This window comes from Salvelinus alpinus, chromosome 10, assembly GCF_045679555.1.
Source record: "Salvelinus alpinus chromosome 10, SLU_Salpinus.1, whole genome shotgun sequence".
Classification (NCBI taxonomy): Eukaryota; Metazoa; Chordata; class Actinopteri; order Salmoniformes; family Salmonidae; genus Salvelinus; species Salvelinus alpinus.
The window spans coordinates 48245673-48312802 of NC_092095.1; the positions used below are offsets into that span (position 1 = coordinate 48245673).

Below are 67130 nucleotides of genomic sequence, written 5' to 3' on the forward strand. Positions count from 1 at the left end.
ATGACGGGTCGCCACTGGTCCAATCAATTTAGCTAAATATCATGTGGTAGTCCATGGTACTGATTTATTTCTCTGTGTGTGTGCGCAAGTAAAAACACCCTACTTATAAACTAGTTGAACACCAATGCTATCCTCCTCTTTCATGTTGGCAAAACGATCTATGGCTCTGTCATACAGTACACTTTTAGTTTTTGTTGTCATAGGCTACCTAGCTAAAATGCTTGCTAGCCTAACTTTCCCGCATGGGCAACAATGAACCTGCCAAATTAGCTAACTAGGCTACATGTAGGCCACATATTGAACTTCAATTGTCTCAGGCCAGTGGCAAAACATATTAATTCATGGTTAGATCAGAATCACCATCACAATCATTGGCCTGTACAGAGAATTAAGTCTAACTCCCCATCTCCATCCATGGCTTAGGAAATGGCCGATTTATTGGTGTAAAGCCAAATCCAAACTGGCCTCTCTTGGGGGGCGTTTTTCTGCACCAGGACAACCCACAGTTGAGCTTAGCTCAATGCTGATTGGCTAATTATTTTATCAAGGGAGGCCAAATGCTTGCTGGCATCAATCAGATGCTACGGCGGCAACATACTCTTTTGGTCCAGACAGCATCAGATACAGTGCCTTCAGAGAGTATTTTCCACATTTTGTTACGTTACAGCCTTTTTCTAAATTTGATTTTTTTTTTTTTAACTCAGCAATCAACACACAATACCCCATAATGACAAAGCGAAAACAAGTTTTTAGAAATTTTTGCAAATGTATATAAAAAAACAAACAGACATACATTATTAAGTATTCCGACCCTTTGCTTTGAGACTCGAAATTGAGCTCAGGAACATTCTGTATCCATTGATCATCCTTGAGATGTTTCTACAACTTGATTGGAGTCTACCTGTGGTAAATTCAATTGACTGGACATGATTTTGAAAGGCACACACCTGTCAGTGAATGTCAGAGCAAAAACCAAGCCATGATCTGGGGAAGGGTACCAAAAAACTTCTACAGCATTGAAGGTCCCCAAGAACACAGTGGACTCCATCATTCTTAAATGGAAGAAGTTTGGAACCATCAAGACTCTTCCTAGAGCTGGCTGCCCGGCCAAACTGAGCAATAGGGAGAGAAGGGCCTTGGTCAGGGAGGTGACCAAGAACCCGATGGTCACTCTGCCAGAGCTCTAGAGTTCCTCTGTGGAGATGGGAGAACCTTCTAGAAGGACAACCATCTCTGCAGCACTGCACCAATCAGGCCTTTATGGTTGAGTGGCTAGACGGAAGGTACTCCTCAGTAAATGGCACAACAGCCCTCTTGGAGTTAGCCAAAAGGCCCCGACAGACTCTCAGACCATGAGAAACAAGATTCTCTGGTCTGATGAAACCAAGTTTGAACTCTTTGGCCTGAATGCCAAGCGTCACGTCTGGAGGAAACCTGGCACCATCCCTACAGTGAAGCATGGTGGCGGCAGCATCATGGTGTGGGATGTTGTTCAGCGGCAGGGACTGGGAGACTAGTCAGGATCGAGGCAAAGATGAACGGAGCAAAGTACAGAGAGATCCTTGATGAAAACCTTCTCCAGGGCGCTCAGGGCCTCAAACTGGGGTGAAGGTTCACCTTCCAACAGGACAATGACCCTTAGCACAAAGCGTAGACAACGCAGGAGTGGCTTCAGAACAAGTCTCTGAATGTCCTTGAGTGACCCAGCCAGAGCCCGGACTTGAGCCAGATCGAACATCTCCCCATCCAACCTGATAGAGCTTGAGAGGATCTGCAGCGAAGCATGTAGCGTCATACCCAAGAAGACACTATGCTGTAATCGCTGCCAACGGAGCTTCAACAAAGTACTGAGTAAAGGGTCTGAATACTTATGTAAATGTGATATTTCACTTTTTTATTTTTAATAAATTAGCAAACATTTCTTTAAACATTTTTTTTTTGCTTTGTCATTGTGGGGTATTGTGTAGATTGATGATGGAAAAAACGATTTAATCAATTGTAGAATAAGGCTGTAATGTAACACATTTTGGAAAAAGTCAAGGGGTCTGAATACTTTCCGAAGGAACACATACTGAAACAGAAGGGAGCTGTTTCGCTCGCTTGGACGCTTTCTCTGGTGAGAATCAGACACTTGCGAATTGACGGAACATTATTAAAAGAAAGCGAGAAACGAAAGGGAATGTTTTTTAATTTGTTTTATTTGGCAAATATTTGGTAAGCCTGGCTTTCTTTGGCACCCATGAATACACTCTACTGCACCATTATGTGGTATGTCGAAATACCTTTAAATACATTTTTTCTTGACAGTAGCGGCAGTAGACTACAGACATAAACGCGCTCAATGGGCTTGCGTTCTCTACACAAATTTCGTATGGATTCGCTTTGGATTGGTCGACGTGACCTCCTCGCGTCTGATTGAGCGTGCACAATTCGATATTCCCGTAGTTCAAGATTTGCGTAGAGGGTCGTCACTAGTTACCACAGTCACAAAGTCATAAACCCCGCCCATTTCTAAAATGTATTTTCTTAAAATCTGTTTTTAATCCTAACCGTATGCCTAATCATGGCCTGAAATTAAGACCAAAAAGTTATGTTTTCTTTTCATGAATCTTTACAATAGTGGCGCTTTGACTTTGTGGCTGTGCTATCTAGTGGAAATCGTGAAAAGCGATTCACCCACTCAATAGTTTAAGTAATTTGCGTTGTTTTGGTCGTAGTCTGACAAAGAGAAGTAGCAGACAGAGAAAGAAGGAATCTAAAGAGAATTTCAGATTTAGTGGAGCTGTATCATGACTATTTTCAACAAAAAAATACATTTGCGATAGTCTTTCACGTCGCCGTCAGCCAGCAAGGACTATCGACAATTGCTTCCGTGTTTATGGGGGCGAAGTTGTCACAGAAACGTCCGTGCGTTTCTTTCGGCCTAAAATCGTGAATTTTGTTCATTTGTGTCCGATTTGAATGTTGGTCGGTCTGAGACTGGGAGCCGCCATGGCTGGTGCTGTCGGATCCTTTAGTCTCCATATAAGAATATGAAGATTTGTTATTGGACCTAATATTGTTTTATTTGGGGAATCATTCAACGTAAGCAGACCTATCGTTCATGCCACTGTATGTAGCCTATTCCTGTTTACGGTTTCTTTTTTTAATGTACTGACTCAGGCCGTTATTTTATAGAATGCCTTTATAACGTTAGCCTAGGTAAGTGAAAAGAACATACAAAATAAAAGGAATGACAGATTCTTGCTGAATGTGGCTGGACGACAGCTCGAGACCTGACACAGCTGACCGGTTCGAAATTAGTTTGCTAGCGAGCGAGCTAGCTGGCTGGCTAGCTCGTGCTAGAACGATATAAGAAGAAGCAGACCTCTATCGTGGAATTGGCTACCGATTTTCTTTTAAATCGAAGACTAATAGAACGGGAAAGTCAAAACACTAATAGTACTGGAAAAAAAGTACGATTCGACTGAAGACGAAGCAGGGATATCTTGGATTGGAATATGTCGGGCCGGCCCAGAACCACCTCCTTTGCGGAGAGCTGCAAGACAGTGCCGCAGCCCTCAGCATTTGGCAGTATGAAAGTCAGCAGTAAGTATGACCATAGAACTAAACGCTCGTTTACGACAACGAAAAATCTGAAATGTTCTCTGTGCTTTTTTGTCATAATACTCTGCTGCTGCTATTATGAGACAAGGGTACATTTATTGATATATTGGAGTGGACTAGGCCTAGCCTAATTCACATTTAATACTGAAATGCCATATGGGTCCACACACATTTTCAGACAGTAACGTTACTCTCCCATTCACTGTCTAAGTCATTTGCTTAGTTAACCGTTGTCACCTAGACCCAACCAGTGCACTTAGAGCCACCGTCTGGTATTTTGCATGACGTTATTAGCATTATGTCTGGGATTATTGAGAAACGTGATCATACAAAATGTAAATGGATGGTAAGATATCATTGGGGCTTTCCAAATGATCACTGATCATATTATTAACGACCATAAAATAGCCTAGATGCAAAAGTATCTTTGCTTGTAGTGCTCAGTGTGAAAGCTAGTCAAAATGCCTCTGGCAGGAGGAGTGATCACTGCATTTGAGCCTTACCTCTACTCTAGAGATTGACCCCTTGATTTTTGGGAGTACCAAAACAATGGATTGGTGAAAGAGCTGATAGGGCATGCCTAGGGGAACACTGTCATGTCCAATCCACTCATTCCCCACCCTGCAGCTCTGAGGCAGACACACCATTGGTAGTGTTGATCGAGCTCTCTCGGGTATCGAGCAGGGTTAGGTCAGATGAAGCCCCGGGGCTGCAGAATTAATCCAGACCAGTAGACTTAAAGAGAGGACTGTCCACTGGATTGGAGAGCCTACAGTACGTACTGCAGGTCGGTTTTGCTAGACTGTTGGGTCAGGTGTGACCCACAGTATCATTGGTCTTTGCCAAAGGGTTTGTGAAAGTGGGATAAAAACCTAAAACGCTGCTTAACTTTTCTGTAGGATTCCATTGTAGCTCCATTTCATTATACTCACATCTAATGCCAATATAAGATTGCTTGGATCATCAAAATAATAACTGGCACATAGGAGCATCATCCTTTCACCAAATTAATTGATCTTCATCTAAATTCTCTATACTGGATGCTTTGGCTGCATAGGTCTACTTCTAGTAAAGCTTCAACATCTGGTAAATGAGGCCAGTTCTGACTACTACTACTATTGGAGCTTCACACACAGCCAGCCAGGTCACACAGCTCATCAGCACTTTGTTCAGCTCAATAATTGACAAGTTGCTCAGCGGATGGAGAGCTGCTGGCCCCTGCTCTGCCGTGCAGCATCAGCAGACCCCAGAAAATGGGGGCAGCACCGGGACTTTCTGATTGGTCCGCAGCATCTGGTGTGTGCCTACGTCTCTGAAGATATCCATGGTTGGTCATATGACTCCAGTCAGGTAGTCCTGACCTGCTAGTGTTTTTTAAAATGTCTGTCTACTGAAAAGCCTGGTCAACCATTGGAGAGCAAATAACTGTCTCGTTTCAACACATCGACTTAATTACATTATAAATAGGCCAAAACCAAGTTCCCATCTTTGGAGAGTCATCCTGTTTATGTGCGCACATAAGATGACAGTGGGCTATGCTCTTTTCTCTCACATCAGTGTAGACTTACAGGGCTTGACATAAACTTTTTAGCCACTTGTCCTAGGACAGATCTTTGTTTTTCTTGTCCAAAAGATCAATTCGCTTGTCCTCTTTACAAAATACAATACATATTTTTTTACCATAGAGAATCAGACAAAAATATAGGCAACACACTGCCTATTGGCTTTTTTTTAAGGCTCTCCTGGAGGATGGTTGGCCCCCCCTTGGTAGCCTATAAAATGTTGCAACATTACAATGACAACCAAGTACTTATGTTTTTATGAAATAATTCCCTCCAGGGCTCGAAATTAAGAGCGTCCCGCCATCCCTGGGACGGTGAAAAAACATGTCTACAGTCCAAAACAGACTCTGGGACAGTTATGGGACCACTGCACATATATTTTTTATAAACAGCAATGATGCTGATGCAGCAGGTCAGACCGTTTAGCTTAAAATGTTGATAAATATTTATTACTTCATATTATAAGCTCAACAATGCGCACATGGCTGTAGGCTATGCATGAATGTTCCAAAATGCAATAAGGGGGAAACACTGCGTGCGGTACGCTTTTGAGACAATCTGTTTAATGTGACAGAGATGAAAATATCCTTTAGAAATTAAGAAATAGGGGAGTTTTAAAGATGCGTCAACTAGCATGGGTTACTAATATGACTAGAATTATGCCTTTGGCTGCTGGACAACAAAATAAAGTTGATTTGAAAACCAATGGAACATGAGAAATGCTAGTTTCAATAGCATATTAATCAAGCCTTGAGACATTGTTAATTATCCTTCATTATATTTGTCAAACATGACTGGCGTTTAACTTATATTTATGTTATTAAAAGTCTCATTAAAGTTTGCCTACATTTTCTGCCTCCTTCCTCACATCAGCATCGTTTTGGACATTAGACTAGCCGATATGCATATCACCTACACTTTAAAATGTAGACATTTTTAATATGAAAAATTGATTTGAATATTATTCTGATCGGAGTAATTGTTTGATATTGTGATTTATATATATATTTTTTACAAAAATCTATATTTTTACTTGTCCCGGACAAGAGGACAAGCGTTAATGTCAAGCTATGCCTTGGTGTTTGCTTGCTTGTTTGCTGATGTACAAATTAAAGAACCTGGACAAAGATGTTGGGAAATAGCTCACCATAAGATTACCTTTTTAGCCCTCATTTGTATTCGGAGAAGACTTTGCCCCCTAGTGGTGTATTACATAGTCTATTGTGTACTAGCCAGGAGGAAATGGAAATAGGGATCTGGAGAAGAAAGCATCAGATGTAATATCCAGCTGGGGGGAGGAGGAGAAGGAGGACGTGAAGACTGAGTATGTGAGCATGGACGGATGACTGGGTGATATGCGGGTGGGTGAGGTGGCGGCATTGATCATAATTAGATATGTTCTCCATCATTTCCAAGGGAAACGTTCAGTAGGCACCAAACAGTTGAAAACGGAGTAAACCCTAATCTTGGCAGCAGGTAGCCTAGCGGTTAAGAGCGTTGGGCCAGTATCTGAAAAATCGCTAGTTTTGGAATCCCAGAGCCGGCAAGGTGGAAATATCTGCCGTTCTGCTCTTGAGCAAGCCCGTTAACCCCCAACAACAACTGCTCCCGGGCGCCGATGACGTGAACGTAGATTAAGGCAGCCCCCCCTCACTTCTCTAATTTTAGAGGGGTTGGATTAAATGCGGAAGACACATTTTTGTTGAATGCATTCAGTTGTGCAACTGACTAGGTATCCCCTTTCCCTAAAGCGGGAGGAACTTCCTGGACCTGCCCAATTTAGAAATACAAATGTTCATTTGTTTGCTATGGTGTCCTACTGAACATTAAACATGGTAATGAAGGTCAGTTGACATGCCTTGGGCTGCATTTACACAGGCAGCACATTTCTGATGGTCAGCTCTGAAAAAGATCTGATGTGAAAAAACCTGATGTGATTGGTCAAAGGACCAATTTAGTGTTAAGTTTTTTTAATACGAATTGGACTACACCGACTCACTCCCCTCAATGAAAAATAGGATTACATTTGCTGTTTATTCTCAGCAGGCTTACTACGGCCCGACTGTCACGAACATGCCAAGGGTCTTGTGACCAGTTCAGTGGGTTGTGCGTCTCCTCTGGTGTCCTGTTTCCTTCCTGTGGCTGAGCTACTGCTGCTCCGGCATCAGGGCTTCTCCCGTTGGCCTTTGGGATTAACTCCGCTGGTAAGGAACCTCAAATAAATCTATGTCCTTATTGGCGGTTGTGCCACCGGCATACGTATATTTGACTCGTGCACATGATAGTCTTGACATCAGCTAATGTAGCCATAAGCAAAGTATAGCTGAATATGCACATTACACAATGTCAAAGAAAAGGGTTTGGGAATTATTTTGGGGAGCAGTTACTGCGTTACATCCCTCAGGTGTTAAGCCCTTGGTCTCAGTGTGTGGGTTATGTCTGTGTTTATTTCACGGGATTGGCCTCACCTACAGGGCAGTATTTTGGGCTGAGTGTGTGTATGTAGCAACAGTGAAGCATCCTCCGCTTAGTGGCACGGGTGCTCTTTCCCTCCCCGTTGTGCTGAACCGCACCTTATCAGAGGGAATCACGTGCTGACTCACCGTGGCAGAGGCACTATGGCAACCTACAAACCAAGCAGTGTTAGGATACGTCCTCTCCTGGTTGTGGTTTGTGTTGGAGAAGGAATGCCAATGTGTTAAGACACATTCTCATAAAAAAAAGCTGAAATTCATAATTCCTATAAATTTCTGCCAGTTGATAGTTTGAGTATTGCTCATCAACATTCTGAATGACGGCAAAAAAAGGCTGGTTCCACCCATCTCTCACAGCTAAACTGAAAAAAGTTTAGGGAATTGGATGATAATGGCAATACTTTCTTTAAAAAAAGTAAAGGTGGCTCTGTATGAAAAAGGGTGTGTGTGTGGTGTGTGTCAGAGAGCGAGGGTGGGTGGGAAATGTGCCTGTGTTGTCACAGGCTCTGCTCTGACTCATCACATAGCAAAGTGCTGAGCCGGTATCAGGCTCCTCGTCACTCTGCTCACCTTGTTCTCCGAGGAACAGCTTTTGATCCAGAGGCCCTAATCAAACATGCTGTAAGGCAACGTTGAATACTCACACACCCACACCTACAGTAGTATCACTAACTTGTTTCAGTTCTCTTCACACACACACACACCAGCTTTTGGCAGTATTGGGCTAAGACACAAAAACACAAGCCTTTCCTTTACAGGATTGCTCAAGCAAATCAAACCCTCATTGCATTCATCCCCTCGCCACGTTGAAGTGACACATTATTCCTCGTGGATAAGCTGTTGTGTGCGATGGGCTTCACTTTCTCCCCAGTGTACTGCCCTGCTACAGTGCGTGCAGAAGGTAGACCCTTGTAATATAACAGCTAATCATATAGTGCTCAGGCCCTGCAGGCCTGCGCTCCAATCGTAATCGCATTTGTCTGTCTGTGTGAACGCATCGGTCTCAGTCTGTCTGCTGAACGTGGCGGCTGGGAACGTGGCCCCAGATATGAAGAACTGGTATTAGCAGCATCATGACGCAACTGCAAACCTAGAACAGCTTGTGACTCGCTCGCTTGCTTAGTTACTCGCTCTGCATCCTGCCCCCTCTGAGGAGTTTCCAAAGCAGCTGGCCAAGAACAAAAAAAGTATTTAGCTTTTATCCCCTGCCCTTATAAAGATTTTTAAAATGAAATCTATACTGCAGTCAATGGCAGTACTCTGTGTATGCAGGGTTGGGTAGGTTACTTTCTAAATGTAATCTGTTAGTTACTAGTTACATGTCCAAAATTGTAATCAGTAATGTAATTTTTTGGAATACCCAAACTCGGTAACGTAATCTGATCACTTTCAGTTACTTTTGGATTACTTTCCATTAGGCATTAGAAGAAGACAAAAATGATCTATCAAATGTATTTGGTGTGTCATCATAGTGGTCTTTGACTTGGGCCTTGTTTCAACGCTGAATTTAATGTCATTGAGAAATCAAAGGTGCGATAATATATTTTTTCACAAACATACTTTCTGAATTTAATCCAAGAAGTAATCTAGTTTTTCAAGTGTCTAATCTGATTACAATATTTTAGCTGGTAACGAAGCTGGTTCGTTGTTTCGTAGTGAGATTACATGTAATCATTTATTCCCCAACCCTGTATTTGTGTGAGGAGGAGGACCGTTTTGATTGCGAAGCTTGTTTTCAAGAACTGAGTGACCACATGACAGCTGTGTCTCTGAAACCAGATCTCTATCATTTCCAACCTAAGAGCATCATGTGTTGTTTGCGTCGCCTGCAAGTCTGTGTGAATAGTTCTCTGCTTGCATTCCTCCCTGCGTACATTTGATAATGTGCATCTGGGTAGTGTATCGACTCAGTGTTGATAATTGTAGCCAGTGTGATGTTATGATGATAGTGTACAGAAGGAAATGAAAGGCTTTGATGTAGCTGTTGACGTGGGCCGAGCCTCTGGTCCCTGTAGGGAGGGGAAATGGCTCACCACCAGCCAGGCTCTGGAATGTGCGAGGAAAATGTAGCTATCTGTGCTCAGGAGTCGGTACTACCGGGAACACATTACATGAGTTCTGCAATCCAAGAGGTTTCGCATTACCTTTCCATTACACAACTCTGAAAAATGTCTAATTAATAGTTGTAAGATGCCTGGCTTTCATGTGTAGTTCATAGCAGAATGTTGGGCATTCTATGGAAAGTGTATCAGTGACATAACAATTTCAAACATAATATTTTCGTAGTTTTAACCCCAATGATGATTAATGGGGGGGGATGACATTAATCTGAAGGTATCAACATAATATGGCAAAAAAATCCTGTGACACTGTTTGAGACAGTCCTGTATCTCTGTCTGTTCAGCAAGAGGTAATTTTTCTCTCTGGATTTAAGACAGTCTAAACTAAACCTTTCCAATCTAAGCCTTAAGGGTGTCCCACAACAAGGGGTGTAAACCTGTTGACAGAGCAATAATACTAAACCCTTTGTTCAGGAATGGTACAGAGCTCTATCTGGTCAAGTCTTTCCATGTTTTCTGTGGGGCTGACCCTCCATAACCCACATCCTAGCCCTGATTTAGGAAATGGGAAGCCGTCAGTGTTAGGGGCCAGTCAGTCAGTCCCTTATAGGAATGAAGGGAGGGTTGGGCTGTCAGTAGACCAGGGCTCTCCAACCCTGTTCTTGGAGAGCTACCATCCTGTAGGTTTTTTGCTCCAACCCTAATCTAGTGCACCTGATTCTAATAATTAGCTGGTTGATTTTATTTATTTTATCCCCCTTTTTCTCCCAAATTTTGTGGTATCCAATTGTTAGTATCTTGTCTCATCGCTAAAACACCCGTACGGGCTCGGGAGAGACGAAGGTCGAAAGCCATGCGTCCTCCGAAACACAACCCAACCTAGCCGCACTGCTTCTTAACACGGAAGCCAGCCGCACCAATGTGAGGAGGAAACACCGTGCACCTGGCGACCTTGGTTAGCGTGCACTGCGCCCGGCCCGCCACAGGAGTCGCTGGTGCGCGATGAGACAAGGATATCCCTACCGGCCAAACCCTCACTAACCCGGACGACGCTAGGCCAATTGTGCGTCGGTCCACGGACCTCCCTGTCGCGGCCGGCTGCGACAGAGCCTGGGCGCGAACCCAGAGTCTCTGGTGGCACAGCTAGCGCTGCGATGCAGTGCCATAGACCACTGCGCCACCCGGGAGGCCTAATTAGCTGGTTGATTAACTGAATCAGGTGAGTTACAACTGGGGTTGGAGAGCGAACCTACAGGAAGGTAGCTCCCTGGGAACAGGGTTGGAGAGCCCTGCAGTAGACCATTGAACTAATGGATCTGGTCATGTGATCAAATCAAATGTTATTTGTCACATGCGCCGAATACAAGTGTAGACTTGACCGTGAAATGGTTACTTACAAGCCCTTAACCAACAGTGCAGTTCAAGAAGAAGAAAATATTTTCCCAAGTAGACTAAAATAAAAAGTAATAATAAAAGTAACACAAGAATTACAATAACAAGGTTATATACAGGGGCAACCGGTACCGAGTCAGTGTGCGGGGGTACAGGCTAGTTGAGGTAATCTGTACTTGTAGGTGGGGGCGAAGTGACTATGCATAGGTAACAAACAAACACAGCGAGTGTACAAAAGGGATGCGTGGAGGGGTCCATGTAAATTGTCCGGTGGCTATTTTATGAATTGTTCAGCAGTCTTATGGTATGGCTTGTGGGTAGAAACCTGTTGAGGAGCCTTTTGGTCCTAGACTTGGCTTGCCGTGCTGTAGCAGAGAAAACAGTCTATAACTTGGGTGACTGGAGTCTCTGACAATTTTATGGGCTTTCCTCTGACACCGCTTATTATATATATATAGGATATATTCTATCCTGGATGGCAGGAAGCTTGGCACCAGTGATGTACTGGGCCGTTCGCACTACCCTCTGTAGTGCCTTACGGTCAGATGCCAAGCAGTTGCCATACCAGGTGGTGATGCAACCTGTCAGGATGCTCTTGATGGTGCAACTGTAGGACCTTTTGAGGGTCTGGGTACCCATGCCAAATCCTTTCAGTCTCCTGAGGGGGGAAAAGGTTTTGTCGTGCCCTCTTCACGACTGTCTTGGTATGTTTGGACCATGACAGTTCGTTGGTGATGTGGACACCAAGGAACTTGAAACTCTCGACCCGCTCCACTACAGCCCTGTTGATGTTAATGGGGGCCTGTTCGGCCCGCCTTTTCCTGTAGTCCATGATCAGCTCCTTTGTCTTGCTCACATTGAGGGAGAGGTTGTTGTCCTGGCACCACACTGCCAGTTCTCTGACCACCTCTCTATAGGCTGTCTGACCGTTGTTGGTGATCAGGCCTACCACTGTTGTGTCGTCAGCAAACTTAATGATGCTGTTTGGAGTCGTGTTTGGCCACGCAGTCGTGGGTGATAAGGGAATACAGGAGGGGACTAAGTACACACCCCTGAGGTGTCCCAGTGTTAAGGATCAGCGTGGCAGACGTGTTGTTGCCTACTCTTACGACCTGTGGGCGGCCCGTCAGGAAGTCCAGGATCCAGTTGCGAAGGGAGGTGTTTAGTCCCAGAGTCCTTAGTTTAGTGACGAGCTTCGTGGGCACTATGGTGTTGAACGCTGAGCTGTAGTCAATGAACAGCATTTTCACGTAGGTGTTCCTTTTGTCCAGGTGAGAAAGGGCAGTGTGGAGTAGAGGTCGATGATTTTCAACGCCGATACCGATTATTGGAGGACCAAAAAATGCCGATACTGATTAATCGGACGTTTTTTTTAATTATTATTATTTGTATTTTGTATTTTGTAATAATAAATATTATTATTTTAAAAATGTTACAATTTTTTATGTAATTTAAAAAAATAAATATATATTTGTAATAATGACAATTATAACAATACTGAACAAACACTTTTATTTTAACTTAACCTTTAGGGGCCACGGGTGCCGCTAGCGGCACTCCTCCCACATTCCATTGAAAAGGCAGAGCGGCAAATTCAAAAAATACATTTTTTTTAAATATTTAACTTTCACACATTAACAAGTCCAATACAGCATATGAAAGGCAGACATCTTGTGAATCTAGCCAACATGTCCGATTTTTAAAATGTTTTACAGGGAAGACAAAATATGTAAATCTATTAGCTAACCACCTTAGCAAAAGACACCACTTTCTAACACCAATCAGTTTTTACGTCCATCACCAGCTATCACTAATTCGACCAAATGAAGATATATATATAGCCACTAACCAAGAAACAACTTCATAAGATGACAGTCTGATAACATATTTATTGTATAGCATATGTTTTTTTTTGAAAAATGTGCATATTTATGGTATAAATCATAAATTACATTTCAGCTACAATCAGAAAGCAGCCATAACATTTACAGACACCAACATCAAATACCTAATTACTCCTCATAAAACATTTCTGAGAAATACATACTGTGCAGCAATTGAAAAACAGGATTCTTGTGATTCCAGACAATATTTCCGATTTATTAAATGTTTTACATCGAAAACTAAATGTAGCGCTAAATTAGCATAGCCACGCCAGACAGACACACTTGGGCGCGCGCGACCAGTTGACATGCACGACAGATATATGAAATAACATTATAAATTTGGTCTTACTTTGGCTGATCTTTCATCAGAATGTTGATAAAGTTGTCCTTAGTCCAGAAGAGTCGTTCAATCCATTCAGAATGGCAACTTTCCATCTTCATTTAGCAGGGGTACTAGTCGAGTGGCACGGATCTCTCCAACGTAAACAAAGTAAACATTACGGAACACGGCAAAACTCCCGAAAAAATTCAAATAATCTGATTAAACTATATTGAAAAAACATACATTACGATGACATGGTCTCATTTATCAAATCAAATCCGAGCTGGAGATAGTTCACATCCAAAACGGCAGCAAAACAAAACATGATATCTCTCCCAAGTCGCGCGCTTCTGACTTCCTGAAATTGACGGTCACGTCAAAGAAATAGGTCTTATTTCACGTCAGAACAGATAAACGCAAGATTTCTCCTCTGACGTCCTCTTGACACCCAGAGGAAGGCGTACGAGGTGTGTTTCGGGTCATAGGTGGCATGACCATGTATAGGCAGAGCGTTAAAGCGAGCATAAACATCTTGCATTTTACTTCCTGGTCGGGGAAAGTGCTGCCAAAGGACTTGTGTTCCACTCAGAGAAAAAATTAAATCGGTTTTAGAAACGAGAGACTCTTTTCTATCCAATAGTATTAACAATATGCATATTGTAAGAGCAAAAATTGATTAAGAGGCCGTTTGAAAATTTGCACATATTTTCCAGTTTTTCCAATACGCCCCCTATAGCCCAAACAGGTTAACTTCTTGGCGCACAGATCCCGATTACGGGATCATTTTCCTAAACAACCGCTGAATTGCAGAGCGCCAAATTCAAAAATAATACAACAAATATTTATAATCATGGAATCACAAGTGAAATATACCAAAACACAGCGTAGCTTGTTGTTAACTTCTTATGGCTGCAAGCCCGGTGTCGGTACACATATGACAACAGCCAGTCCAAGTGCAGGGCGTGAAATTCAAAAGATATTTTTTAGAAATATTTAACTTTCACACATTAACAAGTCCAATACAGCAAATTAAAGATAAACATTTTGTGAATCCAGCCAACATGTCCGATAAAAAAAAAAAAAAATGTTTTACAGCGAAAACACCACGTATATTTATGTTAGCTCACCACCAAATACAAAAAAGCACAGACATTTTTCACAGCACAGGTAGCTTGCACAAAACCAACCAAACTAACCAAGAACCAACCAAACTAACCAAGAAACAGCTTCATCAGATGACAGTCTTATAACATGTTATACAATAAATCTATGTTTTGTTCGAAAAATGTGCATATTTGAGGTATAAATCATAGTTTTACATTGCAGCTACAATTGGAAATAGCACCGAAGCAGCTAGAACAATTACAGAGACCAAATTGAAATACCTAAATACTCATCATAAAACATTTATGAAAAATACATGGTGTACAGCAAATGAAAGACAAACATCTTGTGAATCCAGCCAATATTTCAGATTCTTTAAGTGTTTTACAGCAAAAACACAATATAGCATTATATTAGCTTACTACAATAGCCAACCACACAACTACATTGATTCAAGGCAACAGTAGCGATAGCGACAAAACCAGCAAAAGATATTAATTATTTCACTAACCTTCATAAACTTCATCAGATGACAGTCCTATAACATCATATTACACAATACATATATGGTTTGTTCGAAAATGTGCATATTTAGAGCTGAAATCCGTGGTTATACATTGTGAAAACGTAGCAAATATTTTCCAGAATCTCCGGATATATTTCTGACACTCACCTATTCTGACCAAATAACTAATCATAAACGTTACAAAAAAAATACTTGTTGTACAGCAAATGATAGATACACTAGTTCTTAATGCAATCGCCGTGTTAGAATTCTAAAAATAACTTTAGTACGACATGCAGCTTACGTTATAGCGAGACAGCGCCAAAAATCAAGGCGGGAAACACAACACATTTGACAGAAATAGGAAATAACATCATAAATGGGTCCTACTTTTGTTGAGCTTCCATCAGAATCTTGCACAAGGGGTCCTTCGTCCAGAACAATTGTTGTTTGGTTTGAGAATGTCCTTTTTCCCTCTCGAATTAGCAAGCAAAACTTGCCAAGTGGCGCGAAGCTGTCCATCGTCACCAAACGCAGAGAACGGAACACTCCAAAACTCCCGAAAAACTTTCAATAATCTGATAAAACTATATTGAAAAAACATACTTTACGATGATATTGTCACATTTATCAAATAAAATCAAAGCCGGAGATATTAGCCGTCTATAACAAAGCTTTTCAGAAGCCAATGCTGATGTACTTCCTGCGCCTTCCTGAACAAAGGAATTTGGGGTCATGTCATTCTAAGCTCTCTCTTTTGACCATAGAAATAGCTATACACTCCATTTCACCTCTCACAGCCTATTGACATCTAGTGGAAGGCGTATGAAGTGCATGTATACTAATAGATTTCAAGCAAATGATTAGGGAGGCCCTGGAACAGAGCCTCGATTTCAGATTTTTCACTTTCTGACAGGAAGTTTGCTGCAAAATGAGTTCTGTTTTACTCACAGATATAATTCAAACGGTTTTAGAAACTAGAGAGTGTTTTCTATCCAATAGTAATAATAATATGCATATTGTACGAGCAAGAATTGAGTACGAGGCCGTTTGAATGGGCACCTTTCATCCAAGCTACTCAATACTGCCCCTGCAGCCATAAAAAGTTAATCCACCTATCGTGTCAGATTTTGAAAATATGCTTTACAGCGAAAGCAATCCAAGCGTTTGTGAGTGTATCAATCACTAGACAAAACAGTAAGAACAGCTAGCCCCAAATTAGCATGGTCACGAAAATAAAATTAATCGCTTACCTTTGATAATCTTTGGATGTTTGCACTCACGAGACTCCCAGTTACACAATAAATGTTATTTTTGTTCGATAAATATTAGTTTTATAACCAGAAACCGCCATTTGGTTTGCGCGTTATGTTCAGAAAACCACAGCCTCGTTCCGTTCCTGAAAGGCATACGAAAATTCCAAAAAGTATCCATAATGTTTGTAGAAACATGTCAAAAGTTTTTTATAATCAATCCTCAGGTTGTTTTTCTATCAGATAGATATCATAATCGCTAATATTTCAACCGGACGGTAACCTATTCAATAAAAGAGAGAAAGAAAATGTCGAGCTACCCCTCTTGCGCGCAGGAACTAATCAAAGGACACCTGACTCGGTTTGAAAAATCTCACTCATTTTTCAAAATAAAAGCCTGAAACTATGTCTAAAGCCTGGTCACAGCCTGAGGAAGCCATTGGAAAAGGAATCTGGTTGATACCCCTTTAAATGGAAGAGGGTCAGGCAATGAAACAGGGATAAAACAATGCACTTCCGGGTTGGATTTCCCCAGGTTTTCGCCTGCAAAATCAGTTTTGTTATACTCACAGACAATATTTTGACAGTTTTGGAAACTTTGGAGTGTTTTCTATCCTAATCTGTAAATGATATGCATATTCTACGATCTGGGCCTGAGAAATAGTCCGTTTACCTTGGGAACGTTATTTAAAAAAATAATAATAAATAAATCTGGCCCCTAGCGTCAAGAAATTAAGGGCCTTTTGCTCTAATGTGCTTTGCTCTGTCTCCTTTCAGACCCAGGGATGAGTACGGGGGTGGTGTTAGAGGATTTACCACAGGAAGAGGTGTTGAGGCCTACACCTTGGTGTCGGGTTTCTCTTTTGACATTTCGAGGATAAACAATAGTCACTGACTGTAGACACTGTCAAACGCATTAGGATAATGAACACTCTCGTCAAATCTGTAATCTCTGATTGTCAGTCTTTAACTTCAGTGATCACCATTATAATCAACGTTGTCCTCATTACAATTCCATCCCCATGCAGTAGTAACATGGTGTCAGGCTTCCGGTTGGGTGCTTGTTTTCTGTGCATGTGTGTTCAGAGGAGGAGGAGATGCCTAATTTGGCAGTACTCTCTGCTCTGTCCCTCCCTTCCCCGTCAGGCTTTGGCAGCTCTGACATTTTGCTCCACTTTCCTGCTACTCAGCAGAGAAAGGGAGGAAGTGCGTGACCTGGAGTGGTCTGACCCGCGAGACCAATTTCCCATATATTCTACCGCATTACGAGCTCAGTGGCTTCCTACATAAGAGATGCAGCGTGTTCAGACAGGATTGGCACATTGATAATGTGTATTTAACATTTTGTTAAAACTCTAGTATTTCCTCTATCCCTTGACTTCTGACCCAGGCGGTAGCAACGCTGTAGAGAGTGCAGAGTTCAGTGCTGGATCCCCCGACGTAGCTGTTGTGAAATTCTGCTGCTGCAATGTCTCTTCCCTCGTCAAGCTTCTGCAGTAGCCAAGGCAGTAATATCAGAGGTCAGTGTTAGAGGGTCATAAGGGCACCCTGTGTGTGTGTGTGTGTGCACACCACAGCGATATGTAAGTGCTGGTTGTAAAACAGATTGCAGGGTGCTAAGAGGTCAGTGCTACACCAACACTCATACAAGGTATAATCAGTAATATATAGGCCTAGAGCTAAATCTTCAAAGTATGGAGTGGCCATTTTAAAGCGACTGGAAAAAAGAATCCCCCTGTATTTAACAAACCATCAAGCCCACTCCCCTACGTTCCTTGCAAGATCTGAGATGATAAATGATCTCTAGGTAATTGGTGAGAGTGGCTGCCAGGTCAAGGTCATGTTCATTAGGACTCGCAACTGGAATGCTTTAAAACATTTAGCCAGAGAAAACAATTAGGCTTTTTTTTTTCTTATTGAACATGTCCAGGTAGTCTCTCCTTGTTCCAGAGTGTTTTCTATTTATTCCGTTTTAGTGTCTAATGGATACCCAGGACTAATATTTTCCAAGCAAGTCATGGATTTTAAACTTCCCCGCGTGTCTTCCTTGCAAAAAGGTGGCGTAGAAAGGCTCAATGGTAATAATGGATCTCCTCCATTTCTCATGTTGCTAATTCCTATGCAGGGGGACTCTGTGAAGTCACTCATGGACAGAGCTCCAGCTGTTCTTGTGAGATCTGTTTTTTCATTCTTTATGTTTCAAGACCAAACTCCTTCGTCATATCATTCACTTTACGGAATACTTCACCACTGGTGTCTTTCATTCTCTTCATGCCAATTGGAATGTGGCATGACTATTGCATGCCTACTGCCTGGTATGACAACTGCTCGGCCTCTGACCGCAAGGCACTACAGAGGGTAGTGCGAACGGCCCAGTACATCAAGCTTTCTTACATCCAGGACCTCTATACCAGGCGGTGTCAGAGAAAGGCTCCAAAAATTGTCAGACTCCAGCCACCCTAGTCATAGATTGTTCTCTCTGCTACCGCACGGCAAGCGGTACCGGAGCGCCAAGTCTAGGTCCAAGAGGCTTCTAAACAGCTTCTACCCCCAAGCCATAAGACTCCTGAACATCTAATAAAATGGCTACCCAGACTATTTGCAGTGCCCCCCCTCACCCCCTCTTGACAACAGAGAGTAGCAGTGGTGTAATCTATTCATAGTCACTTTAATAAATCTACCTACATGTACATATTACCTCCAAATATCTGGTTCCCCCACACACTGACTCTGTATCTTTACCCCCCACCCTGTATATAGTCTCGCTATAGTTACTTCACTGCTGCTCTTGAATTACTTGTTACTTTTATCTCTTATTCTTATCTGTATTTTTTAAACTGCATTGTTGGTTAGGGGCTCATATAATTAAGCATTTCACTGTAAGGGCTACCTGTTGTATTCGGCGCATGTGACTAATACGATTTGATTTGATGGGGCATGCTGGTGGAGTTTGCTAGCAGCGATTACAGCCTTGAACCCGCTGTTCCATTGTCGTCACTTCCTCTTGAACTTGCAGACGTGTTGCTGTGCGTTTTGTTGCCAACCTTACTTTGCTAGCTGACAACTTTACGTTTTTTACTTTTTAATTACCGTTTCTATTTTTAGTTTTTCCCTCAACTTTTTCACTCCGGACGCTTTATCTGGACATGGTTCGTCAGCACCTTCAACAGCCGAAGCTAAGTAGTAACATTAACATGATGCCTTCTAATTGCAGTCACTGTACTCATAATATACAGGAGAATGATCGCCTTATGGCGAGGATAGCTGTGCTGCAAGCCCAGCTTCAGACGCAAGGGTAATTTCAGTGTAGGAAAGGATGAAACAGCGTCTGTGCCACCAGTAAGTACAGATAGTAACGTTAGTATAAATCCCCCCACACAGTCCCCGCAGCCGGACAACTTTCTCATGGCTTCTGGAGGGAAATGCTGTAGGAATGCTCAACTGGTGTCGCTTATTCAGCCGACAAACTTTCAACCGGTTTTCCCCATTAAGTAGCGAGTCGGAGTCTGAGGCCGAGTCTTCTTGTCTCTACTCCTCCTGTTACGGGGTCAGAGACGCCGAAGCTTCCCACTATTAGCTCTGACAAATTGAAAACCCTAGTCATTGGCGACTCCATTACCCGCAGTATTAGACTTAAAACGAATCACCCAGCGATCATACACTGTTTACCAGGGGGCAGGGCTACCGACGTTAAGGCTAATCTGAAGATAGTGCTGGCTAAAGCTAAAACTGGCGAGTGTAGAGAGTATAGAGATATTGTTATCCACGTCGGCACCAACGATGTTAGGATGAAACAGTCAGAGGTCACCAAGTGCAACATAGCTTCAGAGTGTAAATCAGCTAGAAAGATGTGTCGGCATCGAGTAATTGTCTCTGTCCCCCTCCCAGTTAGGGGGAGTGATGAGCTCTACAGCAGAGTCAACTCAATCGCTGGTTGAAAACTGTTTTCTGCCCCTCCCAAAAGATAGAATTTGTAGATAATTGGCCCTCTTTCTGGGACTCACCCACGAACAGGACCAAGCCTGACCTGCTGAGGAGTGACGAACTCCATCCTAGCTGGAGGGGTGCTCTCATCTTATCTACCAACATAGACAGGGATCTAACTCCTCTAGCTCCACAATGAAATAGGGTGCAGGCCAGGCAGCAGGCTGTTAGCCAGCCTGCCAGCTTAGTGGAGTCTGCCACTAGCATAGTCAGTGTAGTCAGCTCAGCTATCCCCATTGAGACTGTGTCTGTGCCTCGACCTAGGTTGGGCAAAAATAAACATGGCGGTGTTCGCCTTAGCAATCTCACTGGAATAAAGACCTCCTCCATTCCTGCCATTATTGAAAGAGATCGTGATACCTCACATCTCAAAATAGGGCTACTTAATGTTAGATCCCTCACTTCAAAGGCAGTTATAGTCAATGAACTAATCACTGATCATAATCTTGATGTGATTGGCCTGACTGAAACATGGCTTAAGCCTGATGAATTTACTGTGTTAAATGAGGCCTCACCTCCTGGTTACACTAGTGACCATATCCCCCATGCATCCCACAAAGGCGGAGGTGTTGCTAGCATTTACGATAGCAAATTTCAATTTACAAAAACAAAAATGACGTTTTGGTCTTTTGAGCTTCTAGTCATGAAATCTATGCAGCCTACTCAATCACTTTTTATAGCTACTGTTTACAGGCCTCCTGGGCCATATACAGCGTTCCTCACTGAGTTTCCTGAATTCCTATCGGACCTTGTAGTCATAGCAGATAATATTCTAATTTTTGGTGATTTTAATATTCATATGGAAAAGTCCACAGACCCACTCCAAAAGGCTTTTGGAGCCATCATCGACTCAGTGGGTTTTGTCCAACATGTCTCTGGACCTACTCACTGCCACAGTCATACTCTGGACCTAGTTTTGTCCCATGGAATAAATGTTGTAGATCTTAATGTTTTTCCTCATAGTCCAGGATTATCGGACCACCATTTTATTACGTTTGCAATCGCAACAAATAATCTGCTCAGACACCAACCAAGGAGCATCAAAAGTCGTGCTATAAATTCTCAGACAACACAGATTCCTTGATGCCCTTCCAGACTCCTTCTGCCTACCCAAGGACGTCAGAGGACAAAAATCAGTTAACCACCTAACTGAGGAACTCAATTTAACCTTGCGCAATACCCTAGATGCAGTTGCACCCCTAAAAACTAAAAACATTTGTCATAAGAAACTAGCTCCCTGGTATACAGAAAATACCCGAGCTCTGAAGCAAGCTTCCAGAAAATTGGAACGGAAATGGCGCCACACCAAACTGGAGGTCTTCCGACTAGCTTGGAAAGACAGTACCGTGCAGTATCGAAGAGCCCTCACTGCTGCTCGATCATCCTACTTTTCCAACTTAAGTGAGGAAAATAAGAACAATCCTAAATTTATTTTTGATACTGTTGCAAAGCTAACTAAAAAGCAGCATTCCCCAAGTGAGGATGGCTTTCACTTCAGCAGTAATAAATTCATGAACTTCTTTGAGGAAAAGATCATGATCATTAGAAAGCAAATTACGGACTCCTCTTTAAATCTGCGTATTCCTCCAGTGCTTAGCTGTCCTGGATCTGCACAGCTCCGCCAGGGCCTGGGATCGGGAGAGACACTTAAGTGTTTTAGTACTATATCTCTTGACACAATGATGAAAATAATCATGGCCTCTAAACCTTCAAGCTGCATACTGGATCCTATTCCAACTAAACTACTGAAAGAGCTGCTTCATGTGCTTGGCCCTCCTATGTTGAACATAATAAATGGCTCTCTATCCACCGGATGTGTACCAAACTCACTAAAAGTGGCAGTAATAAAGCCTCTCTTGAAAAAGCCAAACCTTGACCCAGAAAATATAAAACAACTATCGGCCTATATCGAATCTTCCTTTCCTCTCAAAAATTTTAGAAAAAGCTGTTGCGCAGAAACTCACTGCCTTCCTGAAGACAAACAATGTATACGACATGCTTCAGTCTAGTTTTAGACCCCATCATAGCACTGAGACTGCACTTGTGAAGGTGGTAAATGACCTTTTAATGGCGTCAGACCGAGGCTCTGCATCTGTCCTCGTGCTACTAGACCTTAGTGCTGCCTTTGATACCATCGATCACCACATTCTTTTGGAGAGACTGGAAACCCAAATTGGTCTACACAGACAAGTTCTGGCCTGGTTTAGATCTTATCTGTCGGAAAGATATCAGTTTGTCTCTGTGAATGGTTTGTCCTCTGACAAATCAACTGTACATTTCGGTGTTCCTCAAGGTTCCGTTTTAGGACCACTATTGTTTTCACTATATATTTTACCTCTTGGGGATGTCATTCGAAAACATAATGTTAACTTTCACTGCTATGCGGATGACACGCAGCTGTACATTTCAATGAAACATGGTGAAGCCCCAAAATTGCCCTCGCTAGAAGCCTGTGTTTCAGACATAAGGAAGTGGATGGCCGAAAACGTTCTACTTTTAAACTCGGACAAAACACGTAGCGTACGTGTAGTTCACCTTCACACCCCTGGGCCAGACTACACTCAATCATAGGACCTACTGAAGAGATGAGTCTTCAATAAAGACTTAAAGGTTGAGACTGAGTCTGCATCTCTCACATGGATAGGCAGACCATTCCATAAAAATGGAGCTCTATCGGAGAAGGCCCTGCCTCCAGTGACCGTAGCGTATGTGTAGGTATGTACGGCAGGACCAAATCGGAGAGATGGGTAGTAGCAAACCCATGTAATGCTTTGTAGGTTAGCAGTAAAACCTTGAAGTCTGCCCTAGCCTTTACAGGAAGCCAGTGTAGAGGCTAGCACTGGAGTAATATGATAGAATTTGGGGGTTTTAGTCAAGATTCTAGCAGCCATGTTTAGCACTAACTGAAGTTTATTTAGTGCTTTATCCCGGTAGTCGGAAAGTAGAGCATTGCCTAACCTAGAAGTGACAAAAACATGGATGAACTTTTCTGCATCATTTTTGGACAGAAAGTTTCTGATTTTTGCAATGTTACGTAGATGGAAAAAATCTGTCCTTGAAACAGTCTTGATATGATCATCAAAAGAGAGATCAGGGTCCAGAGTAACGCCAATGTCCTTCACAGTTTTATTTGAGACGACTGTACAACCATCAAGATTAATTGTCAGATCCAACAGAAGAGTTCTTTGTTTCTTGGGATCTGGAACTAGCATCTCTGTTTTGTCTGAGTTTACAAGTCAAAAAATGTGCGGTCCTAAAGCAGTGCAATCTAGTATTGTCTGGTGCTCTTTGGGTTTGTGTTGAGGTCCACGGCCAGGTGCCAGCCATAACGGTAGGTTAGAAGAGCCCTTACGATCTGCAAACAATGAAGGCTTAGGGCCAAGCGGGATGGGTAAAGAGTGATTTGGGACCGGCTGTTAGTGTTCGTCTTGGTCTGTCAACTCACACCTCCAGTAGACTTTCATTTTCATGTTGTCAAAAGTTGCGATGTGCAGTTTTTGAATTGGAGCTGTTATGTGGGGAAACATTTGGTGCCTGCAGCGCTGCTTCAAAATAGGAACAGTACTAGGAAAGTGCTTAGCCGTTTGCAGTGCACCCACCCACACATTATCTTAGACTAAAATTACATCCTCATTTTCACAACAACCTTTACGCCTATACCTTTTATCCTTCTACTGTACTTTCAGGCTGTCGTCATTACGGTGTTTGCCAGAGCCCGTTAACATGGGTAGCCCTGTAATTTCCTAGGAAATTACTCATAGCTAAAAAGTGGGTTAGTACAGCTTCCAATTTCTGGCTTACAGGCTTCAGTCTGAGCCTACGTCTGGAGATGCAGTGACGAGAGAGGATGAGAAATGTTACAGGAGCTTCTTGGTGTAAAGACTGTGCAGCTGAATGAGTTGTCCTATACTGCATCTCTTGTGTGACATTGCTTATCATCTTTCTTTCTCTCAGGAGACAAAGACGGCAGTAAGGTGACCACAGTTGTAGCGACCCCAGGCCAGGGCCCCGACCGGCCGCAGGAGGTCAGCTATACAGACACTAAGGTCATCGGCAACGGCTCGTTCGGCGTGGTCTACCAGGCTAAACTGTGTGACTCCGGGGAGCTAATAGCCATCAAGAAGGTTCTGCAGGACAAAAGGTTCAAGGTGAGACCATTTCACTGCAGAGACGAGTACATCAGAGTATTTATTTGTATTTTTATGAGTTCTTGTTGCACCGTGTGTTTTTGAGTAACGACGGTTCTTTGTCTTGAGGTCATTGAGTCGCTGTCAGTATGACGTCACTGAAACTAGATCCCTAACTGGAGTCTCACATTAAATGGGCTCACATTTTTACTGTCATTCGACTGAAAACACTAGGTTTGTCAGGTCACTTACCGCTGTGAGACTGCTCTGTCATGGTGATCGTAGCCTGCCGTACCACACTGATAGGCGTTTGGTTAATCATCCTGGCAGTCGGCCTGTGCATGATGCCCTAGTCCCCAGTGATGTCATGTCTCGTGAGAACACGCCCCTTCCTGTTGGAGCTGAAATGGGGCGGAGTCTCGTCCCTCCCTAGTCCAGCTTCAGCTCAAGCATTGAGTTGATGAATAGTTCATATCTTCTTCTCTTCTAAAGGAAACTCAACCCATGGATTTCCTCAGACTGACGTAACTGTGTTAATAAACAAGTGCTGCAATAGCTGCACAGTGCCAGTGTTTGAAGTAGCTTATGTGTCTCTGTGGGTAATTTGCTCCCTGTTCAGATATCACTGACATGATTTGACCCTCATTCAGTTATGGCTGTCACTGTTTTACAACAATCTATGATAGTTTTAGCTGGCCTAAATTAACCATGTGTGGGCTTCTAATTTAAGACAGTGACAGTGTGCCAAACTCAGACTAGATATTCAGTTTCTTATCTTGAATGTTTCACTAGCTGTGTGATGGACACACATGGTTGTGTTTTAGCTGTTTCCCAAATCTCTCCTCGAGTACCCCTTGCCATTCCACTTGTTTGATCTATTCTAATACTAGCACACCTGATTTAACCAACCAGGTGTTGAACCAGGTCTCGCTCGCTCCTCTCTCGCTTCTCTCTCTCGCTTCTCTCTCGCTCGCTTCTCTCTCGCTCGCTTCTCTCTCGCTCGCTTCTCTCTCGCTCGCTTCTCTCTCGCTCGCTCCTCTCTCGCTCGCTCCTCTCTCGCTCCTCTCTCGCTCGCTCCTCTCTCGCTCGCTCCTCTCGCTCGCTTCCTCTCGCTCGCTTCCTCTCGCTCGCTCCCTCTCGCTCGCTCCCTCTCGCTCGCTCCCTCTCGCTCGCTCCCTCTCGCTCGCTCCCTCTCGCTCGCTTCCTCTCGCTCGCTTCCTCTCGCTCGCTTCCTCTCGCTCGCTTCCTCTCGCTCGCTTCCTCTCGCTCGCTTCCTCTCGCTCGCTTCCTCTCGCTCGCTTCCTCTCGCTCGCTTCCTCTCGCTCGCTTCCTCTCGCTCGCTTCCTCTCGCTCGCTTCCTCTCGCTCTTCTCCTCTCTCGCTCGCTCGCCTCCTCTGTCGCTCGCTCGCCTCCTCTCTCGCTCGCTCGCCTCCTCTCTCGCTCGCTCGCTCGCTCGCTCCTCTCTCGCTCGCCTCCTCTCTCGCTCGCCTCCTCTCTCGCTCGCCTCCTCGCTCGCTCGCCTCCTCGCTCGCTCGCTTCCTCTCGCTCGCTCGCTCGCTTCCTCTCTCGCTCGCTCGCCTCCTCTCTCGCTCGCTCGCCTCCTCTCTCGCTCGCTCGCTCGCCTCCTCGCTCGCTCGCCTCCTCGCTCGCTCGCTCGCTTCCTCTCTCGCTCGCTCGCTCGCTTCCTCTCTCGCTCGCTCGCTTCCTCTCTCGCTCGCTCGCTTCCTCGCTCGCTTCCTCGCTTCCTCTCTCGCTTCCTCTCTCGCTTCCTCTCTCGCTTCCTCTCTCGCTTCCTCTCTCGCTTCCTCGCTCGCTTCTTCTCTCGCTTCCTCGCTCGCTTCCTCTCTCTCGCTCGCTTCCTCTCTCTCGCTCGCTTCCTCTCTCTCGCTCGCTTCCTCTCGCTCGCTCGCTTCCTCTCTCGCTTCCTCTCTCGCTTCCTCTCTCGCTTCTTCTCTCGCTTCCTCGCTCGCTTCCTCTCTCTCGCTCGCTTCCTCTCTCTCGCTCGCTTCCTCTCTCTCGCTCGCTTCCTCTCTCTCGCTCGCTTCCTCTCTCTCGCTCGCTTCCTCTCGCTCTCTCTCTCTCTCTCTCTCTCGCTTCCTCTCGCTTCCTCTCTCTCGCTCTCTCGCTTCCTCTCTCTCGCTCTCTCGCTTCCTCTCTCTCGCTCTCTCGCTTCCTCTCTCTCGCTCTCTCGCTTTCCCTCTCTCTCGCTCTCTCGCTTTCCCTCTCTCTCGCTCTCTCGCTTCCTCTCTCTCGCTCTCTCGCTTCCTCTCTCTCGCTCTCTCGCTTTCCCTCTCTCTCGCTCTCTCGCTTTCCCGCTCTCTCGCTCTCTCGCTTTCCCTCTCTCTCGCTCTCTCGCTTTCCCTCTCTCTCGCTCTCTCGATTCTCTCGCTCTCTCGATTCTCTCTCTCTCGCTTTCTCTCTCTCTCGCTCTCTCGCTTTCTCTCTCTCTCGCTCTCTCGCTTTCTCTCTCTCTCGCTTTCTCTCTCGCTTTCTCTCTCTCTCTCTCTCTCGCTCTCTCGCTTTCTCTCTCGCTTTCTCTCTCGCTTTCTCTCTCGCTTTCTCTCTCGCTTTCTCGCTCTCTCGCTCTCTCGCTTCCTCTCGCTCTCTCGCTTCCTCTCGCTCTCTCGCTTCCTCTCGCTCTCTCGCTCTCTCGCTCTCTCGCTTCCTCTCGCTCTCTCGCTCTCTCGCTCTCTCGCTCTCTCGCTCTCTCGCTTCCTCTCGCTTCCTCTCGCTCTCTCGCTTCCTCTCGCTCTCTCGCTCTCTCGCTTCCTCTCGCTTCCTCTCTCGCTTCCTTTCTCTCTCTCTCTCTCTCTCGCTTCCTCTCTCTCTCTCTCTCTCGCTTCCTCTCTCTCTCGCTTCCTCTCTCTCTCGCTTCCTCTCTCTCTCGCTTCCTCTCTCTCTCGCTTCCTCTCTCTCGCTTCCTGTCTCGCTTCCTCTCTCTCTCTCTTGCTTCCTCTCTCTCTCTCTTGCTTCCTCTCTCTCGCTTCCTCTCTCTCGCTTCCTCTCTCTCTCTCGCTTCCTCGCTCTCTCTCGCTCTCCCGCTTCCTCTCTCTCTCTCGCTTCCTCTCTCTCTCTCGCTTCCTCGCTCTCTCTCGCTCTCCCGCTTCCTCGCTTTCTCTCGCTCTCGCGCTTCCGCTCGCTCGCTTTCTCTCTCGCTTCCTCTCTCTCTCGCTCGCTCTCTCTCTCGCTTCCTCTCTCTCGCTCTCTCGCTTCCTCTCTCTCGCTCTCTCGCTTCCTCTCTCTCGCTCGCTTCCTCTCTCTCGCTCGCTCGCTTCTCTCTCGCTCGCTCGCTCGCTTCCTCTCTCTCGCTCGCTCGCTTCCTCTCTCTCGCTCGCTCGCTTCCTCTCGCTCGCTTCCTCTCTCTCGCTTCCTTTCTCTCTCTCTCTCTCTCGCTTCCTCTCTCTCTCGCTTCCTCTCTCTCTCGCTTCCTCTCTCTCTCGCTTCCTCTCTCTCTCGCTTCCTCTCTCTCTCGCTTCCTCTCTCTCGCTTCCTGTCTCGCTTCCTCTCTCTCTCTCTTGCTTCCTCTCTCTCTCTCTTGCTTCCTCTCTCTCGCTTCCTCTCTCTCGCTTCCTCTCTCTCTCTCGCTTCCTCGCTCTCTCTCGCTCTCCCGCTTCCTCTCTCTCTCTCGCTTCCTCGCTCTCTCTCGCTCTCCCGCTTCCTCGCTTTCTCTCGCTCTCGCGCTTCCGCTCGCTCGCTTTCTCTCTCGCTTCCTCTCTCTCTCGCTCGCTCTCTCTCTCGCTTCCTCTCTCGCTCTCTCGCTTCCTCTCTCTCGCTCTCTCGCTTCCTCTCTCTCGCTCGCTTCCTCTCTCTCGCTCGCTCGCTTCTCTCTCGCTCGCTCGCTCGCTTCCTCTCTCTCGCTCGCTCGCTTCCTCTCTCTCTCGCTCGCTCGCTTCCTCTCGCTCGCTCGCTCGCTTCCTCTCTCTCGCTCGCTCGCTTCCTCTCTCTCGCTCGCTCGCTTCCTCTCTCTCGCTCGCTCGCTTCCTCTCTCTCGCTCGCTCGCTTCCTCTCGCTCGCTCGCTCGCTTCCTCTCGCTCGCTCGCTTCCTCTCGCTCGCTCGCTCGCTCTCGCTTCCTCTCTCTCGCTCGCTCGCTTCCTCTCTCTCGCTCGCTCGCTTCCTCTCGCTCGCTCGCTTCCTCTCGCTTCCTCTCGCTCGCTCGCTTCCTCTCGCTTCCTCTCTCTCGCTCGCTCGCTTCCTCTCGCTCGCTCGCTCGCTTCCTCTCGCTCGCTTCCTCTCTCTCTCTCGCTTCCTCTCTCTCGCTCGCTTCCTCTCTCTCTCGCTCCTCTCTCTCTCTCTCTCTCTCGCTCTCTCTCTCTCTCTCTCTCTCGCTTCCTCTCTCTCTCTCTCTCTCTCTCTCTTCTCTCTCTCTCTCTCTCTCTCTCTCTCTCTCTCTCTCTCTCTCTCTCTCTCTCTCTCTCTCTCTCTCTCTCTCGCTTCCTCTCTCTCTCTCTCTCGCTTCCTCTCTCTCGCTTCCTCTCTCTCTCTCTCTCGCTTCCTCTCTCTCGCTTCCTCTCTCTCGCTTCCTCTCTCTCTCGCTTCCTCTCTCTCTCTCTCTCTCGCTTCCTCTCTCTCGCTTCCACGCTCGCTCGCTTCCACGCTCGCTCGCTCGCTTCCACTCTCGCTCGCTTCCTCTCTCTCGCTCGCTTCCCCTCTCTCTCTCGCTTCCCCTCTCTCTCGCTTGCTCGCTTCCCCTCTCTCTCTAGCTTCCCCTCTCTCTCTCGCTCGCTCGCTTCCCTTCTCTCTCTCGCTCGCTCGCTTCCCCTCTCTCGCTCGCTCCCTCGCTTCCTTTCTTTCGCTCGCTTCCTCTCTCGCTTTCTTTCGCTCACTTTCTCGCTCTCTCGCTTTCTTTCGCTTGCTTTCTCGCCCGCTTTCTCGCCCGCTTTCTCGCCCGCTCTCTCGCTTTCTTTCTCTCGCTCACTTGCTTTCTCGCTCGCTCGCTTCCTCGCTCTCTCGCTTGCTCGATTCCTCTCTCGCTTGCTTCCCCTCTCGCTCGCTTCCTCGCTCGCTTCCCCTCGCTCCCGCTCCCTCGCTTCCTTTCTTTCGCTCGCCTCCCCTCTCGCTTTCGCTCGCTCGCTCGCTTTCTCGCTCGCTCTCTCGCTTTCTTTCTCTCGCTCACTTGCTTTCTCGCTCGCTCGCTACCTCGCTCTCTCGCTTGCTCGCTACCTCGCTCTCTCGCTCGCTCGAGTCCTCTCTCTCGCTCGCTTCCCCTCTCGCTTGCTTCCCCTCTCTCTCTCTCACTCTCGCGCTCTTGCGCTCTCAACAGCCTTTTCTCTAATTCCATCTCGGATGACCCTCAAAAGCCTTTTAAGACTCATTTAAGAGAGAGTGTCTGACTGGTCCAGAATCAGAGGAAAGTTTCTTCTGGGAGAGTGCAGCTAGCTCATTGTGAAGCTAGCTTCTCTAGCCTGTTTGACTTGTCTAATTCTCACTGGTTGTCAGATTTTATCAATGTCTCTGTCTCATCTCGTCTCAGAACCGGGAGCTGCAGATCATGAGGAAACTGGACCACTGCAACATAGTGCGTTTGCGCTACTTCTTCTATTCCAGTGGAGACAAGGTGGGTGGTTGCTGCTCATACGTCAGTCTGTGTGTTGTTGCAGGTGATGGAGACTCCCTATTCAACAAGTTTTTGTTTGACACTGGCTAGGCTAAATGTTGCTCCTGAACTTCTGTTTCTACCACTTACATTCTTAGGCTTTCCGTTGTGAATATTTTCATATTAAGTTAAGCTGTTTAGGTTTATACTCTTATATTGTTGGGATTAGTGCTGACCCCATTTATAAACTGGTCAATTATTTGTTCAATAAGCTGTTGGTCGACCAAGATTTCTTTAGTCAAGCAGTAACAAAAAAAAAAGAAGATATATAATAGAGTACAAGTCAAAGGTTTGGACACCTCATTCAAGGGTTTTTCTTTATTTTACTATTTTCTACATTGTGGAATAATAGTGAAGACATCAAAACTATGAAATAACACATATGGAATCATGTAGTAACCAAAAAAGTGTTAAACAAATCAAAATATATTTTGTAGCCACCCTTTGCCTTGATGACAGCTTTACACACTCTTGGCATTCTCACAAACAGCTTCATGAGGTACTTGCCTGGAATGGCGCCGACTGAGATGGTCGCCTCACTTCGAGTCCTTAGGAAACTTTGCAGTATTTTGTTTTTTTATGTATTATTTCTTACATTGTTAAGATTTTCTGGGCTATTACATACAGCCGGGAAGAACTATTGGATAGAAGAGCAACGTCAACTTACCAACATTACGACCAGGAATACGATTTTCCCAAAGTGGATCCTTTGTTCGGACCACCACCCAGGACATTGGATCTAATCCTATAGGCCGGCCCAAAACAATGTCTTCATAGAAGAGGTAGACGGAGCAGCCTCCTGCTCAGACTTCGAAGGCATGCACACCACCCACCGCTTCTGAGTATATTACTCGCCAATAGGGTTGCAAAGGGTCGGACACTTTCCAGTAAATTTCCGTACATTTTTGATGGGAGGTTAAGCCTGGGAATTTTGCTTAAATTCATGAAAAAAGTTAACTTATAACAGTGAAGCTTTTTTGTGGGTTACACAAGGCAATTCTAGGTCTTGTGGCATATTTTGGTTAAACTGTCCCCAATTCAATGGAATTGCAACCCTCTGCATGCACAGTGCATTCTTCCATCACATGTGCAGTGCACTCTTCCATCACATGTACAGCTGATTCTCAAGATCTTGCATACTAATGAGATGCTATTGAGCCCCGATTACTACACTGTCTGAGCCAAGGACTGCTTTCTGGTAAGTTTTGATTACAATACTGGGTGGGGTGAATATATTTTATGACATACATTATTTTTTTGTTAACTAGTAAATAGTAGCCTACAGCAAAGTGTTCAAATCATTTCTATCTTGTTAACAATTTCTGCTAGTTAGGTTTTGCTACCATGTGTGTTTTAGCTTGCTTGAGCCTGCTAACTGAGGACTGTTAATTCACCTGTTTCCATACAGGTTAAATTTTTTATAAACTTTCTTACAAAGGAGTTGTTTAATCTAATTGCTTAATTATTTATATGTACATGGAATTGTGTTTTATTTTTAATTTATTTTTAATTTTATTCTAATCTTCACAGGAAAATGCCACGGGCGCACTATCTGATGTGTGGAGACGTTTCACTGCAGCTAATGTAGAAGGAAGAGCTGTGTACATTTGCAAATACTGTGCCAAGTCATATATTAAGAATGCAACAGGATGCAGAATTCTGTTCGAGGTGAAAATGATGAATCCGACACCTTATCGATAGCAACAGCTCATGGTCCTCCTGGAATTAGAAGTTTTTTTGACTCAATGGAGGAATGTAGTCAGAGAAATGCTGAATGTCTTGCTCAAGCTATGAATCCAACTGGTTCACCTCTGATGCTCACAGGCAGTGTGTTGGAAGGGATTTCTGAATGTTCTTTGCCAAGCATACACCACTCCAACCAGACATGCTTTATCTACTCATTTGCTGGATGCAGAGTTTGAGTGAAGGTCAAACAAATCATAGAGAAAGCAGCCTGTATTGCAATCATCTCTGATGGGTGGTCGAATGTTCATGGGCAATGAATAATGAACTACATCTCCACCGCTCAACCAGTATTCTACAAGAGCACAGACACAAGGGACAACAGACACACTGGTCTCTACATTGCAGATGAGCTGAAGGCAGTCATCAATGACCTTGGACCACAGAAGGTATTTGCACTGGTGACAGACAATGCTGCGAACATGAAGGCTGCTTGGTCTAAAGTGGAGCAGTCCTACCCTCACATCACAACCATTGGCTGTGCTTCTCTTGCATTGAATCTGCTCCTCAAGGAGATCATGGCACTGAAAACAATGGATACACTCCACAAGAGAGCCAAGGAAATGGTTAGGTATGTGAAGGGTCATCAAGTTAATGCAACAATCTACCTCACCAAGCAAAGTGAGAAGAATAAGAGCACCACATTGAAGCTGCCCAGCAACACCCGCTGGGGTGGTCATGTCATGTTTGACAGTCTCCTGGAGGGGAAGGAGTCTCTACGAGAAATGGCCATATTACAGTCTGCCGATATGGACAGCCCCATCAAGAGAATCCTCCTGGATGATGTATTTTGGGAGAGAGTAGTAAGCAGCCTGAAACTCCTGAAACCTATGGCAGTAGCCATTGCATGGATTGAGAGACAATGCCCTCCTGTCTGATGTTCAGACTCTGCTTGCAGATGTAAGAGAAGAAATTCGTACTGCCCTCCCCACTTCACTGTTGCTCCAAGCAGAGGAAACTGCAGTTCTGAAATGCATCAAAAAGCCCATACACACCGCACCGTACATGTTGGACCCCAAGTATGCTGGCATGAGCGCCCTGTCTGGTGCAGAGATCAACAAGGCCTATGGTGTCATCACTATCTAGATGTTCATTTTACAGATAATATGTTGAAAACTTTTTGGGGAGATGCGATGGATCATTGGGGATCATTCAATATTCCATTTTGTTGTTCAGTGAAATCATCCCATGTGAAGAGTCAACTCATTTAAAGTACAATTTGTAACTAAATTGTTTTATTTCTATTGGAAGGATTTAATCATTTGTAATTATGTCTACTTATGATAAGGTAAAAGGTTTGTCTCCAAATGATATGGTAAATATATCCAATGCAAAAAAACATCAACATTTAAATGGTATTAATATTAATTTGCATATATTCCCGTTAATTCCCACGGGAAGCTTCCATCTCTGAATATTCCCCAAAATGTGCAACCCCACTCACCAATGTCCCTTTTCTAGACAACAAGGTGGACGAAATTAGGGCAAGGGTTGCCTTCCAGAGAGACAACAGAGATTTTAACATTCTCTGTTTCACGGAAACATGGCTCTCTCGGGATATGTTGTCGGAGTCGGTACAGTCACCGGGTTTTGTCATGCGTTGCTCCCACATAAACAACTCTCTGGGAAGAAGGGTGGGTATGTATGCTTCATGATTAACGACTCATGGTGTAATCATAACAACATACATGAACTCAAGTTCTTTTCTTCAGCTGACCTGGAATTCCTTACAATCAAATGCTGACCACATTATCTTCTAAGAGAATTCTCTTCGATTATAGTCACAACCGTGTATATCTCCCCCAAGCAGATAACACAACATCCCTCAAGGAACTTCACTGGACTCTATGTAACCTGGAAACCATATATCCTGAGGTTGTGTTTATTGTAACTGGGGATTTTATCAAATCTAATTTGAGAACAAGGCTACCTAAATTCTATCAGCACATTGACTGTAGCACTTGCACGGGCAATACACTGCATACAAGGCCCTCCCCCGACCTCCCTTTGGAAAATCTGACCACGACTCCATTTTGCTCCTACCGTCCTATAGGCAGAAACTCAAAACAGGATGTACCCGTGACTAGAACCATTCAACGCTGGTCTGACCAATCGGAATCCACGCGTCAAGATTGTTTTGATGACGCGGACTGGGAAATATTTTGAGAAGCCTCGGAGAATAACATTGATTTATACGCTGACTCGGTGAGTGAGTTTATTAGGAAGTGCATTAGAGATGTTGTACCCACTGTGACTAAAACCTAGCTTAGCCAGAAACTGTGGATAGATGGCGGCATTTGCGCAAAGCTGAAAGTGCAAACCACCGCATTCAACCATGGAAAGATGACTAGGAATATTGCAGAATATTAACACTAGTTATTCCCTCCGCAAGGCAATCAAACAAGTGAAATGTCGGTGTAGTGACAGTGTGGTCGCAATTCAACTGCTCAGACACGAGACGTTTGTGGCAGGGTCTACAGGCAATTACTGACTACAAAAAGAAAACCAGCCACGTCACAGACACCGTCTTGCTTCCAGACAAACTAAACACCTTCTTTGCCCGCTTTGAGGATAATACAGTGCCACCGACGCAGCCTGCTACCAAGGACTGCGGGTCCCCCCTCTCCTCCGTGGCCGACGTGAGTAAGACATTTAAACGTGTTAACCATCGCAAGGCTGCTGGTCCAGACAGCATCCCTAGCCGCGTCCTCAGAGCATGCGAAGACCAGCTGGCTGGTGTGTTTACGGACATTTTCAATCACTCCCTATCCCAGTCTGCTGTCCCCACATGCTTCAAGATGGCCACCATTGTTCCTGTACCCAAGAAGGCAAAGATAACTGAACTAAATGACTTTAGCCCCGTAGCACGCACTTCTGTCATCATGAAGTGTTTTGAGACTAGTCAAGGACTGCCACCCTAGACCCACTTCAGTTTGCATACCGCCCCAACAGGTCCACAGACGATGCAATCGCCATCACACTGCACACTGCCATATCCCATCTGGACATGAGGAATACCTACAGTGCCTTGCAAAATGATTCATCCCCCTTGGCGTTTGTCCTATTTTGCTGCTTTACAAACTGTAATTTAAATGAATTTTTATTTGGATTTCATGTAATGGACATACACAAAATAGTCTAAATTGGTGAAGTGAAATGAAAAAAATAACTTGTTTAAAAGATTCAACAAAAAAAAGTGAAAAGTGGTGCGTGCATATGTATTCACCCCCTTCGCTATGAAGCCCCTAAATAAGATCTGTTGCAACCAGTTACCTTCAGAAGTCACATAATTAGTTAGTTTGCACACAGGTGGACTTTATTTAAGTGTCACATGATCTGTCACATTATCTCAGTATATATATACACCTGTTCTGAAAGGCCCCAGAGTCTGCAACACCACTAAGCAAGTGGCATCATGAAGACCAAGGAGCTCTCCAAACAGGTCAGGGACAAAGTTGTGGAGAAGTACAGATCAGGGTTGGGTTATAAAAAGATATCTGAAACTTTGACATCCCACGGAACACCATTTAAATCCATGATTTAAAAAATTTAAGAATATGGCACCACAACAAACCTGCCAAGAGAGGGCCGCCCACCAATACTCATGGACCAGGCAAGGAGGGCATTAATCAGAGGCAACAAAGATAACCCTGAAGGAGCTGCAAAGCTCTGCAGTGGAGATTGGAGTATCTGTCCATAGGACCACTTTAAGCCATACACTCCACAGAGCTGGGCTTTACGGAATAGTGGCCAAAAAAAAGCCATTGCTTAATTCTTATGGATGAAATCCCGTTAACGGGATCGATTTGACAACAGCCAGTGAAAGTGCAGGGCGCCAAATTCAAACAACAGAAATCTTATAATTAAAATTCCTCAAACATACAAGTATTATACACCATTTTAAAGATAAACTTGTTAATCCCACCACAGTGTCAGATTTCAAAAAGGCTTTACAACGAAAGCATACCATGCGATTATGTTAGGTCAGCACCTAGTCACAGAAAAACACAGCCATTTTTCCAGCCAAAGAGAGGAGTCACAAAAAGCAGAAATAGAAATAAAATGAATCACTGACCTTCTCATGATCTTCATCAGATGACACTCATAGGACTTCATGTTACACAATACATATATGTTTTGTTCGATAAAGTTCATATTTATATCCAAAAATCTCAGTTTACATTGGCTTGTTATGTTCAGTAATATTTTGCTTCCAAAACATCTGGTGATTTTGCAGAGAGCCACATCAATTAACAGAAATACTCATCATAAATGTTGATGAAAATACAAGTGTCATACATGGATTTAAAGATATACTTCTCCTTTATGCAACCGCTGTGTCAGATTTCAAAAAAGCTTTACGGACAAAGCACACCATGCAATAATCTGAGTACAGCGCTGAGGCACCAAAACAAGCCATACAGATACCCGCCATGTTGTGGAGTCAACAGAAGTCAGAAATAGCATTATAAATATTCACTTACCTTTGATGATCTTCATCGGAATGCACTCCCAGGAATCCCAGTTCCACAATAAATGTTTGTTTTGTTCGATAAAGACCATTTATGTCCAAATACCTCCTTTTAGTTCGCGCATTTAGTTCACATATCCAAATTCAAGAGGCGCTGGCACTTAGTCCAGACGAAAAGTCAAAAAAGTTATATTACAGTTTGTAGAAACATGTCAAACGATGTATAGAATCAATCTTTAGGATGTTTTTAACCTAAATCTTCAATAATATTCCAACCGGACAATTCCTTTGTCTTTAGAAAGGAAAAGGAACGCAGCTAACTCTCACGGGCGAGTGCCTGACTGCGCTCATGGCATTCTGCCAGACCTCTTACTCAGTCAGCTCTTATTCTCTCCTCCTTCACAGTAGAAGCATGAAACAAGGTTCTAAAGACTGACATCTAGTGGAAGCCTTAGGAAGTGCAATCGGACCAAATTTTACACTGTATATTGGATAGGCAAGGACTTAAACCTACAAACCTCAGATTTCCCACTTCCTGGTTGGATTTTTTCTCAGGTTTTTGCCTGCCATATGAGTTCTGTTATACTCACAGACATCATTCAAACAGTTTTAGAAACTTCAGAGTGTTTTCTATCCAAATCTACTAATAATATGCATATCTTAGCTTCTGGGCCTGAGTAGCAGGCAGTTTTCTCTGGGCACCTTATTCATCCAAGCTACTCAATACTGCCCCCAGCCATAAGAAGTTAAAGAAAAAAATAAGCAAACACGTCTGGTGTTCATCAAAAGGCATGTGGGGAGACTCCCCAAACATATGGAAGAAGGTACTCTGGTCAGATGAGACTAAAATTGAGCTTTATGGCCATAAAGAAAACACCATGTCTGGCGCAAACCCAACACTTCTCATCACCCTGAAAATACCATCCCCACAGTGAAGCATGGTGGTGGCAGAAGCATGCTGTGGGGATGTTTTTCATCGGCATGATGGATGGCGCTAAATACAGAAATTCTTGAGGGAAACCTGTTTCAGTCTTCCAGAGATTTGAGACTGGGACGGAGGTTCACCTTCCAGCAGGACAATGACCCTAAGTATACTGCTAAAGAAACACTCGAGTGGTTTAAGGGGAAACATTTAAATGTCTTGGAATGGCTTAGTCAAAGTCCAGACTTCAATCCAATTGAGAATCTGTGGTATGACTTAAAGATTGCTGTACACCAGAGAAACCCATCCAACTTGAAGGAGCTGGAGCAGTTTTGCCTTGAAGAATGGGCAAAAATCCCAGTGGCTAGATGTGCCAAGCTTAAAGAGACATACCCCAAGAGACATGCAGCTGTAATTGCTGCAAAAGGTGGCTCTACGAAGTATTGACTTTGGGGGGGTGAACGCTCATTTGTCTTGTTTTTCACACACAAAAAACATGTATCTTCATAGTGGTAGGTATGTTGTGTAAATCAAATGATACAAACCCCCCCAAAATGTATTTAAATTCCAGGTTGTAAGGCAACAAAATAGGAAAAATGCCAAGAGGGGTGAATATTATTTGCAAGCCAATGTATGTAAGAATGCTGTTCATTGACTACAGCTCAGCATTCAACACCAAGCTCATCATTTAGCTTAAGGACCTGGGTCTCAGCCCCGCCCTGTGCAATTGGGTCCTGGATTTTCTGACGGGCCGGCCCCAGGTGGTGAAGGTAGGAAACAACATCTCAACTTCGCTGATCTTCAACACTGGGGCCCACAAGGGGGTGTGCTCAGCCCCCTCCTGTACTCCCTGTTCACCCATGACTGCGTGGCCATGCACGCCTCCAACTCAATCATCAAGTTTGAAGACGACACAACAGTAGTGGGCTTGATTACCAACGACGACGAGACAGCCTACAGGGAGGAGGTGAGGGCACTCGGAGTGTGGTGTCAGGAAAACACCCTCTCACTCAATGTCAATGTCTCCAGAGGGTAGTGAGGTCTGCACAACGTATCACTGGGGGCAAACTACCTGCCCTCCAGGACACCTACACCACCCGATGTCACAGGAAGGCCATAAAGATCATCAAGGACAACAACCACCCGTGCCACTGCCTGTTCACCCCGCTATCATCCAGAAGGTGGTGCGGTCTGCACAACGCATCACCGGGGGCAAACTATAGCACCCGATGTCACAGGAAGACCAAAAAGATCATCAAGGACAACAACCACCCGAGCCACTGCCTGTTCACCCCGCTACCTGTTCACCCTGCTACCATCCAGAATGCGAGGTCAGTGCAGGTGCATCAAAGCTGGGACCGAGAGACTGAAAACAGCTTATTTCAAGGCCATCAGACTGTTAAACAGCCATCACTAACACAGAGCGGTTGCTGCCTACATAGACTCAAATCGTTAGCCACTTTAATAAATGGATCACTAGTCACTTTAAAAAATACCACTTTAATAATGTTTCCATATCTTACCTTACTCATCTCATATGTGTAATTACTGTATTTTATATTATCTATTGCATCTTGCCTATGCCGCTCGGCCATCGCTCATCCATATATTTCTATGTACAAATTCTGATTCATCCCTTTACATTTGTGTGTATTAGGTAGTTGTGAAATTGTTAGATTACTTGTTAGGGTGTTACTGCACTGTCGGAACTAGAAGCACAAGCATTTCGCTACACTCGCATTAACATCTGCTAACCATGTGTATGTGACCAATACATTTTTATTTGAATGCTTTTTCAACTGTCTTGAAGTTCTCACATGCTGAGCACTTGTTGGTTGCTTTTCCTTCACTCTGTGGTCCAACTCATCCCAAAGCATCTCAATTGGGTTGAGGTTGGGTGATTTGTAGAGTCCAGGTCATGCAGCACTCCATCACTCTCCTCCATGGTCAAATAACCCTGACATAGCCTGGAGGTGTGTTTCGGGTCATTGTCCTCTTGAAAAACAAATGATAGTCCCATTAAGCGCAAAGCAGATGGGATGGCGTGTTGCTGCAGAATGCTGTGGGAGCCATGCTGGTTAAGTGTGCCTTGAATTCTAAATAAATAAGACTGTCACCAGCAAAGCACCATCGCACCACCACCTCTATGCTTCACGATGGGAACCACACATGCAGAGATCATCCGTTCACCTACTCTGCGTCTCACAAAGACACGGCGGTTGGAACCAAAAATATTTCTTGGCCCAAGCAAGTCTCTTCTTCTTTTTGGAGTCCTTCAGTAGTGGTTTCTTTGCAGCAATTCGAACATGAAGGCCTGATTCACGTCTCCTCTGAACAGTTGATGTTGCGATGTCTGTTACTTGAACTCTGCAGCCCAAATAAATGCTTCAAACTGAGGTGCAGTTAATTGCTGATATTTGAGGCTGATCTTCTTCTGCAGCAGAGGTAACTCTGTCTTCCTTTCCTGTGGCAGTTCTCATGAGAGCCAGTTTCATCATAGCGCTCAATGCTTTTTGCATCTGTACTTGAAGAAACTTTCAAAGTTCTTGAAATGTTCTGTATTGACTGACCTTCATGTCTTAAAGAAATGATGCACTGTCGTTTTATATTTGCTTATTGGAGCTGTTCTTGCTATAATATGGACTTGGTCTTTTACCAAATAGGGCTATTTTCTGTATACCACCCCTACCTTGTCACAACACAACTGATTTACTCAAATGCATTAAGAAGGAAAGAAATTCCACAAAATAACTTTTAACAAGGCACAGCTGTTAATTGAAATGCATTCCAGGTGACTACCTCATGAAGCTGGTTGAGAGAATGGCAAGAGTATGTACAGCTCTCATCAAGGCAAAGGGTGGCTACTTTGAAGAATCTCAAATATAAAATATATTTTGATTGGTACTGTATATATCATGGTGTACAAGACACTGATTTCTCACCTGTCTGAAGTCGACTGATCCATTGTGGAGGTCATGGGGGTGGCACGGTCCATCACTCTAAGACATGCTCCTGAAATTGTATATGGTTATATTACATAAGAACAATGGTGCAACACTAATAAAAATAATATTTTATAACATGCGCTTTCTCCCGCGTTGGATAGTGGTCGCTGTCCGCGGTTCAGAAACACATCAATGGGCTGTTGAATTGGTGCCTTTTTCCTAGACCATGTTTATATGTGCATAATAGCAAAGTTAACCAGCATATTGGTGTTGAGAACAATGCGTTGGAGGCAGCAGCAGAATGAGGAGATGAGAACAGCCCTTGCCTTCTTGTCTAAGAAAGGTGAGGAGAGAAGAAACCCAAACTTAATTAGGTCTATAATCAATAGCCTAACTGTTAAATGTGCATGGCTTTATAAATCATCAATATATCTGCAGAAATAAGACATGTCCTGCTTTTGTTACCTGTTTGAGTGTTTAATAGCCTACTGATTCCGTGCTCACGCAACATGTCAAGTAAACAATTTCGGCTGATTTTAATCTTTGCTGTAATAAAGGCTTTACACTTTTCTTTTGTTAGAACATCCCCTCTGACATTATTTATCATTCATTTAGTTTTTACACTGTTCCAAATTGTCAAAACTATTTATAATGCTCCTTTTTCTTGATCTCCTTATTGTTATTATTATGATCATAAGTAATGTCATTATCATTGGAAGGCTTAGTATAGCAGCCTTGTATAACCACCACTGACTGAGCTGTTGGCCTAGAAGCGCCTCCTGTTTAGTCTTAATACCGTAACGTACTTAGGCCTATTTCAATACTTTTATAGTCTACTGTATCTATCAATCAGTCATTCATTGTTCATGTCATCACACAGCATACAAGTCATTCATGATTTGAATTGCAGTCAAGCATTTTAGTCAAATTAAATAAAGCGAGCCTTGAATAATTAGCTTAAACAATAAATAAAACGTTCCATTTTGGAAATTGCATTCACGAATGACTGCGACTGTTTTTAGTCTTTGCTGTAATGAAGGCCTAACAAAAAAACGCTACAACAGACTTTATTTACTGTTTACATTGTTCCAAACGGTCAGGAAAATTATATTGTATTCTATACAGCATCTGTTTGGCACACATAATATCCACGCAGCGCTTGCTCCTTACCTTCTTTTTCTTGATCTCCAGTGTTATCCACAACTAGTCAAATTTATTCCACACATCTGAATTGCCCTTTACCTCCTCAGCAACCAGTAAACATTCCCCTGTTTCGAGTTTATTTGCCATGTAATGTACATTTTAGTAATTTAGCAGACACTTATCCAGAGGGACTTATAGCTAGTGCATTCATCTTAAGATAGCTAGGTGGGGCAACCACATATCACAGGAATAGAAAGTACATTTTTCCTCAACGTAGCTATCAGAGTAAGAGCTGGTTGGGGGGGTCAAGTGCTGATTAAGTGTATAATAGTTTTTTTGGGGGGGGGGTCGAGGTGAGGAGAAGGATTATTTAAGATACTGTTTGAAGAGGTAGGGTTTCAGATGTTTTCAGAAGATGGGCACGGACTCTGCTGTCCTACCTTCAGGGGGAAGCTGGTTCCACCGTTGGGGTGCCAGGACTGAGAAGAGCTTGGACTGGGCTGAGTGGGAGGGCCAAGAGAACCTGAGGTGGCAGAATGGAGTGCTCGGGTTGGGGTGTCCTCTGCATCCGTTTCGCTGTTACGGTGTTCAGAGTTTATGACCAATGTATTGATGTGATTATGATATGCTATAAGTCAGGCCCCATTGTGCCCAATTCAGACGGGATTAGTTTTACTGGCGGAGGTTGGGTAATGTAATTATGTGCACGATCACAAAACACCACATCTGTAATTTTAGTCCGGTCCAAATCTGCCATGTTAGTAATTTGTACATGGCAGGAGAGTAACAATTCCTAAAATATCCTATTGATGGTTTAAAAACTTGGGAACCAGTCTCGAGTTGTCAGTGTGGCCCTATCACCTGGACATATTGAAATATTATATCTTCATGCCTAGAATAAAAACCTCCAGGCTTCTGTCATAACTGTCCATGTATTTATAAAAAATTAAAATTACAGCGGACAGTTTTGAAAAAATCTAATCCCGCCCAAATCGTCCTCTGGAATGACGGACATTCTGGAGTTATAATTACATAACCAACGTTCTCTAGTAATACTAGTCCCATGCCAATAGGTCTTTGTTCAAGTGCATGCAATACATACATGTGTCACGTAAAGAGAGCAAGGGTTGAGGGAATAGGGAATGTTCTTCCTAAACAAATGACAGCTTTTGGTAACATAACTTTACAGTCAGAAATGGCTGTAATTATATTGCAGCTTCAGCAACACGGACAATACGATAAACACTTTGATATTCAGTGGTGGTCACTGCAGCAGGGAGGAGAGAGAGACAGTTACTGCTTTTTTTTTTTTTTACACAGCACTCAAAGTCTGAGCCTGGCCCGGCACAATCAAATCAATTGCTGGTCGAACTCCCTCTAGTCATTTGTGTGTCTTAATTATTTAATCAAACAGTGTGCTTAAAGCGTCAGACAAGCTCAGTGAATATATTTGATTTGATTAAAACAAATAGGATGTGTCAATATATGGAAAAATACACATTTTAAAATTTCGACCCATCGATTGGAACAGACGACTCTTGATCAACCAAGATTTCTTTTTGTGGGGGGGGGCAGCCCTAGTTGGAATATACGTGAACAAGGGGACATTAGGGTTGTGGCATTAAAACCTGTTAAAAAGAAAAAAGGCATGTGGTGCATTTATATTTGTGTCATTGTGGCTAGACAGGCTTACATTGTGGCCTATGGTGGTGTGCAGTGTAGGTCTATTTGCATAGATAAAGTGACACAGTCAGTCTGCCACTATGACCTGTAGTGTGTGTTTAATGTGATGTGATCCTGCAGCCTGGCACAGTGGTGGGCATGCTGACACTGGGTGTCTGGCCTCTGGATGTGGGCCAGAGGGAAACGGAGCCTGCTATGTGACCAGACTAAAGGCTGCTGCTCTACCTTAGAAGAGCCGGCTCCTATTCTGCCCTGCCTTGCCCAGTGACGGTATTACGTGTCTCTGGCTGACCATGGGTGCTTCTCAAGGGGCTTCATCTCCTCGCCTCCTCTTGTGATGGGAGAGAACATTTATACAGTTATTAGGGAATTATTTTGGGTGTGGACTAGGAGAGGAAGCCACTTTACACTATTGAGATGTGACCCTTTAGCCCCAGCCAGACCGAACACCAGGACCTAGTGTCTGGAGGTCTGTACACTGATCTGCGTCCCTGCTTGCCCTTTCCCCTCTTCTGACTGTGACTTCATAGACACATGGGACTGTCTGCTGTGGAAGGGGAGTCACTGTCGTTCCATGGAGAGGGTGGTGCTCATTAGGGCATGCAACAGACGATTATATATTATTATATATATTATTATATACTGTCCCAAGTCTGACCCATACTCTAAATGTCTCTGCGTGTGTGTTACAGAAGGACGAGGTGTATCTCAACCTGGTTTTGGACTACGTTCCTGAGACTGTGTACAGAGTGGCTAGACACTACAGCCGAGCCAAGCAGACCCTCCCCATGGTCTATGTGAAGGTAAGACCCCCTCAAGTCTATCGCTTCATCAAGATACTACTCTCTGTATGTTTCTTTTTAGATCAGTGTTTCTCAACTCAGGTCGAGCACCCAACAGCACACATTTTTGTTGTAGCCCCGGACAAAAACACCCGATTCAACTCATCGAGGGCTTGATGATTAATTGACAAGTTGAATCCGATGTTCTTGTCCAGGCCTTTTAATAAAAATGTGTACTGTTTGGGGACTGGAGTTGAGAAACACTGCTTTAGATGCAATATGTGGTAGACCTGGGTCAATTACAAACGTCAAATACTTGAGCTGTTCTTGATTTAGTTTGCTCGGTACAGGGCCTGCCGACTGGCGCAGCGGTTTAAGGCACTGCATCGCAGAGGTAGAGGCATCACTACAGACACGGGTTCGATCCCAGGCTGTGACCCATGACGCGGCGCCCAATTGGCCCAGTGTGTTGGCCAGCCGGGATATCCTTGTCCCATCGCGCTCTAGCGACTCATTGTGGCTGGCCAATTTCGTGCATGCTGACTTCGGTCGCCAGCTGTAGGGTGTTTCTTCCGACACATTGGTGCGCCTGGCTTCCGGGTTAAGCGAGCAGTGTGTCAAGAAGCAGTGCAGCTTAGCGGGGTCGTGTTTCGGAGGACGCATGGCTCTGGACCTTTGCCTCTCCCGAGTCCGTACGGGAGTTGCAGCGATGGGACAAGCCAATTGGATATCACGAAATTGGGGGGGAAATAAAAATGTTTGCCTGGTACTGTAGAACCAACAGAATAGTCTCACGCAATGAGTGGTGGTGGGATGGTTGTGTGTTTGGGCAGGCAGACAGACTCCTTTGGGCATTTCCCTCCCGTCCTCCTCACCATGCTGTCCTGCGTCATCATGTAGCGGCCAGTTGAGATGGCATCAGCGGCCTTATTATAGCGCCCCCGCCGTCTCTGCCTTTCCAACTTGCCACTTAAGGAAGTGGAAGTAGTGGCATAAACAAAGGGCTGGACTGGAGTCAGAGCCAGGGACCGCTGGCTGAGGCTTCTGGGGGATTTGGACACTGGCACGCTGTTATTTTTAGCCCATTGAATACAAGAGAACAGGAATTGCCTCTACTCTATAGGTCTACCACTCATGTCATTATGTGTAGCTAGCTTAGAGCATGTACTAAGTTGTGTGTGTCCACATTTCTCTCTGCAGATGTACATGTACCAGCTCTTCCGGAGCTTGGCCTACATCCATTCCTTTGGGATCTGCCATCGGGACATCAAGCCCCAGAACCTTCTGTTGGACCCGGAGACAGCCGTGCTCAAGCTCTGTGACTTTGGCAGGTGGGCTGGAACATTGAAAGCCATATTGATGGAGGAACAAAGACCCAACCTAGCCCAGCTCATAGAAATATAATTACTAGAATGGACAAAGCCCCTCAGGCTTACACAACAGCAATTTGCTGTGGTCTGGGCCTGAGTTCTAGTAAGAATTTTTTTATGAGATGGACTAGGTTAGGGCTGTGTCTGAAGATGTGTCTGAGAACATTACTAGCTTCGTTACCTTGCTTCCTCCATCCTTTTTTCCTTTGAGAGGAATTGAGCAAACTACTAACTGGTATACATAAAAGAAAGAGCAGTTTGAAGTCTCAAATCCTCCTTTTGACCGTCCTTACCCACCATCCTTCCTTCCGTCCTTCCTTCCTTCCTTCCTTCCTTCATCCTTGGTTATCTTTGGCAGTGCGAAGCAGCTGGTCCATGGTGAGCCCAATGTGTCCTACATCTGCTCACGGTACTACAGAGCCCCCGAGCTCATCTTTGGGGCCACTGACTACACCTCCAGCATAGGTACGCTTCCACTACTAACACCTTACACTGACTACACCTCCCACTACTAACACACTACGCTGACTACACCTCCCACTATTAACACCTTACACTGACTACACCTCCCACTATTAACACCTTACACTGACTACACCTCCCATTACTAACACCTTATGCTGACTACACCTCCCACTATTAACACCTTATGCTGACTACACCTCCCATTACTAACACATTACACTGACTACCTCTCCCACTATTAACACCTTATGCTGACTACACCTCCCATTACTAACACCTTACACTGACTACACCTCCCACTATTAACACCTTATGCTGACTACACCTCCCATTACTAACACATTATGCTGACTACACCTCCCATTACTAACACCTTACACTGACTACACCTCCCATTACTAACACCTTACACTGACTACACCTCCCATTACTAACACATTATGCTGACTACACCTCCCATTACTAACACCTTACACTGACTACACCTCCCATTACTAACACCTTACACTGACTACCTACACGTTACACCAACTATACATCCAGCATATGTACACTCCCACTACTAGTGTGTATGTGTGGGTGCGCGAGTCTGTGTGTGTGAGTCCTCACAGTATTTCTCCATCCTCTGCAGATGTATGGTCCGCTGGCTGCGTTCTAGCAGAACTGTTGCTAGGGCAACCCATTTTTCCCGGCGACAGTGGGGTGGATCAGCTGGTGGAGATCATCAAGGTAAAAACACCTGCCTTCAAATGTCAACAGACGGACGGTAAGCCGGACAGACGGACGGTAAGCCGGACGGACGGTAAGCCAGACCGTCAACCAAAAGAATGCACAGAGATACCGTGACGAGATCCTGAGGCCCATTGTCGTGCCATTCATCCGCCGTCATCACCTCATGTTTCAGCATAAGGCATGTCCCCATGTCGCAAGGATCTGTACACAAGTCTTGGATGCTGAAAATGTCCCAGGTCTTCCATGGACTGCATACTCACCAGACATGTCACCTATTGAGCATGTTTGGGATGCTCTGGATCAACCTGTACAACAGCTCTTTCCAGTTCCCGCCAATATCCAGCAACTTCGCACAGCCATTGTAGAGGAGTAGGACAACATTCCACAGGCCACAATCAAAAGCCAACTATGCGAAGGAGATTTGTGCATGAGATGTGTGCATAAGTTAAATGGTGGTCACATCAGATACTGACTGGTTTTCTGATCCACGTCCCTACCTTTTCTTTTAAGGTATCTGTAAACAACAGATGCATATCTGTATTCCCAGTCATGTGAAATCGATAGATTAGGGCCTAATTTATTCATTTAAAATGACTGTAACTCACTCAAATCTTTGAAATTTTAGCATGTTGCATTTTATATTTTTGTTCAGTGTACATATTGTACATAAAACATCAAATATTTGTTATATACTCGCATATAAAATATTGATAAAAAATGTATTTTCAGGACACACTCTTAAAATGATTTTTTTTATGTCATTAATCACTTTAAAAAATTTAAGTACTACATTTCCCAGTTTATCCCTCAAGTTGACCCTAGAGCCTTCAAAAAGAAGCCAAAGAAATGAAATGGGTGGTGGAAATACACTGCTCAAAAAAATAAAGGGAACACTTAAACAACACAATGTAACTCCAAGTCAATCACACTTCTGTGAAATCAAACTGTCCACTTAGGAAGCAACACTGATTGACAATACATTTCACATGCTGTTGTGCAAATGGAATAGACAAAAGGTGGAAATTATAGGCATTTAGCAAGACACCCCCAATAAAGGAGTGGTTCTGCAGGTGGTGACCACAGACCACTTCTCAATTCCTATGCTTCCTGTCTGATGTTTTGGTCACTTTTGAATGCTGGCGGTGCTTTCACTCTAGTGGTAGCATGAGACGGAGTGGATCAGTTAGTGCAGCTCATCCAGGATGGCACATCAATGCGAGCTGTGGCAAGAAGGTTTGCTGTGTCTGTCAGCGTAGTGTCCAGAGCATGGAGGCGCTACCAGGAGACAGGCCAGTACATCAGGAGACGTGGAGGAGGCCGTAGGAGGGCAACAACCCAGCAGCAGGACCGCTACCTCCGCCTTTGTGCAAGGAGGAGCACTGCCAGAGCCCTGCAAAATGACCACCTGCAGAACCACTCCTTTATTGGGGGTGTCTTGCTAATTGCCTATAATTTCCACCTTTTGTCTATTCCATTTGCACAACAGCATGTGAAATGTATTGTCAATCAGTGTTGCTTCCTAAGTGGACAGTTTGATTTCACAGAAGTGTGATTGACTTGGAGTTACATTGTGTTGTTTAAGTGTTCCCTCTATTTTTTTGAGCAGTGTATAATTGGCTATTTTAAGCACTAAGGTTAAGAGTATGAACATTGTTTCCAGAGAAAACCAATGTATTCTTTGGTGTCTGTGTGACCTGTCAGATTCAATGAATCTCCCATGTTCTATGACTGAGTGGAATTTCTTTGAGTTAAATTATATTTCCTGCCACTCAAATTCTACATCCTGTGGGGTGTGGCCAGTCCAATTAGAATTTCAACTGATGAATTGAATGGGAGTCAATTCCAAAATTCTGAATTGAGAACAACCCGGGTGGTAATGTAACTAATGTAATGAGTGATTAACTTCTGTTTTGCCAAGTACTAAGTACACACCTGATACTTCAAATGTACATAGTTGTACATATCGATGAGAAAACGGTTCCTCTGTCTCCGTGTCTCCCCAGGTTCTCGGCACTCCCACTCGGGAACAGATCAGAGAGATGAATCCCAACTACACTGAGTTTAAGTTCCCTCAGATCAAGGCACACCCATGGACTAAGGTGAGTCAACAGGTACAGGAACCGTTTTTTACTATTTTAAAATCTCCGTCGCCTACATCTGAGTGTCTCTTTCTCTGTCGCTGAGTGAAAATGTAATTTAAGAGGAAGTTCAGATTCTCCCCGTCTTCAAATCTCACTCATGCATCAGTGAACTCCAGTGTTTTTTAAATAAGCATGTTAAACACTTTCACACGGTCACCAGCCCCAGGGGCAAGCAGAGGAACAGCAGTGTACACACAAACACTCACATAGAGCTCATTTTAGAATCTGCAGGTTGAACAGCATGTGCTCAGTGGGTGCAGGACTCACAATGTACCTCACCACATTGGTGACAAAAGGGACAGCTGGTCCAAATTCGGTGACTATTGCTCTCCCCGTAGGCTCTAACCCTTGAGTGTTTCCACATCTGAAGGGTTGGATAAGTATTCCACCTTTACAAATCTGCACACATCGAAGGGTTGCATGCTCATTGGTTTTTTGGAGCATATACCCACGTGGGTGATTGAAAAATGAACTTAGGTCCACACTGCGGTCGGTTGTAGTAATGCTGTAAAGTTGGTTGCCAACTGTCATATAAAGTCCAAAGAAGCCTGAAGGAAGGAGGAGAGATGACGAGAAACGTATTCGGTTTACAGTTTTATCTGTGAATTAATTGTCGGAGTAGAGGACCTTGTGCATTTCAGGTAAAATAACAACTCAATGTTTATATACCAGGACAAATTAGCTAGCTAAATTGCCGTACATGATTAATGCTTTTTGACCTGTCCCCAAATTAATATAATTGGTACAGAGTTTCTTTTGATATTTCAACCTGCGTGTCCTGATCGCTTCTGGTGTGGGTGAGCAAAATGAACTTGCGCGCTATGGCGTACGCGTGCGGTTTGGTCAGCATGTTAGGGCCAAGGGGAAGGGATACAGGTAGGCCCACGGTTTTACACCAGCTCTCTCCTCTGCAAGAGACAATTTATGCTTGATCTGAAAATGTGGTCGGAGGTGCCGTGTGGGTGGTGTGGCCAAGTTGAGCTCCGTATCTCTTTGCGCCTCTCAAATTCTGTAACAATGCGGAGGGCTCCATATGGCTCCTCATTGACATGATTGGTTGACGGTAGGTGAAGGCGGGAGGTCCTGTATAAACACAAACTCACTTCTTCCTTCAAAACAGCTTTGGGCTGCTCAGTGAAGCGCAAGAAGTATGAATGCCCTGACTTCTGCAGAGGCCATATCACCTTAAACGCTGCACGGCCAATGCAGAGATCGGGATTGACCATGTAGCGCCTTTAAGATATGTTTACACTCCCTCTGGTGGTGTAGTACTGCACTGCACTGTCCTCTGGCCTGTTGGTGTCTGAATAAAAGTGAATCTACAAGACATTTTAGGTCCCACTTTAAACAGTCACTTCAAAGGTTTAATGAAGCCTTTATAAGTCTATAAATGCTTCAGAAAACATTCATAGGCAAAAAAAACACCAGATGTAAGAACCATATATATATATTAGTGTATATGTATAGTGTATGTATGTATATGTAAGGCTTTGTAAAGTTGTTTAAAGTGGAGCAAGATTTTAAAACCCTGTCATTCAACTTGTAGTGTTGTGTGTGTATATACAGTGCCTAGTGAAAGTCTTCACCCTTGCACAGTTTTCACATTTTGCAGCCTTAGATTTTTCTTTTTATTAAAAATGAATTGGGATTTTGCACAGGCACTGTATAATATTTAGCTGTCATTGGTTTAGCAGGTGTAGGGTGAAGATGTCTCTGGACGCTGATCTTTGGTCAGTTTTGCATATTCCCCACTAATGCTTAAGGTTAGGATTGGGGGAAGCTGATCCTAGATCTGTACCTAGGGTAATCTTCACCCAGGAGCTTTAGCCGACGTGTCACCTCTAACCTGTGTCATTGACCGGTTTCAGCCTTGTGTGATTGGCTCTCAGGTGTTCCGGCCGCGCACGCCTCCTGAGGCCATCGCTCTGTGCTCGCGGCTGCTGGAGTACACGCCCACAGCGCGCTTCACGCCCCTGGAGGCCTGTGCCCACACCTTTTTCGACGAGCTCCGGGACCCCAACCTCAAGCTGCCCAACGGGCGCGAGAAGCCCCTGCTCTTCAACTTCTCCACACAGGGTATGGATGGAGCTCAGACACAGCTCTGTATCTCCTACAGAATTACTAGAATGGACAAAGCCCCTCAGACGACTGCAAATTTGACTGGAACACCCATGGGACCACTAAATATGGATGCCAGTCTTCTCATCACAGAACTTTGACTTGAATAGGAATGTCTGTTCTAGTAATTATATTTCTATACATGCCAAATTTGACTCCTGATTAGCGTGGTGGTTGATAATGGGGAATGTGACTATTAATCCATCAGATAATTGTGATTAAGATTGAAATTTGATCACAGCGAATTAATGCTGTGACTATGATTGATGTAATTGTGTCACTATTCCTTGCTGCTTTGTAATGCAGGTCTCCCTTGTAAAAGAGAGCTTGGTCTCAATGGCCCTGCTAAAATAAAGGCTAAATATGCTATGATGGTGAATGTGAAAGTTGGGCCTGTAGTTGTAGGCCAAATTGTAGAATGTGTGTCTATAGGTAACTGTATTTGGGTAGTTGGATCTGTGGTTGTAGGCCAAATGGTAGAATGTGTGTCTATAGGTAACTGTATTTGGGTAGTTGGCTCTGTGGTTGTAACTGGTAGATGTGGTTGTATCCTGACTCTCCACCCTTCTCACAAAGTGTGCACTTTCACACTTCTTGTCGTGGATGTGACATTGTTGGAAACACCCTCTAGTCACTATTTACACCAATCCAACTCTTTTAAATCCATGATGGGGAGTGTGCAAGTGTAAACTTTGGGCGTATGCAAATTTTGTCCATAGACACAGAATGTGACTTACTGAATTTGAGGATGGTGATTGATTACGATGTGGTCATCAATGCATGCTGTGACTCCGGTAGGATGGTGGTGATAGTCGGGTCTGTAGTTGTAAATCTAAGATCTGCTCTCTGTCTATAGGTGATTGTGTCTGACGTGGTGTTTCTTTCTCTCTGCTTCCAGAGTTGTCCAGTAACCCCTCCCTAGCCTCCATCCTCATCCCCGCCCACGCCCGGAATCAGCCCGGGGCCTTCACCCCTACCAATGCCTCCGCACCCTCAGGTCAGTACACCCCCCACCCCCCTGTCTTTCTCTTTCTCTCACCCTGTGTCTCTGTCTCTCTCTCTCACCCTGCCTCTCTGTCTCTCTCTCTCACCCTGCCTCTCTGTCTCTCTCTCACCCTGTCTCTCGTGTCTCTCTCACCCTGTCTCTCTCTCACCCTGCCTCTCGTGTCTCTCTCTCACCCTGCCTCTCCCACAATTGCCATTCCTAAATCAACCCCTAGACACGTTTGTATATCTGACAGGGTTGGATAGTGTAAACTAGGGTTCTTGTGGCAGGGGCTAGGGGTCAGTGGAGGATTGGGAACCTCTCTCTCTCCTCCTCTGTTCTCACCCTCACCTCTCAGTACTCCTGGCTAGTCTCTTCTCAGTACTAACCAGGGCCCGTGTTCACAATGCGTCCCAGAGTATAGCGTCATGAGCTGATTTAGGACCAGATTTCCCCTTTAGAAAATAATGAATAACATGATATGGAAAGGGTGGACCTGATCCCAGATCAGCTCTGTTACTCTGAGACGCTTTGTGAATAATGGCCCAGAGCTCTCCTCATTAAAGGCGAGTAGTGTAACGTACTGCTTCCATTTCCAGATGCCAACAACGGAGACCGTGGCCATACCACCAACGCTGCCTCCGCCTCCAACGCCTCCACCTGAGCCCTCTTCCTGACCCGTCTGCCCGCTGCCCATGCCCCAGCTCCTGGACAACAACAGTGGCATGGCTGCACACCAAACAACTAATAAAGCAAAGCAAGAAAACTGACACCCGATAAAGATGAACGCAAGGAAACCCTAATCGGAACTTCGTTATTCCCCTACCACCTCCACCCTCTCCCATCATATTAATGTTTGTTTATTTATTTGTACAAAAAGGACAACCGTGATATGTTCTCAGAGCTGCTCTTCATCTTTCTGTGCTTTGAAGAGGAGGGGACTGAGTGCGGGTGTGTTTAGTGTAGAGATCATGTATAGCTAAATAAGTATACAAAAGTACTCTGACGTGTTTGTTTCCATAGACAATCTTCCTTTTTCTTACGCTAGGTATAGTCACCCATTCTCTCTGTGTAGGGGAGGCCTCTACATGCCTCCTGCAACAGCCTTACGTTCAGACTGTGGCCCCTTGGGGCCCCTGTCGACCCCATCCCACCCATTCATACATATACATCTGAGGACCTTGATGACATTGTGACTTTTAATGGTTGACCTCGATATCTGTCTGTGTTCAATGTACACATACACAGTTGATATATTGTAGAATTGTGTCAGCTACTCTCTCTCTCTCTCCCGCTTCAGAAATCACAATTCTGCTACTGTATGCAGCACCATTTTGTGATTCTGCTCGTAAGGCAACAGTTGTCTCGCACCTCTGCATGTTTTTTGGGTTCGTCCCCGTTTTAGATGCCAGAAGCGGTGCAGAAATGAGTTTTACCCCGTTTTTCCCCTAAGGGTAATGCCGTACCGACAAAACTTTGCCAGAACAGACCTAAGAGCAAGATATTCTGCTGGTCTTTCATGTGATTTCAATGTAGACCACGACCTCTGTTTTACTTTTCCTGCTGCTTGTCAGATAGACATTATGACTAGTAACGCCTGGTATTGTTCCATTTCTTGTTAGGGTGGGGTGGGTTTCGGGGACTGGCTATGAAGGATGCTTGGATGAGGGCGTATGCTGTTGATTGTGCTGCATTTCATCACAATCTTTCTTTGTTACCATTCTGTGTCCGAATGTTCCCGATAATTTAGTGCACTGCTTTTGACCACAGTCCACATAGCTCTGGGCAAAAGTAGTAAGGAATAGGGTGTCATTTCAGACGCAGCCCCATGTAATTTTAAACCACTGTTGGAAGTCCTTCCTCATTCTCACCCTTTCCTGCTCTCCTTTTGCAACTGAAAGTCCTTCCATCCCTCAACACTTTGAAGACCTATACAAGAAGTACACACAAATGTGTATGTATTTATGTAAGTAGATGCTCCTCACCAAACTGGCTTACGTGTGCGTGTCTTCCTGTGGTATGTATGGAATGTCAGTAGGCAGACCCAAGAACTGTTAACGAGCAAAAACAAAACAAAAATTAATGGTATAAAGAAGAATACAAAAGAAAAAAACATTCAGGTTAAAAGTTATTGTATAGTCAAACTGTAGATCAGCTTTGTTTTTCTCCTCCAGCCATATAGTTCAATCTCGACTGTACAGTAGGTGCCGGCTGTATCATTGTTAGGATAACCAGTAATGTATAGTGTATCTATAGGTTGGAGTGCCTTTGCTTCCACTCGTTCACTCCTCTCTTCCCCAGGTCTCCTCCCTCTATGGTCCTACCTGGAGGCTCTGTTGTGAAATTGCCCTTACGCACAGATCTAGGATCAGCTTGGCCTCCCGAAATCCTAACCATAGTGTGAAAACACAAAACTGACTCGAGACCAGCGTACAGGGCAGCTTCACCCTATTCCTTCGAGGAGTGCTGTTGACTTCTCCTTTCCACCTCTGATCTTTCATGTTCCACAATTCACTGCAAAGCCAGGCTTCACACAGACCACACTCATCACATCACCCCTCCACCTCGTCACTGTTTCTTTTTGTACGATTGGCTATGTGTCTTTGACTTTGGGATCCCCTTTGATGGTTGGGGGAGTTGTAGCATTGATTTTCTCAGACACTTTAAAAATACATTCTCTTTCCAGGAAGGTTTGGGGTGGGTTTTAAAATGTGGTTTTATGGTTTTATGAGCGATGCACGTACAACCCCACATGGTTTGGGGGGGGGGGGGGGGAGTCTTATCGTATTCAGTATTACTTTCTCAACTATGGCAATAAACAATTTGTCTGTAGGATTTGTGTGTCCACATTCTCAACAGCACTCTGGGAGAGATGTCATGTAGCACCGATCCTTCATGTTTTTTTATTACATTTTTTAAAGCATATATTTGTATGCTTGCTTGTAATATTTGCATCTGTAAATGTGTTGCTATCCAATCATTTGGCCTGTAAAACAAACAATGTGACCACTTCTTGTGACTTTAAGGATAATATATGTACAAAACACAATGTTTAAAAAAATATATATATAAAAATTAAAGGAAAAAGGACTGGGTTATATTCAGAAATTAAGACTTTACAACAGAAAAAACTAACATTACTACTACTTGAATGCCTCTGTGACTGAAGTTTTGATTTCATTTTGAATATAACCCTTTTGTTCTGTGAAGGTATGCTTAATGTCCCCTCTCCCTGTAAATATTTCTGTCTCTATGTGACTTGGTTCAGAGAAATAGTTACCTGGTACTGTAATTTGCATTAAATAAACAGTAGGTTAGCCTGGAAATGAACAAACTGTGTCATGTCTTTTGTTATGTTCTCATATGCTACCTGGGTTGTGTTTAGAACAGAGAAAACATTGAAACTGAGTTACTTGAACTTGTATAAGAACGCACGTATTTGTTATTCCGTTGGAAAACATTTGCTACAGTACGTTCCCTACTGAGCACGACCCTGTTTGTTGTTATCTCAAAGTTGGATGTGTTCCAGTGGAAAGTAGCCTATCCCATGGTCCTGGTGACGCGCTTGTTTTGAGCCCAAAATTAAGAAAATGTGTCAAATTGTAAGATGCAAATCTACCCCAGGTTGTGGCTTAAGGTATTATAATATAGATAGTTGGACTCACTTCTACATTCCTCATTCTAAGAAGGGGATTAACATTAAATACATTTCAAATGAACAAAATACATTTCATTTTCAGATTTGACATATATTACCTTGTTCCCTTAATTCCCTCTACCTTTCTGCAGTATTTACACATTTGCCTGAACAATTTACATAAATGTTTTTGAATCTTCATTTAAATAAATACAGGTGTTTATCTCGATTTGAGGAACTGCTGAACAGTTGATTTGGATGGTTCTGTATACAATATTAAATTTAACAGTACTGCCTCTTCAGTGGTCTGTGTCTGTTCAATACAAAAGACCGGTCATTTCCGTTCTTAAAATATTTACAAGTGACAGACTGCTGCTGATAACAATTGAATAAAGTTTTTTTTTGCAGGTGTTAAGCGTTCGTAAATTCATCAGTTCTTCTGAATTGGAGTAGATAGCCAGAGTGAATTTACAAACGCACCCAATGTGACCTACCTGTGTTGAACTGCATTCCCTCATATTTAAACACTAGCGGCACGCCACTCTATGGGTGGTACATATTTGTGGCATCACAGTCACAAAACCCAGGAAAGTAAACAAAAATACAAAACACAGTAGAATATAAAGTTGCCTACCCCATAGACCTGAATGATGCACTTCTTTTGAGCACAAAATTGTAGGACGCAAATACGCCATGCACCAGTTTATGGCTTATGGTATAATAGGTCTAATGTAGATGTTTGCAACTTCAATATATATAATCAGTAAATGTCTAATCATATAGATTAATCGCAACCTATACAATGTATGTAATGGAGTTGAAAATGGCACCAGGGTATTGCTGCTATTCAAGTCAAGGACAGTTGAGCCAAACGGAGGGTGCTACAAGCCGGCTTTCAATGCTAATTTGACTGTTACAATATTATCATATTGGAGGAACATAATGTGAAGACATTTTCATTGTCCGAATGTGACTTCAAGAGACTGCACAATCAGAGATAGAGAGTTGATACATGTTTTTAAAGAATGCTACAGGACATTCACAGGACAGTAAGTCAGACAATCTAGGATTCTGTTTTATGTGTTAGTTCGGTCTTCTCTGATCTGCTACTACGAGGGATTCCATATTGAACTGAACCCAGATCCCCTCAAACCAATCAGGTCAGTTTCCTTTTATTCCCAAAACTAGGACCTCTGTGTAGAATAGCAGTGTAGATGTGAGATATTACCTGATAAGTGTATTTATTCAATCAATGTCTGAGCAAGTGAATCATTCATTGTTCCCATTTCAATCAAACATTTGTAGACTACATTAGAATTACTCACTATGTCTGTGAACAAAAACTTTATGAAGAAATCTTGTCAAAAAGCTTTTGCTTCAAATGTTTTATTTCTGTGTAATTATTGACTTTAATGACTTACTTACCCTCTGGTGTTTTATCCCTGTAGGATAAATACTTCCACAGCATTATGAGTAAATATAGAAAGTATAAAGATCTACTGAGAGATATTTCTCACTTTCCAGGTAATGCGTTTTATTTATATTTATATTCTATTTCTGTTATGTGATATTTTATTCCTGTCAGTTTCATAGAGATGTAATAAAATAATCATAACTGGATAAACAATTTTAAAAATGTAAAACCCAGAGTGTTTTCTAAACTGCAGGCCAGAAAACAGGGGAAAAAAGTAATCTTAATAAATGTTATTATGAATTGACAGATATGCCCAGGCCAATTTATGGTAGTATTCAGCACCTGCTACAGCCTCCTGATGATTAATTGGAAAGGATATACTGTAGCTTTCATGAGCAGTCGATGTTACATTCCAGTCTCATTTTTAACACAACATTTCAGTATAATTTATAACAGCCACTTCCAACTCATGTTCTATTTAATCAGCGTAGATGTTTGAATGTTTTAAAAATAGATCAACCATGAGTGCCCATTAATGTGAATCTGTGTCCTTGTAATTCAGACATTTTTACTAATGGAATAACGCACAATCTGGCGCACCCCAAGAAAAGCTTGATGGGCCTCTACACTAAGTGGAACATGGAGAAGTACAACAATGTGATGATCAAGAACGTTGTCAAACTGTGTCAGATCCAGGACCATCATGCTATCCTGGAGGTAGCAGCTTATGTGATGCACTTATACCTATTTCACACAGTGGTTACCTGCAAAAAAATACAAGGCAATGTTTACATGACCTCCTTTCAAACAGCCCCTTATTTAATTTTTTTTTGCAGTTATACCCCTTTTATACATCACATCAAATGTATTTATAACACACTTTTTACATCACAAAGTGCTTACACAGAAACCCAGCCTAAACCCCCAAACAGCAAGCAATGCCGATATAGAGGCACGGTGTCTAGGAAAAAGTGGTTGGGTGCAGGGTGCATAGGGTGCATAGGGTGCAATAAATCAGTACTTCAGGAGTAAATGTCAGTTGGCTGGCTATTCATAGCCGAATATTCAGAGATTGAGACAGCATGTGTGGTGGAGAGAGAAAGAGAGAGTCAGAGAGAGAGAGAGAGAGTCTCTCTCTCTCTACCGCACCTGCAGTCTCGACCTCTGAATGCACGGCTATGAAAAGCCAACTAACATTTACTCCTGAGGGGCACACCTGTTGCACCCTCTACAACCATTTGACCCTGCTGATCTTCTATGAACGTTTTAACATCTTGAAGAACAACTGGCCTTAATGGCCATGTACTCTTATAATCTCCAACCGCCATAGCCAGAAGAGGACTGGGCACCCCTCAGAGCCTGTTTCCTTTCTAGGTTTTGTTGTGGAAATTCTAACCAAGTAAGAGAGACTTTGTTATTTCTTCAAACAATCATCTTTACCTAATGTTGATTAATTATTGCAATAATGAAGCTGGTCGACACCATACTTTTGAGTGTTGGACCGAGAACTCAGACATCTAAAGAATACATAGGTCTTATATAGTAGACCTAAAAAATAATTGTCATGGCTGGTTCCACCACTCCCCGGCAGCTCGGGGCATCACAAACTACCTTGGGTTCTTCTTGTGGTTATGTGCACCGGTTGTTGTTTACCCCCCCCCCCCCAATGGCTTAGTTTCTCAGAAGCAAAGATTATCAGAAACAATAACAGGTCTGTTCTGTTAGTAAAACTATCTCTAACCCGAGTCACACCATGGTCTTGACGATACGCCCAGACCAACTGCAGGGAGCTAGAGGAGAACCATCCCGTTACAGAAGCACATCATTAGTAAAAAAAATATCTTCCTATTAATTGTAAACTATCAATATTCATACATAATTTCCCCTCACAGTTTCTTCCTAAGAGCGAGAGAGCGAGCAGAATTAGGCCGATACCCGCTAATTATCAAAATCCAGAAAAGAGCTGTTAACAGTTTTGGAAACTTTAGAGTGTTTTCTATCCAAATCTACCAGTTATGCATATCATATCTTCTGGGCCCGAGAAGCAGGCAGTTTAATTTGGGCATGCATTTCATCCAAAATTTTGAATGCTGCCCCCTACCCTAGAGAAGTTAAAGGCCAAATACCATTCTAGTTTGCTCTGTTGGTTTGTTAATTCTTTCCAATGTATCAAGTCATTTTTGTTTTCTCATGATTTGGTTGGGTTTAATTGTGTTGCTGTCAAGGGGCTCTGTGGGGTCTATTTGTGTTTGTGAACAGAGCCCCAGGACCAGCTTGCTTAGGGGACTCTTTTCCAGGTTTATCTTTCTGTAGGTGATAGCTTTGTTATGGATGGTTTGGGAATCGCTTCCTTTTAGGTGGTTGTAGAATTTAACCTCTCTGAACCACCCATCCCAGATCCGGTATCATTGTCATCAGAAACGCTGACTAGCATAGCCTAGCATAGCGCCACAGGTAAATAATATAATATAATATCATGAAATCACAAGTCCAATACAGCAAATGAAAGATAAACATTTGTGAATCCAGCCAACATGTCCGATTTTTAAAATGTTTTACAGCGAAAACACAACATATATTTATGTTAGCTCACCACCATATCCAAAAAAACACAGCCATTTTTTCACAGCAAAGATAGCTTTCACAAAACCCACAAATAGAGATCAAATTAATCACTAACCTTTGAACATCTTCATCAGATGACAGTCATATGACATCATGTTATACAATACATTAGTTTTTTTTCGATAATGTGCATATTTATAGCCACAAACCGTGGTTTTACATTGGCGCCATGTTCAGAAATGGCTCCAAAATAGCCAGAATCATTACAGAGAGCAACGGGAAATACAGAAATACTCATCATAAAACTTTGATGAAAGATAGATACATGTTGTACATATAATTAAAGATAAACATCTTGTGAATCCAGCCAACATGTCCAATTTTTTAAATGTTTTATAGCAAAAACACAACATATATTTATGTTAGCTCACCACCATATCCAAAAACACACCGCCATTTTTTCACAGCAAAGATAGCTTTCACAAAACCCACAAATAGAGATAAAATTAATCACTAACCTTTGAACAACTTCATCAGATGACAGTCATATGACATCATGTTATACAATACATTTATGTTTTTTTCGATAATGTGCATATTTATAGCCACAAATCGTGGTTTTACATTGGCGCCATGTTCAGAAATGGCTCCAAAATAGCAGGAGTAATTACAGATAGCCACGTGAAATACAGAAATACTCATCATAAAACTTTGATGAAAGATACATGTTTTACATTTAATTAAAGATATACTGGTTCTTAATGCAACCGCTGTGTTAGATTTAAAACATAACTTTAGTAAAAAGCATCCCATGCAATAATCTGAGACGGCGCTCAGCCATTCTCCGCCATGTTGGAGTCAACAGAAATACGAAATTACATCATAAATATTCCCTTACCTTTGATGAACTTTCATCAGAATGCAGTGCCAGGAATCTTAGTTCCACAATAAATCGTTGTTTTGTTTTATAATGTCCATTACTTCTGTCGAATTAGCAACTTTGGCTAGCATGTGTAGTTCACGTGTCCATACACATTCACGCAAATGAACGAAAACTTCAAAAAGTGATATTACACATCGAATAAACTGGTCAAACTCAGTTGAGAATCAATCTTCAGGATGTTTTTCTCATATATATCCAATAACGTCCCAAACGGAGCATTTCTTAATGTCTATATAACCCATGGCAGAGAAGGACATCACATGCCCAGTGTGCGTGACCAAGAACTGGTAATCTGCCTGACCAGTCACTCCAATGGCTCTCATCCGGTCCCACGTCAAGCTAGACGCTTCATTCCACGTTCTACTGCCTGTTGACATCTAGTGGAAGGCATATGAAGTGCATACAGATCCATAAATATAGGAGAATTGAATAGGCGATGACTTTCACAGTGACCCATTTCAGAATTGTCCCTTCCTGTTTGGAAGTTTGCCTGCCATATGAGTTCTGTTTTACTCACAGATATAATTCAAACAGTTTTAGAAACTTCAGAGTGTTTTCTATCCAATAGTAATAATAATATGCATATCATATGATCTAGGACAGAGTACGAGGCCGTTCAATTTGGGCACCAATTCATCCAAAAGTGAAAATGTCGCCCCCTATCCTAGAGAAGTTAAAATAGTGTCTGTGAGTATAACAGAACTGATTTTGCAGGCGAAAACCTGAGAAAAATCCATTCAGGAAGTACTTTTTTTTTGTTGGTTTTGTAGTTTTCTATTCAATGCCATTACAGTATCCATTGAGTTAGGACTCAAATTGCAGTTTCTATGCCTTCCACTAGATGTCAACAGTCTTTAGAAATTGTTTCAGGCTTGTATTCTGAAAAATGAGGACGTAAGAGCAGTCTGAATGAGTGGACCCTAAAGTGTCACAGAGCTTTTTCATGCGCGAGACCGAGAGAGTGCGTTTCTTGTTTACCTTTTAATTTTTTAAATTTTATTTATTTATTTCACCTTTATTTAACCAGGTAGGCTAGTTGAGAACAAGTTCTCATTTGCAACTGCGACCTGGCCAAGATAAAGCATAGCAGTGTGAACAGACAACAACACAGAGTTACACATGGAGTAAACAATAAACAAGTCAATAACATAGTAGGGGAAAAAAAGGAGGAGGTAGGCAATAAATAGGCCATAGGAGCGAATAATTACAATTTAGCAGATTAACACTGGGGTGATAAATCATCAGATGATCATGTGCAAATAGAGATACTGGTGTGCAAAAGAGCAGAAAAGTAAATAAATGAAAACAGTATGGGGATGAGGTAGGTAAATTGGGTGGGCTATATACCGATGGACTATGTACAGCTGCAGCGATCGGTTAGCTGCTCAGATAGCAGATGTTTAAAGTTGTTGAGGGAGATAAAAGTCTCCAACTTCAGAGATTTTTGCAATTCGTTCCAGTCGCAGGCAGCAGAGAACTGGAAGGAAAGGCGGCCAAATGAGGTTTTGGCTTTAGGGATGATCAGTGAGATACACCTGCTGGAGCGCGTACTACGGGTGGGTGTTGCCATCGTGACCAGTGAACTGAGATAAGGCGGCGCTTTACCTAGCATAGCCTTGTAGATGACCTGGAGTTGTTGTGCCTTGTAAATTGTAAATTGTAAATTGACGACGTTATTGTCCGGTTGAAATATTATCGATTATTTAGGCTAAAAACAACCTGAGGATTGAATATAAACATCGTTTGACATGTTTCTATGAACTTTACGGATACAATTTGGATTTTTTTGTCTTCCTGTTTTGACGGCGTTTGAGCCTGTGGATTACTGATGAAAACGCGCAAACAAACTGAGGTTTTTGGATATAAAGAGACTTCATCGAACAAAAGGAACATTTATTGAGTAAATGAATGTCTACTGAGTACAACCATATGAAGATCATCAAAGGTAAGGGATTCATTTTATCTCTATTTCTGACTTGTGTAACTGTTCTACTTGGCTGGTTACTGTTTGTAATGATTTGTCTAGTGGGCTATGTTCTCAAATAATCGTACGGAATGCTTTCGCCGTACAGCATTTTTTAAATCTGACACTGTGGTTGGATTCACAAGAAGTTCATCTTTAAACCTATGTAAAATATGTTTTGTTTTCTGAATTTTTATAATGAGTATTTCTGTTTTTGAATTTGGCGCCCAGCAGTTTCACTGGCTGTTGAAGAGGTGGGACGCTAACGTCTCACGTACCCAAGAGAGGTTAACAGAGAGTACACAGTGGAATACCTGACTACTCTGACTGACCACAAATTAAGAAGAGATTTGACTTTGTACTGACTCAGTGAGCATATAGCCTTGCCACTGAGAGAGGCCGCCATAGGCAGACCTGGCTCTCAAGAGAAGACGTGCACACTGCCCAGAAAATGAGGTGCAAACTGAGCTGCACTTCCTCACCTCCTGCCCAATGTATGACCATATTAGAGATACATATTTTCCTCAAATTACAGAGACCCACAAATAATTAGAAAACATATCTATTGGGTGAAATACCACAGTGTGCAATCACAGCAGCAAGATAGCCATGGTATTCTAATTTTCCTTATGTTGTTTACCTAACAAGCATCAGGTGACTATTTTTCAAGAATACTCAGGTACTTCAATTTATTAGTTTGTTCTTGTATGACCAGAAGACCTATTTTGTTTACAAACTTACGAAGAAGATTGAAAGCTGTATTTATTACTATGTATACAGTAACTAAGATACTGTTTTAAAGGGCATACAGGTCTGCCCTGACTTTACACGGTTATTGTTCCATTTAGTTATTAATAGTTATTTCCAAAAAAAGAACTTAGGAACGTGTATATGTAAAACATTTTTTATTAAATTATTTTATGATCAGTTTTCATATGCACTTAAAATAGTAGGTACCCTTTTATATAAATTATTATTTTATATTTTATTTCTCAGAATAGTTCCTGATTACACTAAAGAGGGTTTTTAGTCTTTCTTACTACAAGAACCCTTGGTTTGGTCTTGAACATAATTTTCAGTTGAGTTGAATTTCAAAGCCGGATAACGTCTAGCTCAAAGTTTATGGAATAAGCTATTTTCACTTTAAATTGACTTAAATGGTGCAGATCTCGGTTCCTTATCGTTTACGTTCACTGCTCCTACGTCTTTGACTCATCCTACTACAGTTTATACTTTTATATAATCTTTGTTGTTTGGCTTTGTCTTTAGTTTCTCTTAATGCTAGGGGGTTACTAAACAATGTGAAGCGCAAGGCCTTATTTTTATTTGCTAAACAATTTCGAACAGATTTTTGCTTTCTTCAAGAGTCTCACTCAATTTCGGCTGATGCCAACTTCTGGAGGTCACAGTGGGGCAACGATATTTGGCTTTCCCATGGATCTGAACGCTCCGCTGGTGTCACTACAATGAAAAATACCTTTGGTGGTAATATTCTACACTCGGAATGTGACCCCTTTGGTCACTTTATTTGTCTTGTGATCAGTTACTATGACATTACGCTCATTACTGTAAACTTCTACGGGTACAACACCAAACATGAGAATGATGAATTGCTTGAATCTATAGAGAAACATATACTTCATTGGTTATCTAAATTTCCCAATTCGTTATTATTGATAGGAGGGGACTTTAACATTACTATAGATAATTCAACTGATAGATGGCCCCCAGGTATACCAACCAATCAGAATTTGGGTTTAATACTTTTTATGGAAAAGTTTGATCTTACTGATATATGGAGAGAGAGGTTTCCGGCCAACAGATCATTCACTTGGAGTAACAAAACAGGTTCCAGACAATACAGAATAGATTTTTGGCTTATATCCAAATGTATTGATAGTGAGTGTGTTACTACAAATATCTGTACTACTCCCCTCACAGACCATAGAGCCATTTACATTGATATCAAAATATTTACCCCTGATACTAACCTTGGCAGAGCATCCTACTGGAAGGTAAATAGCTCATTATTAAATAATGATATAGTTAAATTTGAGGTTAAAGGTCTGCTCTCACACTTTTGGGAAAGGGCTTGTGAAGAAAAATCTTATTGCAAGAACTGGGAGCTCTTTAAATTTGAGGTGTCCAAATACCTTAGAAAATATGGTAGTAATCTTGTTAAGACCAGAAGAGCTGAGGAGGAAAAGGTGATCATTAAGATAACTTCCCTTTCTCAGAGGTCCCCAGCCGGCCTCTCGGGGGAGGAGAAGATGGAACTAATTGAGTTACAAAATAAACTGGATAATATATATAGATTAAAAGCAGAAGGAGCCTTTATTAGATCTAGAAAAAAATGGATTGAGGAGGGAGAACAGAATTCATCCCATTTCTTTAGACTTGAGAAATGTCACTCTAAAAATAACACTATTCATAAATTAAACATTGATGGTTTTATTACAGATGACCAAAAATGAATCGCTAAATACTGTAGCAATTTTTACTGAAAATTGTATAACTCTACGTACTGTCAGGAATCCACAGATATGTTTTTTAACTCACTGAATAATGTTCACTCTATCAGTGATATAGAATCTAAACAGTGTGATGAACTCATCAAAGTTGAAGAGATTATAGAGTCTATCAAACATCTAAAGAACAATAAATCAGCAGGTGTTGATGGAATTACATCAGAATTTTACAAATTATTTTCTGAACAAATAGCTCCCTTCCTATTTGAAGTCTTTTTAGAGAGTATTAAAAACAATGTTCTCCCTCCTACAATGAGTCAGGGGTTAATAACACTGATACCTAAGCCTAAAAAATAAGTGCTGCTCATCGATAACTGGCATCCAATTTGTCTTCTTAATAATGACTATAAGTTATTAGCCTTACTACTTGCAAAAATAAAGAAGTCCTGGATGCAATCATTGATGAAACACAGTCTGGCTTCATGAGGAACAGACATATTTCTAACAATGTCAGACTAGTATTAGACATACTTGACTACTCAAACCTAATAACTGAGGATAGCTTCATATTATTTTTAGAATTTTATAAAGCATTTGACACAGTAGAGCATCAGTTTCTCTTCCACTCCCTTGAGAGACTTGGCTTTGGGGATTTTTTCTGTAAGGCTATTAAGACTCTCTATGCAAATGGTAACAGCTCTATCAAATTGAAATATGGCACCTCACCTAGATTTTAGTTAAAGAGAGGAATTAGGCAAGGTTGTCCTATCTCCCCGTACCTGTTTTTATTAATCACCCAACTTCTTACAAATTCTTTAAATAATAGTCCTGTACAAGGTATTTCCATAGCTGGTAAAGAAATTATTATAAGCCAGCAGGCTGATGATACTACACTTTTTCTGAAAGACGCTAACCAAATTCCCATATCGATCAATGTGATACAATCCTTTTCAAATCAAATCAAATTTTATTTGTCACATACACATGGTTAGCAGATGTTAATGCGAGTGTAGCGAAATGCTTGTGCTTCTAGTACCGACAATGCAGTAATAACCAACGAGTAATCTAACCTAACAATTCCACAACTACTACCTTACACACACAAGTGTAAAGGGATAAAGAATATGTACATAAAGATATATGAATGAGTGATGGTACAGAACGGCATAGGCAAGATGCAGTAGATGGTATCGAGTGCAGTATATACATATGAGATGAGTAATGTAGGGTTGGTAAACATAAAATTGCATAGTTTAAAGTGGCTAGTGATATATGTATTACATAAAGATGGCAAGATGCAGTAGATGATATAGAGTACAGTAGATACATATACATTATATTAAGTGGCATTGTTTAAAGTGGCACAGTGATACATTGTTGTTTACAGTGATACATTTTTGATCCATTTCCATCAATTCCATTATTAAAGTGAGCTGGAGTTGAGTCAGTATGTTGGCAGCAGCCACTCGATGTTAGTGGTGGCTGTTTAACAGTCTGATGGCCTTGAGATAGAAGCTGTTTTTCAGTCTCTCGGTCCCAGCTTTGATGCACCTGTACTGACCTCGCCTTCTGGATGATTGCGGGGTGAACAGGCAGTGGCTCGGGTGGTTGTTGTCCTTGATGATCTTTATGGCCTTCCTGTGACATCGGGTGGTGTAGGTGTCCTGGAGGGCATGTAGTTTGCCCCCAGTGATGCTTTGTGCAGACCTCACTACCCTCTGGAGAGCCTTACGCTTGTGGGCAGAGCAGTTGCCGTACCAGGCGGTGATACAGCCCGACAGGATGCTCTCGATTGTGCATCTGTAGAAGTTTGTGAGTGCTTTTGGTGACAAGCCGAATTTCTTCAGCCTTCTGAGGTTAAAGAGGCGCTGCTGCGCCTTCTTCACAACGCTGTCTGTGTGGGTGGACCAATTCAGTTTGTCCGTGATGTGTACGCCGAGGAACTTAAAACTTACTACCCTCTCCACTACTGTCCCGTCGATGTGGATAGGGGGGTGCTCCCTCTGCTGTTTCCTGAAGTCCACAATCATCTTCTTTGTTTTGTTGACGTTGAGTGTGAGGTTATTTTCCTGACACCACACTCCGAGGGCCCTCACCTCCTCCCTGTAGGCCGTCTCGTCGTTGTTGATAATCAAGCCTACCACTGTAGTGTCGTCCGCAAACTTGATGATTGAGTTGGAGGCGTCCATGGCCACGCAGTCGTGGGTGAACAGGGAGTACAGGAGAGGGCTCAGAACGCACCCTTGTGGGGCCCCAGTGTTGAGGTTCAGCGGGGTGGAGATGTTGTTACCTACCCTCACCACCTGGGGGCGGCCCGTCAGGAAGTCCAGTACCCAGTTGCACAGGGCGGGGTCGAGACCCAGGGTCTCGAGCTTGATGATGAGTTTGGAGGGTACTATGGTGTTAAATGCTGAGCTGTAGTCAATGAACAGCATTCTCACATAGGTATTCCTCTTGTCCAGATGCGTTAGGGCAGTGTGCAGTGTGGTTGCGATTGCGTCGTCTGTGGATCTATTGGGGCGGTAAGCAAATTGGAGTGGGTCTAGGGTGTCAGGTAGGGTGGAGGTAATATGATCCTTGACTAGTCTCTCAAAGCACTTAATGATGACGGAAGTGAGTGCTACGGGGCGGTAGTCGTTTAGCTCAGTTACCTTAGCTTTCTTGGGAACAGGAACAATGGTGGCCCTCTTGAAGCATGTGGGAACAGCAGACTGGGATAAGGATTGATTGAATATGTCCGTAAACACACCAGCCAACTGGTCTGTGCATGC

At 43.4% G+C, this 67130-nt stretch overlaps 1 protein-coding gene across 4 annotated transcripts; it reads left to right on the forward strand.

The window, feature by feature from the left end:
* Positions 1-2694: 2694 nt before the first annotated feature.
* On the forward strand, positions 2695-54703 carry LOC139532120 (glycogen synthase kinase-3 beta-like). 4 transcript variants are annotated; one of them, XM_071329301.1, is made up of 11 exons: positions 2695-3588; positions 24103-24296; positions 29747-29830; positions 43469-43579; positions 44759-44889; positions 45287-45393; positions 46025-46122; positions 48129-48236; positions 50135-50342; positions 51283-51381; positions 51969-54703. In XM_071329301.1, the coding sequence occupies exons 1-11, from the start codon at positions 3501-3503 to the stop codon at positions 52031-52033; spliced, it is 1293 nt and encodes a 430-aa protein (XP_071185402.1). In that variant the 5' UTR covers positions 2695-3500; the 3' UTR covers positions 52034-54703. The 4 variants fall into 4 exon arrangements, with proteins under 4 accessions (XP_071185402.1, XP_071185404.1, XP_071185403.1 ...); XM_071329303.1 differs by having other exon boundaries at positions 50156-50342; XM_071329302.1 differs by having other exon boundaries at positions 48129-48224.
* The last annotated feature ends 12427 nt before the right edge of the window (positions 54704-67130 follow it).

Excerpts from the sequence above, each read along its gene's own strand:
- LOC139532120 (XM_071329301.1), top strand. The coding sequence starts at position 3,501 with ATGTCGGGCCGGCCCAGAACCACCTCCTTTGCGGAGAGCTGCAAGACA. Across the intron at positions 29,831-43,468 it reads TCTATTCCAGTGGAGACAAG|AAGGACGAGGTGTATCTCAA; the intron begins GTGGGTGGTTGC and ends TGTGTGTTACAG. Across the intron at positions 44,890-45,286 it reads AAGCTCTGTGACTTTGGCAG|TGCGAAGCAGCTGGTCCATG; the intron begins GTGGGCTGGAAC and ends TATCTTTGGCAG.